General features: G+C 32.4%; 2 protein-coding genes and 1 long non-coding RNA gene across 4 annotated transcripts; 1 reads left to right on the top strand and 2 right to left on the bottom strand.

Annotated features, from left to right (window-relative positions):
- Positions 1-1914: 1914 nt before the first annotated feature.
- LOC127718084 (uncharacterized) lies at positions 1915-2984 on the bottom strand. The gene is made up of 3 exons (XR_007989553.1): positions 2847-2984; positions 2312-2464; positions 1915-1987 (listed from the first exon to the last, which is right to left on the bottom strand). It is a non-coding gene; the product is annotated as an uncharacterized LOC127718084 (long non-coding RNA).
- Positions 2985-30210: 27226 nt separating this feature from the next.
- Positions 30211-70264, bottom strand: LOC127718074 (interleukin-1 receptor accessory protein-like 1-B). Of its 2 annotated transcripts, none has more exons than XM_052223974.1 (9): positions 70152-70264; positions 65119-65397; positions 62843-62973; positions 60749-60873; positions 56148-56270; positions 53878-54127; positions 53368-53505; positions 52566-52702; positions 30211-30475 (listed from the first exon to the last, which is right to left on the bottom strand). In XM_052223974.1, exons 2-9 carry the CDS (start codon positions 65388-65390, stop codon positions 30287-30289), a joined length of 1365 nt encoding a protein of 454 aa, XP_052079934.1. In that variant the 5' UTR covers positions 65391-65397; positions 70152-70264; the 3' UTR covers positions 30211-30286. The 2 variants fall into 2 exon arrangements, with proteins under 2 accessions (XP_052079934.1, XP_052079933.1); XM_052223973.1 differs by lacking the exon at positions 30211-30475 and adding an exon at positions 46078-49903.
- Positions 40393-42615, top strand: LOC127718080 (uncharacterized protein SCO4629-like). Its single transcript, XM_052223981.1, has 3 exons — positions 40393-40756; positions 41194-41317; positions 42065-42615. The coding sequence occupies exons 1-3, from the start codon at positions 40550-40552 to the stop codon at positions 42520-42522; spliced, it is 789 nt and encodes a 262-aa protein (XP_052079941.1). The 5' UTR covers positions 40393-40549; the 3' UTR covers positions 42523-42615.
- Positions 70265-72089: the final 1825 nt, after the last annotated feature.

The following is a 72089-nucleotide window of genomic DNA, read 5'->3' as shown; positions in this document are numbered from 1 at the left end:
ATAGCTGTTAACTTCTACGTCATTTGGTCTCTGATGGAGAGTTGAATATTTGCAATCATATCACAACTTGCTAGTGTTAAAACAAAATTTTTTATTGACAGATACAGGGAAAAGGATTTAAGTTTTACATCTTTATATATATATATATATATATATGGCGAAATCGTAGTTCGTTATTGCACTTTCGCTCTGCTCTTCGTCTGTGTCTAAGGTAAAGACTATTTCCCTGTCATATCTACTTTAATATTGATGCTACTTTAAATTATTTTGATAGTTTATTTTGTTGATACTTTATAAATCCATAAACATCATGTCTATTGTGGACAAAAGGCTCGTCTAGCATACACCATCATCAGCCTGGTATCTCTATTACTTACAATTTAAATTAAATGCACTGATACATATTGTATGCCCAAATCAAGTATTTAATGAACATATACAGAACTATTTCGCTGGGTATGAATTCAATTTCATGACAACAGGCAACAGGGTTATACTTATAAACCTTTTGGTTGCCATTACGCTCATTTATGACATGAATCATGAATGATATAACATTTAACATATAACATTGGAATTGAAGCAACGCTAAACAATATTAAAGTCTTATGATTTTAGGTTATAACATATCAATGTATATCGCCAGTCTTTTCATCTGTTTAAATATCACTTTGAGAGTAAATCGTCATGTACCTAGAATTATGTTTCTAACTAGAAATTTAGTAACAGGCGTATTATATATATACTATGCAATTAGTTCGAATATGTCTCGTTTTGTAAATAAACTCATCATAGGTACCAGGATTGAAATTTTGTATTTGCGCCAGACGCGCGTTTCGTCTACAAAAGACTCATCAGTGACGCTCGTATAAAAAAAAAGGGTTAAAAAGGTCAAATAGAGTACGAGGTTGAAGAGCATTGAGGACCCAAAATTCCTAAAAGTTTTGGCAAATACAGCTAAGTTAATCTATTCCTGAGGTAGAAAAGTATTTTAAAAATTCAAAGTTTTGTAAGTTACACATAATATTCAGGTTCATAATAGTTCAATTGAAATTTCAATACAGTATACTGAAAAGTCATGTGATTTTGCTTTTAAAAAATATTTCATGATTTAAATCTACTATACCCAGGTAGCACAAAAACATTTTATTGATATTTTTAAAATATATTGCAAAATGTCACAAAAATATCATTCAGAAATATTGTTTTGACGTGAAATGTATGGCTGTACTAATGTGAATAGCATATTTTCAGCTGATATTTGTTCTGAATGTTTAAAGAACATTTTTTATAAATATTGTGATTTTATATTTAAATAACATAATTTTGATATCATTCAGTGTCAATTGAAAATATCCAGACAACATATATATCAAACGTTATCCAAAAATTTCCTTTTCATGTCTAAAATATGTTTTATGGATGTCTACCAAATGTTTTTAAAATATCAGAGGCAAGTTTAGGTAGAAATATCTCTTGAAAATGTTAATTAAATATTTCAACAATGTTTTATGGATGTCTTCCCAATATTCTTAAAACATCTTGGTTAAATGTTTGTAAAAAACATTATATAAATATTCAAAAAACGTTTTATGGCCAGGCCAACTCTCAGCTTGCAAATATATCATGCATATTTAGACTAAAATTTATCAGCTCTCCTCCAGGGCACCTGTTTCTTGTTCTATCATTATATGTAGTGTAATGTAGACTGTTTATTTTTTTATTTTGTTTTGCAATGCGATTGTTTTTCTCCGACTTGTGGAAATTTGAATTTTTGTTTGATATTTTTCAAACTCTTTCAAACAATTAAGAGCAGTCAAAGCATGACATTGTATACTGCCAACACAAAAGCATTGATAGAATAGCTTATTCATATCACAGGACGACTGTCAATGAATATTGAGTTTTCCTGAATAGCATTTTAACATTTTATTAATTATTCAGAGTCTGTATCTTCTACTGCGAGCCTCCTCTTCTTGTTAGCCTTCTGAAGAAGAAATAATACATAAATGTTTAAACTCAATTGAGATTTAAGCTTTTAAGCCAATATCAAGTCAAACATTATGAAAAAAATTGTATTATAATAATTAGATTACAGGTATGCCGTTATATTGATTATGATATAGATTCAGGAAACAGAACTATGTCAAAAACGTTCTAACTAAATAAAGAATTCAAGTGAAAAATACAAAGTCAAATCTAAATCAAAGTGACACGTAGCATTGACAGTAATATTAAACATTTTATGAATATATATATCTGCGAATTTCAAATCCGATGTAGCATAAAAGATGGCTATTATGTTACTTACTTAAAGTAATTCATTCTGGGCTATCAAATGGTAGAATGCATTTTGTCCCATCTCCATTTCCATGCATTTTGAAGCCAGAATATTATCAATGATTATTAAAATTCCTTTTGCACTCTGCTTTAATTTGTCTTCTGTAGTTCTCAAATACCAGATCTATAAATTTATATGAGAATGTAAAATTGTATATTAAAAAGAAACTCTACTTCAAGTAATTCATACACGAATATGTCTGCAAATTTGTATAGTCTTTTTCCGTATGATATTTTTTTCACATTTTACCCCCTTTTTTTACATATACATGCAATTTCATTTTGTTTAAAATATATCTTTTTCACTTTTCCATGATATCCTAATGTTTAATTATAACACTGCATACATATAATTTAAAGAAGTAGCGTCTTCAACTTTTTGTGATTTTTACTCCTACAAACTATTCAAATACAGATTTTGTTTTGCCAAAGTTTTGCCGAGGACAAAAAAACAAGATTCAGTCGAGTCCGTGTATCAATTACGATTTTTTAAAATTACAACTTACATGTTTCTTTCTCTTTGAACTGTGATTTTCTCTTTTAGTTTTCTTTGTTTTCACTGCTTTCGGAAGTGACAAATAGACGACAGGAAATAACCTCAAAAATGACCATCCCATTACATTTAGATTTTCTATAATCTTAATTACCATTATAGCAACTATCTTTGAAATGTGTCCAACATCTGGTTAACCTTATCAGAATGTGTTTGATTAACAGAATGGTTGTATCAAATATCACTATGTATATATTTGTTTATTATGTTTCATCAATTAAAGTTGAACGAAAAAAGTTATAATAATACACGATTGAAATGTTCCTCAAAGGTTAAAATTATCAAGGAGATTATCTCATATAACCTCTTTGGAATTATTAAAGCGCTTCTATAAAAATGAGGAGTCATGCATGTTAATGTGATATCTAAAAAATATTTCTTTTCCATATGAAACACTTGCTTCACTCAAATATTACTTACAAACATTTGACAAATATTTCTGTCATACATCTTACAAATATCTTGAAGACATATTATGTTAAAATGTTTATAAAAGGGTCTTCAACTAATATTTTCTAAATAAAATCGAAAAAATACTTTGTTAAGACGTTATTTAAATATTCATTAGATATTACCAGCTTATATTTTTAATTAGGACAAGAAAATTATTTAGATGTTACATCAAAAAGATATTTTATTATACATCAAACCTATGCTTAACGCAGATACTAATCAAAAATGTTTTATAAACATTTCTTTTACACATCTTACAAATATATATTATAATTATAATATAAAAATGTCCATCAGATATTGTTTTAATATTGTAAAGAAATATTTCGTCGACATAAAACTGTTCTCATTTATAAAACTGTCTTTTAAACGTTTAAAAAACATCAGCAAAAAATATTTATTTATTTATTATAAAAAAATATTTACAAAAAACGTTTTTATATTTGCAATCAAACATTGGGATGAAATGTTATTAGTAAAATATCATTCACACCTAATTTCTGATGTAAACAAAATGTCTTTAAAATATTTTTGTGAAAATATTTCTGATAAACATATATACAACCAGTCAATAATATCATGAAAATATTTTTGCAGGTATATATATATATACCTGCAAACTTCTTATTATTTGTTGTTTGTCGTGAATCATTCAAAGGTATTAGGTAGTTATTTGATCTCACCGATAAAATGGCATAACTAATGAAAGAACTGTAATTTTGAAAAGTAGTAAAAAAAATAATATACACAATGGACAAGGGTCGGATCATTAAAAAGATACTACCCACCCTCTTATTTCGTGGTATCTTTTCAACAATCCGGCACTTATCCATTGTAGCTACGTATATAAAAGAAAATGAGAATCTCTTTGTTTATGATTAAGCACGAGCGTAAGCGAGTATTTATCATGAAGAAAGGAATTACCATTTTCTTACAAACTTAGAATATTGTAAAGTGCTCAAGACTCAAAAAGGATTTCTTATATGTGTTTGAATGGCACTCTTGTATCTTTTGCCTCTCTTTTATAAGTTTCCTAACTGTGAGGATGAATGTTTCATAATTGTTAGTACAGTTGTACATATCATGTCCGACTCTACATAAAATTAACTTAATTACTTACTTCATGTAAATTATGTAATATAAAGGAACTCAAAATCAACAATTTGCTATATTTTTAATTATATATACTATACAAGATTTTTTTTCTGTAATAATATAATCGTACGTTTTTTGTGTACAAAAGAATTTTAAAATATTTTTAAAAATTTGACACATGACTTAAACATGCACAGGTCCTTGATTTAATTTTAGGATATACATTACAAACTAGTAGTACATAAAGTTGAGGCATATTTTAATCACATTACAATTTTGTATTCGAAAATCCTTAATATCTAGTTAAGGTTTTTTAAAATCTGTCCACTTCTATAATTAAAAAACCTATGCTTTTCTTTCGATTATTACTTTTTTTTTATTTGTTTGCCCATCTCAAAATTTCTCGTGTTTTTTTTTTTCTTGTATCAATTATACCGCATGTTGAACAGTTCTAATTTTTATATTAAGATTTTTATCATTAGGAGCTGGCCCTACTAATAAAATAGACGTACATGTTTGTAATACATTATTGTATAGTGATTATTATGGCATTTGTTGTTTAAACGTATCTTCAAAATTCATGTGTAAATTTAGAAAAGAATAGTTTAATGATCTTCTAATCTCAAAAAGCGATTACCAGAACAAAACAAAAACGTTACAAACAAAAACTGAGGCAATCAAATGAACTCCAACAGTAGCGAAATCGCCCGCGTTGAAAAGACACACGTCTACTGCTATGTACATTATAGCTGACTATGCGGTATGGGCTTTGCTCATTGTTGAAGGCCGTACGATGACATATAGTTGTTAATTTATGTGTCATTTTGGTCTATTGTGGAGAGTTGTCTCACTGGCGATCATACCATACCTTATTTTTCTATCACCAATTATGCAAATATATACTCAGTCAAAATGTTACAATCGGGAATAAGATACAGCAACATTAACTGTACTAATTTTACTGCACCAGATCCGTATTTCGACAATAAATGTCTCTTTAGTGATACAATCGGTAACAAATTGACATTAGATGACTATCCTTGTAATTAAAGATTAAACACTTCAAAAGAGCGTCGCTGGTAAATTGGGACACAGACATATCGTGGTGTCCATAAAGTGGTTCTTCCTCGTAACAGTTTTTGTATAAGGAGCACAACCCTGTTATTTGAAGTTTTTAAAATGTAAACATGCAACGGCGCCACGTATCAATTGAGATTTATCAACTTCGTACGATGAGGTACTTGTTATAGATTAAGTTTGAAGTATTCCACCTGTGTCAATATCGATATTAGCCAAAGAGATAAAACCTATGCTGGAACAAAATGTTGATTTCAAATTGTATCATCTGTTTAAATTTGAGTATAAAATAAACATGATAAAGGAGAAAAAGATTAAGTTCTGGTTAAAAATAGGGTCAAATTTGAAGTCTATAGCATTTCTCACTCTGATTCCCAAATATATCATTTCAGGGAACTTTTACATGATCCTTGTAGAGTCCCCTGTCATCAATTCCAATCTTTTTAAATGCGTTGCAGTACATACTACGGGAAATCGAACAAACTTAGAAGTTTTTGCAAGGAAATAAATCAAGATTTTATAATTATAAGGAGTCAAAACAGATAAAAGAAAATGTAGCTGATGGCTGCAAAATTATTATATTTTTTTGCTTTCTGAAAGTTTATTTTCTTTCATGCAGAAAGAGCAAGAGCCATTACAACATATGAAAAGTAACTTTCACTGGTTCACGATTTCATATTACATTCATTATTTTTATAGTCTAAGAGTAAAGCCATTTTCAATTAATATTGTGTAGTGCGTCTTTTCTGTTTGTAATGTTATACTGCTGTATCAGGTTTAGGGTGAAGGTTTGCGCCTGTTAAAACGTTCAAATCCGCTGCATATATTATATGCACCTGTCCTAAGTCAGGAATCTAAGTCAGGAACAGTGCTTGTCGTTTGTTGGTATGTTTGATAAATGTTTCTCGTTTTGTTAAATAGATTAGACCGTTGGTTTTCCTGTTTGAATTGTGATACAATGGTCATTTTGGGGCCCTTTATAGCTTGCTGTTCGGTGAGAGCTAAGGCTCCGTGTTGAAGGACGTATTTTGACATATTATTGTTAACTTTTTATACATTGTGACTTGGAGAGTTGTTTCATTAGCACTCTTTCCACATCTTCTTATTTATTAGCCATTTGTGTTGTTGTCTCTTGGACACATTCCTCGTTTCCATTCTTTGTTCTATAATCTAACTTTTTATAAGTTATTCGATAATTTTGAGATGCCCCGCTTCCTCTAAGGTATTGTTATTGACACATTTATGAACAATTAAACAGTAGAACGATGTATATCTTTTTAAACAATAATAGGAATTTTAAAGTCAATGGACAATACTAATTGAACAAGTTTATAATCTAAACCAACCCATTTGTGAACTTTGAGAAAACAATTCAAACAGATACAACCTCTAATTACACAAACTAAGATTTATTTCAGTATCTAAACATATTCAATAGCAAGTATATTTATTAACTGTAAACGTCTTTAATCAAATCAGCTCTTCTCTTAACCAGGGCAGCACACAGCTCAACAATAGATGACATTTCCCATCTCGGGTGTCTGTAAAGCGCACCAATTACCCTAAATGTCTTACAAGGAGTTACAAGAGGTGGTGCATTTGGGTAGATACTGTCAGCCAGTATAAAACAGTGTGCTGGGAAATCATTTTCCAGTCCTGGACCAATCTGCCGGATTTGCTGATAGCAGAAGGCATCGTTATTGTGGCCAAGAAATCCGGAATGGACATAGCATATATTTTTTTGGTTATCAATAACTATCTGAAATAGTAGAAAACAAAATAGTTAGATATATATATATGAGAAAAAGACAGAGAGGCGAAGAACTAAGATTTCCATTTTCAATTTCATCCAAATGTATTTTTGCAAATTTACTAGTATTTTAATTTCATACTTTCTTTAATTGATTTATATTCACAATTTTCATGTTGACGGATTCAAAAATGTAAGTGTGTGCGTGTGTATCAATCAACAATATGACAGCAAGACAATATCACAACAGCGATAAAAATCAACCAAAGATGTTTATATAGGTCTTCGACTGGTGAAAAGTCTACAAATGTATCATGCTCACAAAACTGTCGATTAAAGAACGCTTTATGTTACGAAAATCAATATTTGGATTCTAAAACCAATGATACACAAATTTCGGCGATACGCTGTTCAATTTTTATTTCTCTGAACATATGAGATCATATAATTCAATAAACTCAACATTGAAAGATATGACAATCTTGATCTTGATTTTACAAATAATACAATTCATGCGCCTCGATCGTCGATAACAATAAGATATATTAACTTAACTTTGCCTATAAAAACTAAATATTAAAAGGAATTTAACTAAAAACGTAAAAAATACACAATTATAATGTTAAGTTCAATATCAATATGCATTTTGCCGTGTAATTTGAAACACAGGTGTACATGTAACGTTCTGTGTATGGGTGTCCTCTTCGCGGTCCGCGTTTGTGATGTTTAATTTAATATTAATGGATAATCTATAATTATCTTCGGATGCAAATTAAATTATCTGACGAATAAAAAAAAATGTCATTAATAGATCGAAATTTAAGTACAAAACTTCCTCAACGTCATTACTTGAACATTTAAAAAGACAAAAATAACAGGAGCATGTGGAGTACCGCCCCCCCCCCTATTTTATTTTGTGTGTTTGTTTTCAACAATAGGAATAGCGGAGCAACCTAAATTTTTTCAATCACATAAATAAGAGTTGGAACACTTTAAATGATCGAAAATAAGTAAAAATTAAGTAAATAATGAAAATATATTTCAAATTAAAAATAAACACAGAAAATGAAAATGGGATGTGTCCTCTCAACAAGTGCCAGTGTTGAAAATATCAAATATTTATCGGTCGCTCATAACAATATTTAAGGTAAACATATTTTTGTGTGTCCATACATCCCGATCAATCGAAAACATGTTAAAATTTACAAAAGCATACCTGAGTATGGATGCAATGGAATTTTCTATGGCCACTAATAGTTAATAAATTTTCAAACGTTAAACACAGTTTCCCCAGAAACAATCCAAAATTCAAAAGGTCTGTCTGATAAAATTCTGTACGGATCGTTAGTAGATAGCGGTAGTGAAACCTCGAAATCTAAAATCCTATTTCTGATTGAAAAATTATAAAACGGTAACGGCATCTTTAGACTTCTGAGATATGTTATAAGAATGTTCAAAATCATAAAAAAAGATGAATCATTTTCCGACTGAAAAGGTGGTACTGGCGGAGGTGGCAATAACATCATTCTGTACTGCAGGTACAGCAAGCAAATACAAACGAACTGATCTCTCTCGTTCATTTTTAAGGATTGGAATTTCAAAATACATATAGATGAACATGTGTATATGAGTGAAGGCCAAAGAAATTCTACATGCAAACCTATGCTATACATCTATAGGTTTGTCTGTATTAAAAAAAAAATAACTCGAAAAAAATTAACAAAATATCTTACAATATTTTTTTTAATAATCTATTATATTTGCGCATTGAAACCATATATATGGGGAATAATTCAATTATCATTTACTTAAACCTAGTCTGTTTTACCTTTGATCCGAACCATGCACGGACGATTTTTGTTGTTTTTTTTCTGTACTGACCAATGATTGACCTTTGCGACAATTTTACCTATTTTCCACGTGTCGGTTTGACCATTTCGTTTCGAACCCACTAAGAGCATGGCTACTCCGACCAGAAAATCCGACACTGAAGTGAGCTTCATAGAACAACTTATAATTTTAAACCCGCTGCATTTGTTTGCACCTGTCCTAAGTCAGGAATCTGATGTTCAGTAGTTGTCGTTTGTTGATGTGGTTCATAAGTGTTTCTCGTTTCTCGTTTTTTATATAGATTAGACCGTTGGTTTTCCCGTTTGAATGGTTTTACACTAGTAATTTTTTGGGGCCCTTTATAGCTTACTGTTCGTAGTGAGCCAAGGCTCCGTGTTGAAGACCGTACTGTGACCTATAATGGTTTACTTTTATAAGTTTTGACTTGGATGGAGAGTTGTCTCATTGGCACTCATACCACATCTTCTTATATCTATTAAGAGCCTACACCAAAACCAGATGTAATTGGAGTTTGGTGTTAGAGGAGGTGAAGAGCTGCGTGACAAACTGCCGCAAGCTGCTATGGAGTTGTACGGGTGCACAGAAGGCCAAAAACTGAAAAGAAGAATGACGGACCAAATAAGGAAGCTTACAAAAGATGGGATGACAATTTGCAATCCGGAGTTAAAGAGGCTAGTCGAGGAGGTTAGGTCTATGGACAGCCGATATTCCCAAAAGTCCGATCCAGCGTCAAAAAGGGCAAACTTGAAAAGGGTATGTTAACTTAAGTGTATTTTTTATTTGAATTTATCCATACATATTTAAAATTTCAAATCAAATTGCGTGAAAATATTATAACCGTATTTGGTGTATGTTTAATTTCTCGAAAATTAAGCCACACTTCAAAATTTTATTACTACTTACACCAGAATGTCGTTAAATGTAATTGGATACCCTGCATTTGTCATGATTTCCATTATAGAAATCTATCATTTTATATAAAAATTATATCTTGGGGTGTAAATTATATACACATACTCGAGAATATTTTAACAAATGTAAATAATTTTAAATGATTAATTATAATTGCTTCATCAGTAGCATAACAACCCCGATAATAAGCAACATTACAATATGAAAGACTTAAAATTTAAAAAAATCTAGCCGAGTTTTTTCACTTGAAATACCATAAATTCATAGAAATGGAATACTAACGTCCTAATTAATGTACAAAAAAAAAATGAACGAAAAACAAATATGTATCACGGCACCAAATGACACAGAAATTAAAAAAATGGTCGCAGTAAAGCCTTCAACAATGAGCAAAGCCCATACCGCATAGTCAGCTATAAAAGGCCCCGAAATGACAAATGTAAAACGTTTTACAATTCAAACGAATAAACTAACGTCCTAATTAATGTACAAAAACAAAAAGAACGAAAAACAAATATGTAACACGGCACCAAACGACAACCACTGAATTACAGGCTCTTGACTTGGGACAGGCACATATGTACGTAATGTGGCGGGGTTAAACATGTTAGCGGAGTCCCAACCCTCCCCCTATCCTGGAACAGTGGTTTAATAGTACAACATAAAAAGGAACTGTAAAAATCAGTTGAAAAAGGCTTATCTGTAGGTATTCGGTCTCAACAGTATTTCATGTACCTTGCGGGAACCAGCAAATATATTTGCTCTTCTCTTTATTTCATAGCAACGTTATGTTAAATATTTATATATGGCGTTTAAAGCCAAGACGCAAAGATATGCTGATTAAGTTTAACTTGGGTTAAGTTTAATTGGTAATTAAACTAAATTGATTTGTATGGGACTTGTGCCTAATTAGCTATAAAACATTTTGTTGATTGATAAAGATCGTTACTCGTCTAGTGTTAACTAGTTATATAAGTCCCTGACCTGTGAAGTTGAGCTGTAGGAGACTTTATTATATTTGTTTGTCTGTCTGTCTGGTGGTCTTGTTTGTCTGTCTGTCTTAAGATCTTGCCTGTCTGTCTGTCTTAATGTTTTGTCTGTCTGTCTGTCTGTCTGTCTGTCTGTCTGTCTGTCTGGTGGTTTGGTTTGATTTCTCTGTCTGTCTGTCTGTCTGTCTGTCTGTCTGTCTGTTCTGTCTGTCTGTCTGTCTGTCTGTCTGTCTGTCTATCTATCTGTCTGTCTGTCTGTCTGTCTGGTTTGTTGTCCTGTCTGTCTGTCTGGTGGTCTTGTTTGTGTGTCTCTCTGGTGGTCTTTTCTGTCTGTCTGTCTGTCTGTTTGGTGGTCTGGTCTGGTTGTCTTGTCTGTCTGTGTCTGTCTGGTGGTCTTGTCTGTCTGTCTGTTTGGTGTTCTTGTCTGTCTGTCTGTCTATCTGGTGGTCTTGTCTGGCTGGCTGTCTGTCTGGTTGTCTTGTCTGGCTGGCTGTCTGTCTGATTGTCTTGTCTGTCTGTGTCTGTCTGGTGGTCTTTTTTGTGTGTCTGTCTGGTGGTCTTGTTTGTGTGACTGTTTGGTGGTCTTGTCTGTCTGTCTGTCTGATGGTCTTGTGTGTCTGGTGGTCTTATCTGTCTGTATGTCTGTCTTTCTGGTGGTCTATCTGGTGGTATTGTCTGGCTGGCAAATGTCCATGACAAAATCCAGATCAAGTTCGAATTTGTTTGGGTCTTATGAGTTTGATCGTGTAATTCTCTTATATGCTGGATACTATCCACGCTAGCCTGTTTCCACACTTGTTTCATTCGATATTTCGTAAACGTATTTGCAAGAAGTTCTTCCCAAAAAATACTAGTTATGATAACTATACGTCAAACACAAATTTAAATTAGAGATACAACCTATTTTGGTGTGAATATCGTGGATGGACGGTCAACAAAGTGAGATGATATTTGTATTTTGAGATTTTTTATTTCAATTATAATAGTACAATAATAATATGCTTTGATTTAATTATTAACCCTTGGCATTTTAAACAAACTTTTAAGTATAACAGATGTATAGCAGTGTCTCCAGTTATTGAATCTTAAACTGGATATCAGCTCTTTATACCTTCCTTTGCTTCCATTAATTACGATTATTTTTCTTGAGATTTAATGGTCAATAATTTTAAGTTACCAGAATCACTAAATACTAAAAAAATCATTTTTCCCTACAACAATGTTGTCTTATTTCAAATATCCTAATTAGATTAAGAAAAAATATGAAGATAATGGCGAAATTATAGCTGAATGTATTTTAATATGTCATTTTTTTTTCGGAAAAAGGGAGACAATTCAATCTCAAATATAGTCTTAATTGTGATTTCTTACGTATACTTTATGTATGACGTTAGTAAAGTTAGACAGAGGCGGATTTAGGGGGGGGGGGGGGGGGGGGGGGGTGGCCCAGGTCGCCCGGGCCCCCCTTTTTTTTTGAAAAATTTGGTTGGTTATTTAGGGAATCATTGAAGCATGACTGGAGCGGGCCCCCTCTTAGGCAGTCAGTAGGCCCCGAAATGACAAATGTAAAACGTTTTACAATTCAAACGAAAAAACTAACGTCCTTATTAATGTACAAAAACAAAAAGAACGAAAAACAAATATGTAACACGGCACCAAACGACAACCACTGAATTACAGGCTCTTGACTTGGGACAGGCACATATGTACGTAATGTGGCGGGGCTAAACATGTTAGCGGAGTCCCAACCCTCCCCCTATCCTGGAACAGTGGTGTAATAGTACAACATAAAAAGGAACTGTAAAAATCAGTTGAAAAAGGCTTATCTGTAGGTATTCGGTCTCAACAGTATTTCATGTACCTTGCGGGAACCAGCAAATATATTTGCTCTTCTCTTTATTTCATAGCAACGTTATGTTAAATATTTATATATGGCGTTTAAAGCCAAGACGCAAAGATATGCTGATTAAGTTTAACTTGGGTTAAGTTTAATTGGTAATTAAACTAAATTGATTTGTATGGGACTTGTGCCTAATTAGCTATAAAACATTTTGTTGATTGATAAAGATCGTTACTCATCTAGTGTTAACTAGTTATATAAGTCCCTGACCTGTGAAGTTGAGCTGTAGGAGACTTTATTATATTTGTTTGTCTGTCTGTCTGGTGGTCTTGTTTGCCTGTCTGTCTTAAGATCTTGCCTGTCTGTCTGTCTTAATGTTTTGTCTGTCTGTCTGTCTGTCTGTCTGGTGGTTTGGTTTGATTTCTCTGTCTGTCTGTCTGTCTGTCTGTCTGTCTGTCTGTCTGTCTGTCTGTCTGTCTGTCTGTCTGTCTGTTTTGTGGTCCTGTCTGTCTGTCTGGTGGTCTTGTTTGTGTGTCTCTCTGGTGGTCTTTTCTGTCTGTCTGTCTGTCTGTTTGGTGGTCTGGTCTGGTTGTCTTGTCTGTCTGTGCCTGTCTGGTGGTCTTGTCTGTCTGTCTGTTTGGTGTTCTTGTCTGTCTGTCTGTCTATCTGGTGTGTCTGTCTGTCTGGTGGTCTTGTCTGTCTGTCTGTCTATCTGGTGGTCTTGTCTGGCTGGCTGTCTGTCTGGTTGTCTTGTCTGGCTGGCTGTCTGTCTGATTGTTTTGTCTGTCTGTGTCTGTCTGGTGGTCTTGTTTGTGTGTCTGTCTGGTGGTCTTTTTTGTGTGTCTGTCTGGTGGTCTTGTTTGTGTGACTGTTTGGTGGTCTTGTCTGTCTGTCTGTCTGATGGTCTTGTCTGTCTGGTGGTCTTATCTGTCTGTATGTCTGTCTTTCTGGTGGTCTATCTGGTGGTATTGTCTGGCTGGCAAATGTCCATGACAAAATCCAGATCAAGTTCGAATTTGTTTGGGTCTTATGAGTTTGATCGTGTAATTCTCTTATATGCTGGATACTATCCACGCTAGCCTGTGTCCACACTTGTTTCGTTCGATATTTCGTAAACGTATTTGCAAGAAGTTCTTCCCAAAAAATACTAGTTATGATAACTATACGTCAAACACAAATTTAAATTAGAGATACAACCTATTTTGGTGTGAATATCGTGGATGGACGGTCAACAAAGTGAGATGATATTTGTATTTTGAGATTTTTTATTTCAATTATAATAGTACAATAATAATATGCTTTGATTTAATTATTAACCCTTGGCATTTTAAACAAACTTTTAAGTATAACAGATGTATAGCAGTGTCTCCAGTTATTGAATCTTAAACTGGATATCAGCTCTTTATACCTTCCTTTGCTTCCAGTAATTACGATTATTTTTCTTGAGATTTAATGGTCAATAATTTTAAGTTACCAGAATCACTAAATACTAAAAAAATCATTTTTCCCTACAACAATGTTGTCTTATTTCAAATATCCTAATTAGATTAAGAAAAAATATGAAGATAATGGCGAAATTATAGCTGAATGTATTTTAATATGTCATTTTTTTTCGGAAAAAGGGAGACAATTCAATCTCAAATATAGTCTTAATTGTGATTTCTTACGTATACTTTATGTATGACGTTAGTAAAGTTAGGGGGTGGCCCAGGTCGCCCGGGCCCCCCTTTTTTTTTTGGAAAATTTGGTTGGTTATTTAGGGAATCACTGAAGCATGACTGGAGCGGGCCCCCTCTTAGGCAGTCAGTGGGCCCCCACTTATGAAAATTTCTAGATCCGCCACTGTCAGATATCGAGAATTCTCTAGTAGGCTATAAAAGGCCCCGAAATGACAAATGTACAACATTTAAACGAGAAAACTAACAACCTGAATTATGTAAAAAACAATGAATGAAATACAAACATGACATGCAGCAAGTTTTGTGAGTTGTCTAAGGTCTGAAATTATTATATTGTGCATGCCTAAGTCAGGTATACAAGAACCTATGTGTTTCAAATTGTTAAGCATGTTAAGAATATTACTTTCAGAACAGAACTTTCTTTTTATGATGTTTTGATGAAGAAATGAAATTGCTCATCTTGCATGCCAATTCTCAAGATCAAATAAATATATAGTAATTAATTGAAATTGTGTATTTTTAAGGTTAATTAAGTACAATGTAGCACTAGACTATATTTCAATATAATATTTTTGAATGAAAAGAATACTTTGTGATCATATACGTTGTCCATAACTCAATGTTGGCGGTTGTTATCAGTGCAAACCAAAACGTGCATGTGAAATTACCAAATGTTGATTCATAACCTTCAGATATGACAGAAACGTTTAATAGATAATGATTTGACATACTTGAAGGCTTCGTTTATGAAATCTTGATCCTGTTTTAGATATTTAACTATAATCAGCTACAGAAAATAAGATATTATTCTTAAAAGGAAATATATTGAGTGCAAATATGATAAAATATAGTTTGGTATCTGTTATCCAAATCTGAATAATTACATCCATTCCTAATTTTGTAATATTTTATTGTAGGTTGCATTTCTGTTAATATAGACAATGCAATTTCCCATAGAAACTCCCTTTACGACTTAAACTATGCCACTTTTACTATGAAGTTTCGTAAACAAGCATAACCTTGAATGGAAAATTGATATGCACTACTTTTTTTATTCAAAGGTCAAAACATAGGGCTGTGCGGCATATTTTCAACATTTATATGTCCCGAACTTCTAAGAGTTTGAACTTATACTAAAAATCTGCACTACTCCTAACTTCACTTTAGGTCTTTTTCAGAATTCAATTCCACCGCCTACCATGTGCATTTATACATGTAATATTTCCAACTGATGTCTCTATATAAACTCATCATAGATACCAGGATTGAAATTTTAAATTTGCGCTAGACGCGCGTTTCGTCTACAAAAGACTCGTCAGTGACGTTCGACTCAAAACATGTTAAAGGCGAAATATGAGATGAAACAGAGAGATCATATCTGGGAATAAGTACGTAAACAAAACAAAATATCTATGAATAGTATATATCTCCCCAAAAGAGGCGTGGTCTGTGAAACAGCTGTATTTACAAAGTGCAACCGAGAAGAATAATACTAGGTGATATACAATTTGTTCTGCTTTAAAAACTACAATTGATTTAACAATATTCGATTTTCTATTACTTTGCTTAAAATGATATATTTATTCCAGAATATTCTCTATTGTTAAAGTCATGGATAAAAACCTGAATCGCTATTTATATAATTTTGTGGATTTAGGTATCACAGATTGTTGTTTTGCGTAATTACAAATTCTATGGTTCGTTATCACGGATTCAAATTGTTAGCATTAATTATATAATTCTGATTTACCAGTTGTTCTCCGATATAACAGATTAAATTCGTTTTAACAAATCTGTGGAATTAGTTTTTACATTCTTTTTGTAATTTGTGATCTTGAAACAAATTCTATATCATGAATTTCAGAAATTGTTATTAAAAATTAGGGATTTCGTTTTAAACGGATTCGACACAAAAATAAGTGTTTTTTTTTCCACTATTTACATTGGATGTGAACTATTATCACTTATGTCTGGGAGATCATTGTTTATTTGTAGTTGGCTTTACACTTGTGTTCAATGACTGCGAGAACTTTTACATCTGTTACAGTAGTATTTTTTTTTATTCTAGTTGTTTTTACTCATATCGATTGCTTCAGTTAATTCTCTGCAACTGATTTTGTCAGTTTGATTTTAATCTAACTTTTCACGAATAAGTAGCAGGTAGGGTCAATGATAACTTTTTATGATTTTTTATATTCTTAATAACAATATTTTCTGGTTTTGCGAAATAATAAGGTGACATTAGTTCACATCGACAAGAAAGAGACAAATTAATGTTGCACACGAAAACTGAGTGAATCGCACGTACTCCAAAATAAATGAAATTTGTGTGATATTATAACAGGACTGAGACTATTGAGCCGGTTGCCCAGCCTCATTGTCTGAATGTAACTAGATGACACAATTATTGATGAAAACAGTTAAACCGTGAAGTAATGACTCCCGTCGTTCCTTATAATTTACATACTAAAATAGTTTTCGAAATACAAATGGCTGTCTAACGTCCACTGCAAAAAGTCTATTACTTTTGATCAAAACAGGAAGATAAGCAAATTCAAATCATTCATTACGTCTTAAATTTTAGTTTTGAATTGATCTTTTAAACATTTGTGCAGAATTAACAAAAAACAACCAGGTACAGAGCAGACATTGATATCGATATAAAGTTCTTAACTTCATTTTTACGATGATATGCGATATTAAAGGACTTACAGTGCCACTTATAAAACAGGATCTGCTTACCCTTCCGGAATACATGAAATCTCCCTCCCCGTTTAACAAGGATCGTGTTGCTCAGTCTTTAGTTTTTGCATTGTTTGTTGAAATGTTTGTCTTTTCGACGTCTTTCATTTTTGCATGATGACATTGTCAGTTTTTCAATTTTTCTTTTGTATTTCCCATCTCTTTTGTTTATAACAAGAAACTTGCTGACTGAAAGGACATCAATATACAAAAAAGAAATCTAAGATACGAATATGTTTTCTCATTATTCAGATAAAACGTTACTTTTGTAGAAACAGTTTTGTCAGAACACGAACACAATAGATCTACCACACATTTCCTTCATATACAACTAATATCATAAAAATGTACATGTATTTATCCAATCTACATCAACTCTGAAAATTCGTTAGAGATTAGGAATCTAGGAATCGGCATCTACAACCAATGAGTAACTATATGTTAGTGCTTCAAGGGATGTAACTCAAATATGAATTTACAAACTTTATGCTATATCAAAAAGAAGATAATTTTTTTTTTTTTTTTTTTTTCTGTTTGGTATTCAAACATTTTTCCCTCTTTAAACCCCCAATTCCGCCAGTTTGAAATATATTGTGTTGGCACTGTATACTGCGAAAGCATCATCGATAATTATTACCGTCAATATACTTATATATATATATATCTATATCTATAGGAGGAAATTGGTGTTAAAATGTTAGGATATATAGTAGATAAACGTAATTGCAATTTTCTAATAGTCGCACATACTTTCAAAAAATATTAAACATGGTAAAAACAAACTCAAAGTTAAATATTATCATTGTTCAAATCCATCAATACATTATTTAGCTCTAAATATCTCTATAGTTAAAACATTACATGTGATTTTTTACGAAGCACATGCATTTAAGTGCCCAGAGAAAAAAATATGGCAAGAAATATGTTGAGCAATGTATACATGAATATATACTGACAACTATTCATAAACATAAAATTCAGTTCTAAAAAATACCTTTAGACATTGAGGTACGTTTAAAGGATGTTAGCGTTTGCCTTTGCTCCGTTAAGAAGCCCTCGTTGTCTTTTTACGAAAAAAAGAAAATATAAACATTTTCCCCTTTGCTTTTGGTTTTATGCGTATTAATGGATTTCTGTCATAAATTCATACACTTTAATCCACTATTCCTAAAATAAAAAGATACGTATATATTTTATGAATATCCCGATTATCCTTCCTTATTCTAGTTAGCAATATAAATTCCGGTTGGTTGAGCTAAACCATGCCTGATACGGCATACTCATTTTCTGTAATTTCACATCAAAAATTGTAAGTCTTTAACAAATGTTTATTTTGTTATTACTTATTATTGGCTTTGAACTAGATTTTCAGTCACGGCGAGTACTCTCATATCTGCTCTTTGTGTCATATGTGTTTTGTTAGGGTTTTTTATTTGCTTTAAATCGATTTGGCGAGTTAAGCCCTTTTCAACTGATTCTTATAGTTTGTTCGTATATTGTATGGTTACACCACTATCCAAGATTAGGAGAAGAGTTTGGCGCCAGCAATATACAACTAAGGAGGTGTGGCATGGTTGTGAATAAAACAACTTTTAACTGATATTCAAATGAAACGAAGGTAATAGCATTAACTGTACCAAGTTTTCTGCACCAGATGCGCATTTCGACAATAAATATTTCTTCAGTGATGCTGAAGGTTAACATATTTTCAAATCTAAAGCTTACTAAAAAGATGAAGATGTAAGCAAATGAACGCAACCATACGGCATTCAAAAATGACAAATAAATATCGAATAGCTGATTATAAAAGACCCCGCCATTTACATGTGAATGATTCAATTGAAAAAAAAATAACAACCACAAATCTACCGGCACATGTCTTTGGACAGGCATATACAATGTGGCTGGGTTAAACATGTGTGTGTGTGCACTCAACATAAACATGGGACATAGGTGTTACAGCTCAACATAGAAACAATTTGTAAAAATGAACTGCAATTGGCTTAACACAAGAGATCGGTACGAGGCACAAATACAAGTAACATTAAAACAATAGAAACAAAGCACCAAAAATAAGCGTTCTCGCAGCTACTACACGCTTGTTTAAAACAATTTACAAGTAATAAATCAATTATGTTTTCCCAATCGAAAGTATCGATTATAATACATCCAACAGAGTTAGTGTACAGACGTCATAAACAGTCTGAGTAACGTATAACATTGTGCAATAACATGTAAACTATAAGTAACAGTATCGACAGGATTTCAAAAAATTTATGAAGACAAACTTTCTTATCAAACCTGTGTATCTATGAAAGAATTTGTAAAAAGTTTTTATTAATTCGTTGCAACGACATTCCTGACTTATTTTACTCATTTTGAACAATAAGCAATTAGAATTTTTTTTTTTTTTTTTTTTTAATTTTTTCTCTTTAATTCAATAAGATGAAAATCAAGTTCATAAGAACATAATATAATTTGTTTATTTACCCACAAATGAAAGATTAATTAAATAAGAATGCAAATGACAATTGTGCACATCATCGAAGTTGCATAAATATTCTTTCAATCTAAACATTGCAGATAAAATTTGCAGGACAAACTATGCAAGTTTTCAAATTAACCACACAAAAAGACAACAAATTTGTCTTCACAATACTATTTTTTTCTTATATAGTTCAGATCCTTTTTTCATTTCAATACAAATATCACAACAGTAGCCATATAAATTCAACCACCGTCAATCGAAATTCCCCTTCTAAATTTAACACTTTTTTTTACAATTGTGTCAAAGGTGGGAATGCTGCTGCATCCAGATTATTAAATAAAAATGCACGTAAATATCTACAAATACTCCCGTGCAATGCCAGAAAATGACAAACCTGATGTAGATTATCTTCTGATAATACTGTAAGGTCAACAGTGAACGGGAGAGTTTTTTCGCTTTCCTTTTCCTGTGAGATTACATGAAAAACTAAAAGCTTTATTTATCTGGTTAGTTGAAAAAGCTAAAGTGTGGTATACAATATGTAGGACAAACAGGAAGGGAATTTTTTAAATGAACACAGGAACATCTATACCGCTTCAGAATACCTAAGAAATTAAAAAGCATTATTTACCAACATTTAGGTAAACACAACCACAATATTAAATTTATAAGATTCCAACCACTCGAAACGATCCAGAAACAACAAGGGCAATCGCATAAACAATTTGGAGATTCACGTAAAATTATCGAACTGTCTCGGATTAAACGACTTCAGACAGCTTATCCCCTGGGTCTAAATGACAATATAATTGGACACGGGAACATATCTAAAACTTCGTCTTTTGATGTCATGAATATTGTTGATAAAAGACAACTTAATAATAGGTCTCATGGCAAACGTATCAATCGAAATCAACGAATTAAACATCGTGTAAATTATACACTTGATAATCTCCTATCTATATTTAAAAAAACAATTATTATGTAAACTGGGTCAAATACCAATTAGTAAATTACATGATATTTTCAAGCAGCAAACAATGTGGTGAAATACCAATTAGTAAATTACATGATATTTCCAAGGAGTGTAACACAATTTCCTTCTTCAGCCCACTCTATGAATATTCGCGTATAATTACAGCTTTTTGCCACAGTAGGCTGTTACCGCGATAAACCTGATGATCATAAACGGCACTTTCTGAAAATTAAATATACTAACAGAGGTATTGATTTTATCAACTCATCGAGTATATCTAATGACTCTACCTTTCAAAACTGTATACCTCCCTATTTTGATAACACAGAACCACCTTTTATTTCGTACACATACAAAAATCTAGCAGAAGTTTAATTTTTAATTATACGTCAGTAACATCAGACGTCAATGTAGAAAATAATACTCCTTTAACTTGAAACTGTGAATCGTCGAAGTTAAGTTATGATCCCTATGGCCATGTTATTACGGGGGACCTCAATATCGTCCAAGACAGAGAGGTTAAAAACTTTTTGAAAAAAGGACCAAAATATCGTCCTCCATCTTAAATAGATTGGAAACAGTGTCGTCGGGTCACGGGGAAAATCTGAAAAAAAATCTCTTGATTCTTATTTAAATAAATGTATTAATGTTGTGGATATTCGAAATTAACATTTTGAAAATAATTCAGAAATAAATAAAAGAGTACGCAATACGCCTATTTCCAGAATAAGAAATAAACTTCATGTACTTTCAAAGCGGTTTGTGTTTGTACCGGCCGACAAAACATACAACAATGTGGTGTTGGTATGCCGTATATACTACACGGACGTTCTTAAGAATGAAATTTTAAATTCATCTACATTCAAGTCCGTGCACTTCACAGAGAGTTATATAGTAAACAAACATATCATAACCACTTCACAGCTTAAGGCCTCTTCTGAACATTTGAAGGTCCCTACTATGTATTGGTTACCTAAACTACACAAAAAACTGTAAAATATCGTTTCATCTTGGCCTCTAGTAAGTGTTCTACAACCAATCTTTCAGTGCTTTTAACTAGTTCCTTAACTACTATCAAAGAACTTATCAAAAACTTTTGTAATAAAATATATGAAAACAGTGGAATTAACTATTTTTGGAGTGTAAAAATTCTTTGGATGTTTTAGATAAATTACATGCTATTGATAGTCCTTTTGATTCTGTTGACAGTTTTGACTTTTCAATTCTATACACTACACTTCCACACAATCTTTGGTCAAAAGTTTTCCTATTTCAATTAAATGGTCGTTTGGTAAATCTGAATGCAAATATATTTGCTGCAACTCATTTTTAAAGCCTTCTCCTCTAATGAGAAAGGTAAACATGCTAGATATACCTACTGGAGGTGTGATGAAATGATTGAAGCTTTTAATTTTCTCCTTGATAATATTTATTTACGTTTCGGCAACAAAGTTTATCGACAGATTGTAGGTATTCCTATGGGGACTAATTGCGCCCCTTTAATAGCAGACTTTTTTTTTGTACTGTTATGAATAACAGTTTATGATCAAACAGTAAAGACCCGTCTAAATTGCATTTAATTGATAAATTCAACAACACTTACCGTTATCTTGATGATACTTTTTCGTTAAATAATCAAGAATTTTCTAAATATACTGACGAAATTTACCAAAAGGTACGCTAATAACTGTCTTTTCCTAGATTTCGATTTACACAGGATACTTCACACTAAAATTTACGACAAAAGGGACTATTTTTCGTTCCCTTTTGTTAATTTTCCTTTTTTGGATGGTGATGTTCCTTTTGCACCATCTTACAGTGTTTATAATTCACAACTCGTTCGCTATGACCGTGTCTGTTGTGACGTTTTAGATTTTAACGAACATAATCTATATATTACTGGTAAATTATTAACTCAGGGATTTCGTTACCACAAATAACTTAAAACGTCTACTTAATTCTTCCATAGATATAAAGATTTGGTTTCGAAGTTTGGTTTGTAGAAAACTTATTTCAAACGGGATAGCACATCCTCATTTTTACGGAGATGTTGTTTACCGTGCCCGGGAAAGTAGAAACGATCCTGGTAAACTTATCGATCCTTTGAATAAAGTTATTTTAAAAGGTCACCAATTCAACACTGTCATTAGATCTTTGAATATTGTTTTTATTGGTAAAAATACACTAAATACAGATCTGTGAGTACTCGCAGTTACTGACAGCTAGTTCAAAGCCAATAACAACTAATAAAAAAAATCATGCATCTAAGACTAAATTATCAATCAGTACACATCTAACATCCAATAGATTTAGTGTAAAGACGTCATAACCAGTCAGAGAAAAACACGACCTTGTGCAATGCCAAGATACAGGTATCGACAGATGTTAGATCCATGAATGTGCATATGTATATAACAATAATATTCAGTTTGCTTTTAATTTACTGATAACAAAATCAATATTAATACCAATAAAAACAATATTCAAAGAGCTAATTACAGTGTTTAATTGGTAACCTTTTAGCATAAATTTATTTAAAGGATCAATAAGTTTACCAGGATCGTTGCTAAATTTCCGGGCACGGTAAACAACATCTCTGTAAAAATAGGATGTGCTATCCCGTTTGAAAAAATAGGTTTCTGTGTGGAATCGCATGGTCGGTGATATGTGTATAGCAAGGTACGCGTACTCTATTGACCCACCCGGTGTCGCTGTTTTTTTTTTTGTTTTTTTTTTTGTTTTTTTTTTTGAAGTTCGTGCGATTGCCTTTGTATTTCTTTGTTGTCTTGTTTTGTCTCTTTCTTTTATCTACAAAGGAGTAAGGTATAAAGAAAAATGGTCGCAGTTTCTTTTCCAAATATTATCATGATAATGGCTACAGCAGATTTTCATCGTTTATATTTTTTTTGTGGTGATGGGTTGTCGTCTGATGAATGGCTATTTTAACTTCTCTTATTGTATATATTTTCATAAAAGTATGGAGGTACTTTATTGATAGAAACGACAACAGACTAAATCCGAACGTTAAATCTGCGATGTCAAAGAAGAATTAAGTATTTGTTAAACTTTAAAAGGGTATAATCCTTCACCATCCTGCAAGATACAAGCTCATCATATTGCATATTGCATATTGCTTAAAGTGTTTTATGGCAGATGTAGGTCCAATTTACCAGACTCACTGAGTCTGTGCCTTCAAATATGCTAAGCCTTCAAAAGGTTTGCTGTTGCATGCATAGCGGGAGATGCTTACCCTAACTACACACCCGGTATCGCTCTTTTTTGGCGTTCATGCGATTTTCTCAGATCGCTCCTTTTGGATTTCATGCGATTCCCTCAGTTTTTGTTTGTGACCAAATTTTAACACCAGTAAAGTAATGTCGCCTTAAATTGTATTCAAATATGAAACCAACAATTTGCCTTTGATTTTCATGCAGTATTCTGTCAAATATTGAAAAAAAATACGATTCTTTTGACTTCCATCTTTATTAATTAACAAAAAAAAGGTTACAGTTTGTTTTGGATTATCAACAATCAACCGCGGTAATCGTTTACTTGCATAGGCAGGTACTTCGTGGTTTTTATATTTATTAGTTCGCGACTGACATATCTGGTCAAATGTCATATTTTTTTTTGTCAAAGAATTCGTTATTACTTATTTAAGACAGAAAATAAACCTTTTAGTATTAACTTGATCAAATACACATGTCTCTTGTTCGAACGAATATCAGAAATAGAGTTTAGTGTATATTGGTGTGTTTCAACAGTTTTGTTCGTTTATTAAAGCAATCGTTTCCTAAAGGTTGTGCATATGGTGATCATGTTCAAGGATGCTTGCTGTCAAAATGTTTCTCGTATGTACACGAAATTCTCGATCACTTCTGCTTTGGAACGTGTTACAATTATGACCAACATACAAATATTCCTGTACATTATTCGAGACAACAACTAACTTTGATGTAAAATCGACCACAGAACTATTAAGAACATCCAGCTCAATGGAAAAAAATAGTACCGATCTCTACCACAAGTAGACATCTTGCATAACATCTGAGAAAATTACAATACCGTCTGAAACAATAACATCAACAACCACTAGGATGTCGATACTAAGCACGACATCAGTAGGTCATTTTACCAGCACAAAGCTACCAACGCAATCTAATGGCACTAATTTAAACATCAAACTGTTACAATACCATTATCTACAGCCTCTGCTGGGATGAATGTAACTGAGTCGAATTCTATAACTACCGACAATCCATCACCAGATCAAGGTACAATTTAATTTGTATTAGTTAAGAATATAACATGTTTTATTTCTGAATTTATAACTTTGTCATGTTATTTGGTGTTGAAGTTACTTTAATATCGCCTTATTTTTAAGAGTAAGAGAGTACTTGATGTGTATCTATACATGTCTGATTATTTCGTCGAAATTCATTTAAAAACGGCTAATAGCTGAAAAAAACTACAATTCATGTCACCATATTGTCTCTACACCGCGATCTATGATTAATGATATACAAAAAGTCTATCAGAAATCCAGTGTATTCTTAGGGATTAATAAAAGGGTTCATAATACCCAATTTTTTAAAATAAAAACAAAATTCCAAAGAATATATATTAAACAGAATCTTTTAGACACGGCTTTTGCTTATTAAATTATTTATGGTGAAATATGTCCATATGTTTATGACATCATAGTGACATAAACAACTCTTTTCTTGACGGATGTGTCAAGATAATACCATTCAATTTGTTGATCAAGGAAAACACTATTCTCTTTGTTTTGTTTTTTTTTTTGTGTATGTTGTAGCTTTTCACACGTGCAAAGTTACAAGGAAACAGAAAATTTGCCCTTCGTTGAATCTTAAAATACGATGTTCATCCTTACCATGTTTACCCACAAAATTCAGGAAAAATTAATATCTCACAAATAAAAATGATCGAATCCACAGTATTAAACTTTTACCCGTCTTATCTCCGCAACTAATTCAAAGTAAATATGTATAATAAAGAAGACGTAATAATCGGAATGGTTATTTGTTTCGTTGGGTTTCTATCTCTTTGACGTATACTCTCTCATATCTATATCACCTTATTTATGCATAAAACTATTTCAGAAATAGCACTAAAGTTAAGCTCATGGTCTTAGTATTTAAAACAAATGAACTACAGCTATACTTGAAAATCAACATCTATTGATACAAGTTATGATTATACCTCGTATGAAAGTTTTATTTTTATTTAAAATATCCATTTGAAAATTTACAGTTGAAACAAAACTATTATGTTTCGTTACATGATTTGCCTGTAAATTGTGTACATTTTGTTCTAGGCAATGCATAAATCCTTTCTGAATGTAGATTCGCAGGGCGGGTGGTTCATTTACAGCAGGTGAAGCTTACCCTAGACGCATCCAATTTCAACTCTTTTGGAGTTGATGCGATTCATTTGGGTTTTTGTATCGCCTTGACGGAGTCAAAAAGCGAGACATAGGTATGCTGTTTTAGGTGTCGGCGGCGTCAACAATGTATATGTTTGTGATTAGGTCTAGTTTATGGTGAACCACAAATGGTAGGTCAATCATATTTTGTATGCATTGGCACATCTCATTGCCATGAAGATTATTTGGCCCTGCCCACTCAGTCATGGTCTATTGACTTTGAAGCTTTTGCTTCTTTTACATGCATAAGTTTGTGATCGGGTCAGTTTATGGGGAACCACTAGTGGAAGGTTAATGATATTTGGTATGCAGTTGTATAAGCATTAGCATATCTCTTTCCAAGGATTTTTTTTTGGCTCCGCCTCCTCAGTCATGGTGTATTGACTTTGAAACTTTTGCTTAGTTAACATGTATTAGTTTGTGATTAGGTCAGTATATGGGGAACCACTAGTGCTAGGTCAATGATACTTGGTATGCAGTTGAATAAGCATTGGCATATCTCATTTTCATGGAGATTATTTGGCTCCGCCCCCTTAGTCATGGTCTATTGACTTTGAAAATTTTGCTTAGTTAACATGTATTAGTTTGTGATTAGGTCAGTTCAAGGGGAACCATTAGTGGTAGGCCAATGTTAATTGGTATTCAGTTGTATAACCATTAGCACATCTCATTTCCATGGAGAATATTTTGCCCCGCCCCCTCAGTCATGGTCTATCGACTTTGAAACTTTTGCTTACTTTACATGTATTTCTTTGTGATTAGGTCAGTTTACGATGAACTGCTAATGTTAAGTCAATGATATTTGGTGTGCAAATTTATTGGCATTTGCAAGTATCGTTTCCATGGAGATTATATAGCACCACCTCCTCTTCATGGTTCACTGACTTTGAAACTTTTACATAGTTTACAAGTTAATGTTTGTGTTTAGGTTTGTTTAAAGGGAACGATTTTTAATAAGTCAATGGTATTTGGTATGCAGTTGTATTAACATTGGCACATCTCATTTACATGGAGATTGTTAAGCCATGTACCTCAGTCATGGTTCATTGACTTTGAATATTTGCATAACTTATGTTACATGTTAAAGTATTTCTTTTTTAATTTCAACATTTGCATTATCAAAATTACAAAAAGGCGAGACATATCTCTGTGATAACAGTTTATTGTTTGTTACCTTGATTTTCCTCTGTTTTTTATTGCTCGAAAAATTCGAACATCGGTACACTACTGTTGCCGTAAGTTACTATAATTATTGTAGATTTTATAGAAGTTTATTGCATTTCCTGTGTCCATTTCTACTGCATATTTTTTTTTGCACCTTTTTTAATTTGATCTCAAATCCTATTAAGGAATTTTTAATTGTGAATGTTACTACAAACGGTGATTCAGACAGAAGTTTCAATCAATTTTATTAGAAAACTTATTTGAAATACCAATTTCTACTAAACTTTGTCCAAATAATATAATTATTGGCCGACTTCATTCCAGTTAGCTGAATAATTGGACACTAAATATTGCAACAAAGCTAGAAGGATTTTTTTTCGTATCGAATAAAGATAACAATCACAAACTCGGGAAAAAAAGGTTATATGACTGTCTTATCTCTTCTAAACTTGGTCTTAGGCGGACTAAGTTGTATGGGATTTATGTTGGTCATTGTTGACTTTGGGTATGTATAATTTTCCGATTGTGACATTTGGACGGAATGTGCATTTGCATATTAGTTGAAACATGCATATCAGTAGACGCATACCCTGTCTCGAAATCCTGTCTGCATGCATTTTGAGTTCATGTGATTCCCACAGTTTTGTTTGTTACCTACATTTGTCTATTTTTATCGATTTTTGAAATTTGAACACCGGTATATTACTGCCGCCTTAATATATCAAGATGAGCGACACATCGTTTTTGTTTTTATACCTTATGATTTTGATTTTTTTTGCAGAAGTGAAATATATATTTTTTTGTGAATATTCAATGAAAAAATATAAAAATCAAACAACGTAAAACCAACAAGATTTCACTTTAAATTTGTGAACGCAGTTTTAGTATTATGACATTTTACATTGATTATATATCCAGATGAGCTGTACAGGCTCTTACAGCTTTTAAGGTTCATGACTATGTTTATTTTCTTGAAGCAACGATTTTATTTAGATGTATATATTGTACTTGTAAATCATTTATTTGTCTTTAACCTTAATCTATCTTCCAAATCTTTCTTATCGAAATTCTTCGATTATAGTTATCTACAAAATATTTCCAAGCTTCAGTTTTGTCGATGTTTTGGGTTTGAAGTTGTTTTAAACAGAAAAATGTAATCATAGGTTACCTAAAACTTAAACTGACAACTGAATGGATCATAAGGATCTGAGTGAAAAGTGCTGTAACAGAAAGTAAAATTCTAACTTGCAATGAATATTGTGAACGCCATTGATCTTAATTCAGAAAAAGTCTTTGTTAAAACCGGATATGATATTTTCAGATGCAGTCTGCAACAAAAAGATATAAAAAATGTTCATCTTACCTTGTTCATGTTGTTCCTCTGCACAAAAGTACCTCAGAAGTGTAAATATTTTACTTTTTGTTCTTCGAAGCACCTTACCAATTTAGTTAAATTGGACAACACTACGCTAAGATGTTCAGTTTCCTGGTATGTTGATGAATCTATCATCCAACCAAAGTACTTACTCCTAGTCGTTATTGTAAATAGAGCATAACCAAGTAAAACTTAGCGTTGATAATTGTTGCTTTGGTTCCTTAAATGATTATCTGTTAGAATATTTGAATTTTACCTACCGACACGGCGACAGTGAGCGAAAGTGAGCGTCCGTTATACAGATAATTTGAGTACTGAATTAGAATGATTGGATACTAAAAATTGAGTACTGAATTAGAATGATTGGATAACAAATAAAATTGAGAATGGAAATGGGGAATGTGTCAAAGAGACAACAACCCGACCACAGAACAGACAACAGCAGAAGGCCACCAACAGGTCTTCAAGGATAACAAAAACTGTCTTTATTTATTATTATCATTTTAAAGAGTTTTCATTGAAAAGAAAAACATTCGTTTCTAGAAACACTTGCATAAAAAATTTGGTAAAGTGTGTTAAATAATAAAACAAATACTTAATAAAAGGAGAATGTGTCTGCAGACATGAATGCCCCCGCTCAAGCTTTGCAATGAAAATGGGATGGACGGAAAGATGGAAAGATGGAAGGACGGAAAGACGGAAGGTCAAGGGTAACACTTAATGCCCCCGTTGCCTACGACATGGGCATAAAGATATGAATCCCTAATAACCTTTTGTAAACTACATACATAAACCATATCAATTATTTCATTGTATTACATCAGATGTAAAATTTAATTCTTTTTCGCCTTTTGAAAACTTCAAATTAAAACTGCAATATAGCTCCTTTAAAATAACGTTTCTGTTTTTTAACCAATAAAAGAATGTATCAATAATTACCCTATAAAGTCTCACAAACCCACAGTGAATCAAATCTAAAAATAAATGGAGAATGTGACAATGGGACACAGATGATGCCCCCGCATGCATATAACGATTTAAAGGTACATTACTCAAGAACGGTAAAAGTAATGCAAACCAAATTCAACCTTTATCTGTGTTGTGAGGTCATAAGCATTGTGTATAAGTTTCAAAACATTTGATTGAGGCAAACTAAAGTAAAAGAACGGAAACTAATTTTGGGACGTACCGATGTACGTACAGACAAGGGTAACACTAAATGCCCCCCTCCGCTGTGGCAGGGGCCTAAAAAATATAGAATTGGTTTGGCCTTTGATGACATAGAATTAACACAGTAAAGGTCTCCGCTCCTCTAAGCTGATCCTTCTGCTAATACATGAGTCCTGACTCGCACTTGACTCCGTACTCTCAAGTCTCTGACTGCGATCACATGTTTTTGGTCTGACATTGACTTCACTATCTATGGTCTCCTTTTTTCTTCTTTTCATTTGTCAAATTTATTATAATGTGATTATACCCCTCAAAGTTTTTGTCATTTTCGTCCATTTTGTTTACTTGACCTTTTTCTTCTGTGACTTGAGTTTTCTCGTTGTATTTCATTTGACCTTCATCTTGACCTTCCTCCATCTTTGAATGTCATCACCCGGTTTTCCAATTGCATCATAAAATCTCTGCCAAAAATGTTGTGCTATAGTTTTGTCTGTAAAATCTAGGAACGTCTTTCCTATCAATTTTGCTGGAACTTTATATTTTCCATATTTGATCAAAATCAGAACATCCTTCCGCTGAAAAAAGATTAACAATAATTTTTTCATTTAAATACACATAAAAATGAAAGAGAATATAATTATGACAACCAACAAAGTTGCAAATTTACATGTAAAAAAACAACCAAAAAAGCTTTCTCTTGTATAAACTGTCTCAAAATAAAATTAAACGATTAGTGCAAAGTCTATAATGTTTCAATTAAAATCCTGAACCCAATATTGAAAGGTTATCTGATATTTAAATGAAATTTTTTAGTAAAATAATCCAAATTAATATGGTTGGAGGTCACACATGATAAGTTAATAAAACCTTTATAACTGTTACAAGTTTTTAAAAAAAATATCCAAAGAGGCAGAAGGGGTTTAAAAATTAAAAAATAGAATTGAAAATAACTATTTGGCTCATTTTGAAAGGGGTGTGACGAAGTCTCCAGGGGAACTTCTTTTATGCGGAACAAATATAGGTTGACACCTCAGCTATAATAATTTTCGATTCACACAATTTGAGCATGAGTTAAACCTCTTTTGTCACTAGGGATGTCTACGTGCACAACTTCCTCCATAAAACAGCCAAATTCAACTTGTTAACCCTGACAGCAAGACTTTAGAAAAACGTAGTTCTTTGAACATTTTTTTTTTTCTTTTAGTCTTGCTTAATCATGTGTTCATCCATCACTATCATCTACTTAGGATCTTTTATCAGACTTGGTAGTACCCTGTTTCAATTTGGTAAGTAAAATAAGAATATTAACTACACCTCTAAAATAACAACCAAGGGAAATAAGTCAAATAAATATAATAAAGAAAATTTGAGAAAATTTTTACCAGTAACCCATTTATTACAAACCTGTGAACAAATCTGTAATCAAAATTATACTTTTGTTTGAACAATTTTCATATTCACTAAATATAAATTTGTTTTTATAATTATGTTTGCTCTGTAGGAATAATAAGAATACTAAAGTATTGGCAAACAGTAAGTTGATGAGCATTTAATGTGAAAACACATAATTTAGTATGGCATCCTTAGACGAAGCTTTATACCAAATTACAAGAAGCTGAGATTTGTATATATATATTGGAGATGACGAAGAAGGTATAAAAAAGATAATGTTATTATTCTTCATGTCGCCAATTTGACTTGTCATAATGAATCTTGTGGTAGAATATGAAATTACGTGTACAAGACAAAAAGATAAAAATAAAATTGTGTTTACGCATTCAACAGTTGCAATGACAATGACTTCGTGTGCATTTTAGTAATAAATTGACCTGGATATTTTCGGGTTTCTCTTGCTATCCGGGATCTTGAAAAAGACATTAAGCTATAAGACCCAGGTGAAAATGTGCAAATTGACAATAAATTCAGATATGACATTTCGAAATTATTTTGAAATTAACAACAACAAAAAAGGGTTAGTAATATGCAAATTTCAAGGGTAAGAAACTTCAGGTACGTTTCATAGTCTTTGATAAAACAGACAATAAATACATATTTATCATCAATTGGAATTGTGATTATTATTAAGAACTACAGATCATATTCAAGTTTTGTAGATATATCTTGTTTTATAAGATAAAAAAAAAACTAACATCATTACGAGCGGTAACTTGAGTAAGTCTCCCTCAAATCTCGGAAGCGACTAGGAATGATAAGGCCACTTTATATATTTCTACCAAATAACATACATCAGATGTTCGTAAGAATGTAAGACACTAGCTTGTCACAAAATTGTATTTTCAGTGTTGAATTACTTTTTGTGAGCATATTTATATCGTCACTCTAGACGTCTTTCATCTGGTGCAAAATTGTCGATATAGTCTCATTTGGAGGGCTTATTATTAATATTTCGGTATGAGCCAAGGCTTTACCAAACAATGTATGCGCTACAGTGTACAGATATTACCAACCTGTTCATTTACCAATAAAATTATCATACTGCTGAAAAACTTTGGTAATTATATTTGTTTGCAATTTAGGGGGCGTAAAGGGGCTTTTATCTTACCTCAGCCCTTCGCAAAAATATCTTTTTGACCTTTGTAATCTATCTGGCAACAATACCACATTCCCTCATTTTCATATTAAGCAACTGACATCAACCAAACAACACGATAGCACAAAATAGACATATTTACCTGCATATGGTTTTCAATAACAGACAAATATATGTTCATATCGACCTCTAAATCGTTTATGCAAGTTTGGCAAATATTTAACGGATACTTCAAGAGATTTGTAAAAGTTAGTAGATCCTTCAAAGGACATAAGAACCCCTAGATATAAACAACGACAACAGTAAATCAGCTAAATTGAGATGGATAATTTGATAGGGACATTAGCTGTCAAATTCATATTCACCGATTTGACACAAATTTATATACATCCGATTTGACCAAAATTCTCATATTTGATTTATAACATACTAAAACGTATATCCAAATTACAAAAGTCCGAGAGAAACAATTAACAGTAACTTGACACGTTATAATATATTAACATTGTTTGCAAATTATAAAGTACACGCCATCTAATTATCCATCGAGATGACCCCCGAAGACTGCCGATGATTATATAACCTGATATAAACATACATATAAGTATAAATAGACAGGCATGCCCGTGCACTCGTATAATGAGGATTTTTCTAGGTCTGTTTGATTTCATGTTATAGATTAAAAATATATGTAAATCATCGTTTTACCTGCATAAGAACGATTTTTTGTGGACCAATTCAGTCAATTGGTTATTCCTCGTGGATCCCTTGTTTCACTTTTCAATGTAGACATTCCGTTTTTTAATGAACATGCTGACCACATACTGAAAACATGCGCAACCCATCTCTACTCACTGTCAGATTAAAGGTTAGTACATGGATACAGATTCAATTGAAGCTGAATTATTGACCTTCAAACCAATAATACATCAGTGATAGCTTTTGAGCCTATTTTGACGAAATTGAACCAGCCTGACTGCTAATAGCGAAATAGGATTTCCTATACTACGCATTATAAACATTTGGAACAAACACACATTTTTTATGAATATTTGGTGTTGTGGTTTTGCATAAAAGCCTATAAATTATTTGTACGTCTTTGAGCATTTAGATTCGTTGTTCGCCTGTACCGACGAAATTTACGAAAATTGTTATCCCACAAATCATAATGAATCAACACTATACAACTTTTCCACGATCCTATCATCGTTAGTTATTTGAAGAAGTATACCACATATCACCTTTAATCACGCATAAAATCGTTTCAGAAATAGCTCTTAAGTTCATGAAAGTAATATAAGCAGTTACAAACAAAAGAACTATAGCTATATGTAAAAAACCTCAGTGATACCAGGCTTATATCCAGATGAGCCACATAGCCTCTTTCACTAGTTTTTTTTTGTCTTAAGAGCTTTTTATTGTGTGTTCCGTACTAAAAAATCATGAAATATGTAATAAAATATTAGATGTAAAATAAAACAGACAAGGTTAAACCGTCAAAATTTAACTTGAAATTTGGGAACGCGGCATTTTTTTTATGAGATTTTACATAGGCCATTGTTGACATTGGGCATAGATTTAGATGAGTGACAAAGGCTGTTTAAAGCTTTTAATGTATATCATTGTTTGCCTTCCTGATGAATTGTGCAATATGTAATAAAACTTATATATATATAAAAAAGACAAGGTTTAACCAAAAAATTAACTTGAAATTTGTTTCTGAAGTCTAAACTTCGTATCTTTATGTCAGTCTTGTCCTTCTCTTTATTTATTAATGTATTTATTCAATGTTGTGAAATTTGGCAAAGACTGCATTATATATAGTGGCTTTGAAACAAGGAACTGTTACAACAACGGGAAATTACGTAGATGACAAATTGAAAACAAATAGAAAGCGGTGATTTTATGATTAACTTCACTATATTGCAATGACCAAAAAACAATCGAAAGGGAAAAAGACATAAGATCTGAATTTTTGGGGTCTGTTTCCTCAGTTTATCTTTGCATGACTACGCTTGATTCCTTAAGGTGACAATTTGTTACTATATTTAAATATTTTGTATAGTCAAATTTTCATCATTTTAATCCATCCTTCTAATCTTCCTGGTCAAAATTTTACGATGACTAAGCATACTTCTCTTTCAGTTACATAACAACAGGATAGCTTTATGAGTATGTTTTTTTTTAAACAGGACAAAATAATCCCAGCATTTTATTTCAAAATATAAAACTGAACAACTGAGGATTTGGGTGAAAAGAATTGTAACAGAAAAAAACATTATAAATTACAATGAATGTTGTGAAAAATAAAGGCAACAGTAGTATATCGCTGTTCAAAAGTCATAAATCGGTTGAGAGAAAACAAATCCGGGTTACAAACTAAAACCGAAGAAAACACATCAACTATAAGAGGAAAACAACGAAACAACAGAAACACTGAAGTGCAACAAAAAACAAACGACAATGCAACACACACAGAAACGAACTATAAGATAACAACTGCCATTTTCCTGACTTGGTACAGTACATTTTAAGAAAAAAATGGATGGTTGAACCTGGTTTTGTGGCTAGCCAAACCTCGCGCGTGACATAGATGACTAAGTTATTGTTAAAACCTATAATGTTATGTTTTCAGTCTGCCAAAAAACGACTTGACATATATTAAACGTTATTTTGATGACACAGAGTCTTTTTTGCCAAAAAAAGCTAAATCAAGTAATGCTCATTTGTTGATCATTTAATTTCCGTTGGTTACCCACATTACTGTCTGTGAAAATATTTGAATCCTTTGATTGCTGCCCGACACCCCGCGACTGAGTAAATTAGTAATAATGTTCGGAACGTCCTCTATACAGACACTTTTACTGATACGCATGCCATACACTGAAAATAAAAAAAAATAGCTTTTCAAAAGGACAATGTTCACTTTTGCCGAAATATAGAAATCTGGAATCCAGTAAATATGAACTATGATTGATACTGAAAATAGATACTGATTTTGGGGATTCCTATAATATTGGCGAGAATTGATACCATAATTCGTTATTTTACTTTCGTTTTGTTTTCCGTTTGCGTCTCACTAAAAACCAATGTCCTGTTATTCTTCTTATACATATTGATGCTGCTTTGAAAATATGGAATTACCTAAGAATCGATTACCAACCTGTCAAAGTAGGTCATATAACAAACAAAAACAATATAATATAAGAATATGAAGATGTGGTATGATTGCCAACGAGACAACTCTCCACAAAGGACCAAATGACACAGAAATTAACAACTATAGGTCACCGTACGGAGTTCAACAATGAATAAAACCCATACCGTATAGTCAGCTTAAAAAGGCCCCTAAATGACAAATGTAAAACAATTCAAACGAAAAAACTAATGGCCTGATTTATGTACAAAATAATGAACGAAAAACAAATATGATATACAGAAATAAACAACAACCACTGAATTACAGGCTCCTGACTTGGAACAGACACATGCAGAATGTGGCGGGGTTAAACATGTTAGCAGGCGCCCAACCCTTCCCCTAACTTTGGACAGTGGTGTAATATGTTTGATATCACTCACCTTGTAAAGTTTCTGGTAGTTACCTTCATACACACCGTTATTAATTCATCGTAATTTATAATTGATGAAATTAAATCTTGTTTACAATCATTATATTGCATATGAATTATCAGACCTTATTTTATATTTAACTGGACTAAACATACTTAATGAAATTGTGTTCATACATGTTAAAATTATGTCTTAGTGTATTTCTGATGAAGGGAAATTAACAGAGAAACCCTTTTTTATACGACAAATAATGTGAGTTCTAAGGAAGGCATATTACAACAAACGTTGACCCTTAGACTAATTTAACTATTATTTTTATGACCTTTTGTTCATAAAGCTTCTAACGTTGCAGCATATTCACGATCATTTACGCATCCTTGGTTTTATTAAAATTTTAGATTTGAGCGTTCCTGATGAAGGCACATTTAGAAAAGCGCTTAGGATGCACGAAATTTATAAAGTGTTTATTTCATTTAATGATATATTTTGGATTAGAATTTATCTTTTTTTTAAGTTAAATATCTTATCTTTGTTTTCAAGATGGGAATAGCATCCGTTAAACCAAATCGTATGAATTCTAGAAAGATAGCTGTATATCGGGTTGTTGCTATCCTTAATTAAGTCCTATGGTATGTTTTTTACATGTATATAATTTTCTGTTCATAAGTTATTTTCAGTTGATATATTATTTCAATTAATATTTACTTATATATAATTATTCTGTAGAATGACATGATTATAGCATCCGGGATTCATGATGTCAGAGTGGAAGAGAGAGCAGCAGTATTTTGGCGTAACCAGTATGCTGAAGATATTCTATTATCTTGTGATTATTTTGGCGTAACCAGTATGCTGAAGATATTCTATTATCTTGTGAATAAGGAAATTTAACAAGCGGTTATATGTATTGAACATCAGAAATTTTCAGTTGACTTTAAGAATCTTGATTGCTCTTCCGTGATGATTTAAAATTTTGGGTTTCGAGTACCTTATGTTAGTTCTCACTGGTGCAACAAACGGGTGTCTGTGTCATCCTGTTTGTTAAGGCCAAACAGATAAGAAACAGGGAACCTGTCTTTGACCACATCGGTTAAGAGAAAAATTTTCGACCATGTGGCATTATTAGGTTACTTCAAACTATATAACTTTTTCATCTTGTAATTTAGTTATTTGAGGAACTCCTATTACGTGAAGGAGCAACGTTGTCTTATAAAGGCTGGAAATCTTGTTTGCATTAAAAAAAAACTTGACCATATTGCCCAAAAAGAGGACGCAACTTTAAAATTTGCAACACCTGCTACTTTGGTAAACATGCACCGGACTTCTTCTGTATAGTTCACAAAATGTAGAATGATTCCGGAGAGACTGATATTTCTTCCTGATGGTTTTTACTTTGTGAATGAGCAGGTTAGAAATCCGCCGGCTTATCGTGCATACCTGGTACAAAAAATGATTCATATTCATTTCATATTAAAATGTGTTCGTCCTTAATATGCATGTCACTGGACTCCCAGTGATCCATTCTGTAAATTCAATTCTTATGGAATTAGCCAAGAACTTAATAAGGTAGTATTCAAAAGAACAATCTTCATTTTTCTCGGCCGTTCTCGTTACGCCGAGAATTGCCGATAAGTTACGATTAATAGAAAGAGTTTCTGTTATCCACTGTTGTCTTATCGAGGTCATTGTATGATGCATGGGACACATGTTCAATATTTCATAAAGACATTAGATACTTGTTCAATCTTTCTATGAGAAAGAATGATTAAGAGTACGTGTCTAACTTGAAATGGAATAAGAACTTTCAATGGTATATTAACATTGCTTGTATCTATAAATGATTAACTAATGCAACTGCTAATATAGCATTGATAATTTAGTATGTTTTTCGATACCAGTTAATAAATTATCAATGCTGATACTTTTTTTAATTCAAAACTCAGGTTATAACGATTGAAACAGAAACATCAATCTAAACTGCTTTGGCTACCCTGTTTTGAACCCCGTTTAGCATGTCAAATGAATTGGACTTCGCCATATATTTATGAACGTTTGACGTTTAAAACGTTTGGCTCTGGGCATTCAAAGTGAAGTCCAGGAGTTGACTGGGATTTAGAGATATGGTCATCTCTGGACTTCTCCCGTCAGGCAGTAAAACGCTCAAAGTGTGGTGTCTGTTTGTCTTTGCAGAGTGTATAAATTCGAAGCAACGTTCGTTCAGAATGGGGATAGTGTCATATTCTATGCACGTTAGGAACCCTTGCAACAACTGTTTGAGGGGTCCGTAGGAGGCTTGTAGTAAGGCAAAGTTTCTGTCCCTGTCCAATATATTCTCCTTTGTCAGTGGCATTCCAAAACTTATTCAAAACTGAAGAGCAGATAAAACCAAAACAGGACAAAAAATATAGCAAAAGCCGGGCAATGCATCAGAGCTTTGCATGAGGAAGATATAATAACCTGATTAATGTTTCACAAGTACGGGAATTGGATATTTTAACGCAAGAATTTGCCTGTAATCTCATTGTTCGTTCCTCAAAATGATAATAACGTTACGTCATTGGTTGAATTTCCATTGTGTAAGACGTTTTTGCCAAACACAACTTTTGGTGTACACATTTCAAAACATTACCCAGAATGCATTTAATTATGAAACGCCGAAACAAGGAGGAAGGACCAATTTCGTCTGAATTGATTAATGCAAAAATCGGTCAATTTTAACTTCATTTATGCACTTTTTTGGTAATACTTCATGAAAATGACATTTCTAAACATGTGACCAAATAACAAATGTATAAAGATAGCTAAAAACTGCAATTTTTATACATGTTTTGCAAATATTTAACATATATATACTAACAAAAGCATAATATAGGACTTTCTTTAACCAAAGTAAAATTATTTTAATCTACATGTATGTATTGTCTTTCAGATAAGAATATTTAATTCATTTGGGCTAAGGTGTCCTTCAATGCAAAAATGAGATAAAAGTTGGTGTAAAGAAAGAGCTTTATATTCTGAATGTGTGTAAGTTTCCTCTTTCTTGTCAAAAAGCAGCAAATATTTACATCGTTGTTTTCAATATCATTGTTTCAAGTTAATAATACAATGTTTTCGATAATAATGTATACAGCACATTTAGGACAATATACATTTGCATGTACATTTCAAATAACAAAGTTAACGTACATATTTTTTTTAATGTATAATTTTGGCATTTGAAATAACTTTTCATCAATATCACAGTTGTCAAAGAAAATAAACCATTGACAGTTTGTACCTTTGGCATATTCACTTGAATAATTTGGTGCGCATTAAGATATATAAACAAAACAATACTACACTGTTTCAATGGACAATATATTGTTTTAAACTGTGAGAGGTAACTAGTATATGATTGATTGATTGGTGTTTGCTGTACGCCGCAGCAGCATAAAAAGGATATATCGCGGCGAAAATGGTATATGAAAGAGAGCGCAAAGTGAAAAAAGAACGCCGATTTATCATTTAGTTCTTGACACTAGTTGATAAATTCTTTGCTGCTCCTTTTCTTTTCGTGCATTCGAAGCTTGGCTCATAATGGTTTGAATCGAAGCGAAGATAGCATTAAACAGTTTTGGCTACCTTGTTTTATCCCCTTTAGATGTATCTGTCTCCGTCCTGTGTTCATTAATGTTTGGTATTTTAACACTTTTGGTTCTTATCTTTCCAATGGAACTCCAAGGGTTGACCGGGGAATACAGATATGGTCGGCCCTTGACTTCTATGGGATGTATAAATACACAGCCACACCCGGTCGGAATGGGGGCGTTAAATCTGTTGCCTTGTGTAGAGTGAGTGTCATGCTCTGCACGTTAAAATAATCTTGCAAAAACTCTGGAAGAGGTCCGTAGGTAGCCTGTGCTAAAGCAAAATTTCTGGATTTATCCATGTTACCCTTATTTTTCCAAGACCAGTCCGAATTTCAAACGCTTTATCCCACCGGACTTCTGTCTTTTTATATCATATGTTTTGGTGTTCCCGTCCTGAAATTCATAAAATTACTGCTTCCATCAACCAATCAATCAATCATTCAACCAATCAATCAATCATTTCAGGCATTTATATAGATGATACGATCCGAACTTGACGCGACATATCAATAACATTTCCTCACTCTTAAGAACCAATGTTTTATTTCATTAATTAAGCTTTTTTTTTCTTTTCTAAAAATACGGAATTGGCTGTGACTGAATCATGTGAATATTCCATCAATTATGTCTGTTTTCTTTTTAAAGTTTGAAATTTAAAATTCATACGATATAAATACTAAGTAAACACACTTAAAAATTATAAACAAACGCCGAAACAGATAACATTATCAGCATAGACATATATACACATGTATAACTGATACTAGGCATGTATATAATTTACTATGTTAACTCTCGGTACATTTCCTTAAATGTTCGTAATATTTCATAAGTACAGCGCATGCTATCATGTATAAAGCCTCGGTAAGAGCAATCTAGATAGTTTGGCAAAGTGGACAATGTCAGATATTGGTCAACGGATACAGGTTTTTGGGTTAATATGGCCGAATAGTGATACCTTAATTCGTTATTTTACTTTCGTTTTCCTCTTTGTTTGCGTCGAAACTAAACATGCTAAAGACCACTGCCCTGTCATACCTTCTTTACATATTGATGCTGCTTTGAAAATATGGAATTACCTCAGAATCGATGATCGACCAGTCAAAGTAAGTCAAACTAGACAATAATGATGCCCCTGGCCAATTCATAAGTGTACTTCCGCAAACATAAATTAAGCAAACATTGATGTTGAAGTACAGCTTAAGTCGCTTGTGTCTGTAAGACACAGTTGATGGGGTACAGTTATGTGCACTGTTATTTATAGTATTTTTCAATCTATAATTCATCAAATAAAACCCATATTCACAAGAAATAATTTCGAACTGAATGTTTCGTATCTTATTTAATGTAACTGTAACTGCAAACTAACATAAAATAAGATTATTCAGAGACATTTTATATATATTTCCAATGATAGAAATAATTCACATACAAATGTTATAACATCAAGGACAGTGGCGAGAACAAAGGTTAATCGCGTATGTGTTGATCTTTCTGCATAATTTATATATATTGTTTTCTGCAATGTATATTTATTCAATAGGGTGACATCATTATAGCATTAGGAAGTCATGACATCAGAGTAGCAGATCGAGCAGCAGAATTATGGCACGACCGATATGCTGAATATATTCTATTTTCTGGCAAATCCGGAAATTTAACAAGAGGTATTATATATTTTATACTTCAGAAATTTTCAAGAGCAAAATAGTCATATTACAACCAGGCGCATTTTCCCAAGCTGTGTTAAGTCTTTTTTGTTTGATTGCTCTTTTAGACATGAACATGTTGGATTTTCTAATATTTAGTTTATAGAGCAAAATTATTGCTCTAAATGACTAAACTTTTAAGCATGTCACGGTATCTTGTAATTTTGTTTATTTGATGAACTCATTCCGTGAATACAGAAGCAACGTTGTTAAAAGAAGACGGACGTTCTTTTTCCATACAGTCACCTCCTAAACTTGTCCCAAGTTTTCGAAAAAAGAGTCCAGGTGTACTTTTAAAGTTTGCGTGAACACGCCTTTCGGTAAACTTCGAAAAATATGTACATGTACATGTATTGTACGCGTATAGATGGTTTGTTACCTTGTGAACTAGTTTATTATTTAAAACCCTGTGTTCAAAGCTTTTCGGTAAAGTACAAAGCAATGTTTATATTCATATCATATTAGCATAATAATGGTCACTGGACGTTAAATAGCCATCACTTCATCCATGCATCTATACATTTCTAATTTGTATTTTTGTTTGTTAGGTTCATCGACGTATAATCCCCATCATCTCTTACTTATACCTATATTGACAATGGCATTAACTAATGACAGAAGCCAAGTTTATCGGTATTTTGAGTATTAAGTGCTAATGTTCAATCAATTAATAATCAATTTAAAATTTTAATTAAATTTGTACAGGAAAATGGAAAAAGACAGAAGCGGAAATATTTCGGGACGTTGCGATTGCAAAAGGGGTACCAGAAAACAGAATTATCATAGAAACAGAATCAACCAATACAGGTGAAAATGTACGTTTCAGTTACAGGTTGCTACGCAACCGTAACGATTTACCTAGTAACGCAATACTTGTTCAAAAACCTTACATGGGACGTAGAACATTGGCAACTTTCCAAAAACAGTGGCCAGGTCCAAAATGTAAAATTTGTGTTACGTCTCCGAACATCAATTTATTGGACTATCCAAATAGTGAAGTAGGAGATTTGGTTGATGTTATTACTACGGTTCTTGGAGACATGCAGAGAATGGGTTTCTATGCAAAATCGGGTTACCAGACATTTCAAAGAATACCAGATGATGTCTGGTCAGCTTTTAGTATTCTTCGCCGTAGTGGAATGTATAATGGACACCTAGTATAAACTGAATAGGACAATCATGGCAGCTGCTTAGATTAAATGATGAAGGATATAACGTGTATCCATCCTGTAGCAATAAATCGGTCTCAAAAAGCATTATCCGTTCATGGCAGATTATTTCTAATTAAGCGAAAACGAATAAATTGCTAGAAACAAAATCAAGGCCCTAAACTATCGACATTTATATTTGGTTTAGGATTTTCAAATATTTTAGGCCGCAATTCTGACATCACTGACGAGACATTAATTGTCGAAATGCGCATCTGGTGCAGTAAAATTGGTACCGTTAATATTATTGCATATCATCGACAAACAGGAAAGTCACTTCTATGTTCCATATTAATATATCAATAGAATGATTTTTAAAACCACTTTTTAATTGACAAGCATTCTGTGAGTATTGCGTGGCAATACATAGTCCCCTACCGGTTAACAATTCATTGTAATGGAAAGTATTTCTTGATCTATAACTTGTCATGGTGTAAAACTACATAAAATAACAAACAAACCTAGCACCAAATTCTTCAAACAATTTACTAAAGAAAAGGAAAAAAATCCAAAATGTCATTTATCTTAATACAATGTCTTTTTAAAATCTTTAAAAAAAATGATTTATTTAACTTTGAACAGAAATCTAGTAATTAATAAGTACTTCATCAAAAATTTAATTCTAGGGAAAGGGCTTTAACTGAAAAAGGAAAAAGCTAAAATTGTGAAAATCGAACTTGACCTGTAACTTGTCATGATAAAACAATACACCAAATATCAAATCAATATCTTCAAGCATGAAGAAAAAAAGTCTGAAAAACTGATTTGCCGGACTGACGGATGGACAGACGGACAGACGGACAGAGTGCAAACCTAAAGTCCCCTTCGACTTCGTCGGTAGGGGACTAAAAAGTGTGTCTATAATGATGGTCTGGATGGGGTTTACTGAATGGAGGATAATGGGCTAAAACTGATGAATAAAGGGCAAAACATATAAAAAATGGAGAAGATAAGGCCAATAAAATAAGGAATAGAGAATAATGGGGGGATAAAATATCAAGATAGAGAGTGATGGGGTGAGAAAATATGAGGAAAAGAGAATAATGGGGTGATAAATTATAAAGAAGAGAATAATGGCCAAAAAATATAAAGAATAGAAAATAATGTTCAAAAAATATAAAGAATAGAAAATAATGAGGTGATAAAATATAAAGAATAGAGAATAATGGGGTAATAAAATATAAAGAATAGACAACAATGGGGTGATAAAATAAATAGAATAGAGAATAATATTATGATAGGCAAAATAAATAAAGAATAGAGAAAAATGGTCCAAAAAAGGAAGAATAAAGAAATGAAGGACCCAAAACCCAGACCCTCTATAATGTTGTTTAAATGAAAATGATAAAGCATGTATATGTTTCAGGTCGAAGATTGGTGGGATGATATATTTTTTTTCTTCAATATTCTGTATAATTTGAATGGATGTGAACAATATGATGAGACTAATCTAGGAAATTCTGTTCCCTCATTATTTTGTTCAAATGAGTCACTTAAAATGTATACCATTGTGCTAATGTATTTTTAAAAAAATATTTTTTACTCTTAAGTAGTTATGGTGGTCGCCATGTTTGACAGGGATTGAGGAACCATATTGTTTTACTTTCTTTCAAAAAGTTTAGTAGTAATTGAGTTCAGGTATTGATTTTTGTGCACGAATTGTGAACAAGACATTACCTTTGTAACTAGAAATCTGGAACATCTAGCTACAAACTTTTTTCATAACCGACCTAATTATGGTATGGTATAGGGGTTGATTCATTTTACATATATTTCTATGTTAACAAATTGAAGATTCATAACCATTTATGGATGGCTATCCTACAATATTGGGCTATTTGATAGATCAGCAAAAAATCTTTTTTTAATCATTCTAGTTTTTGTTGATTCCATGCTAGTATCATGGCAGTTTGTTTGGCATTGCATCTATACTGGTTGGTTAGTAGAGTGAATGTTCACACAACATTTACCCTAAACGCTTAAAAGATGATATTTGCTATGGTTGGTTCCATTTGGCCCATTGAGCGAACTGATGACATATGTGACTAGTAAGGTTAAATGTAAATTTGATGCACCAATGACAGGCCATGTGTCATGTTTTTCAAAAATCTTCAAACGAAACTTAATGTGGTAAACCTCGATCAACAATGTGGAGTGGAATGTAAAGTGTCTTAGGATAAGACAAGCTACATTTATCATTGAATAGGCTATTGTATGATGTCAAATCACTGGATATGATTAATCAATCTATTTTAACAAGAGTAACATGGCATGTGTCGCAAGTAGAGCAGGAGCTGTTGACTCTTACTGAGCAGCTGCTTTCCCCCTGTTTTTACAGTCCATGTTGCTCTACCTTTAACGGTAATTTTCTGTGTACATAGTGTGTACAGACTGCTACTGGTCTTTTCCGAGATTTTCTTTTGGTCATGGGTTTGTCTGCTTTTCTTAGGTCTTGAATTAATGTTTTTTTTTATTGCAGACTTTATACATTGAATCATAAGTAGGTACTGTAAAGTAGTTGGACTGGACTGGAATGGTGGAAAAGAAATTTGAATTGTCCCTTTTTGTGGGAAAAAAATTGGTTATTTAGGGAATCACTGAAGTATGACTGGAGCTGGCCCCCTCTTTTGCAGTCAGTGCCCCCCCCCCCCCCCCCCCCCCCCCCCGCTTTAAGAAAATTTCTGGACAAGGATTTTTTAAATGAGGGAAGGGACATAATTTCCATTAAATAAATATAAACAGCCTGGCAGAGCAAGGCAAACAAATTTTGGATGCTTTTATACTAAACATTTATATATATCTAGAAAAACATGAATTTTTTTGGCGATTAAAAGTGGAATAGCATACGCCCTCTCGCGACCCCCCCTCCCCTGGATCTGCAACTATATGTGGTATCTTCAAATTGTTTTTGCAAAAGTTCTGAAAGTGCCGAAAATTATGACACTCTGAGGCTTAAAAAGGAGTATTAGATTAAACATCTATGTTTCAATGGGAGATTGCTTGATTTTTATACATGTTTCACAGCTTAAGGATGCTTCCCAGTGCATTGGTATTGCTGCCAGACAGACAATTAAGAGAAGTCCAGGTTATGATATATCGATACCTCCGTCACTAAATTAAGTTTATAGTTTTAATTTAACCCAAACAGATACAAAAAAAATCATAATTTGTTTAAACACCATTACTATTGCTAAACTATGCCTCAGGTTTTGTATCATGTTATATAAGAAGCCACAATCAGAGATTTGGTTTTCAACAGGCAACTTTACAGACCCCTAAAACTCTGGCTGCATGGGTTCTATAACACTCCGAGACCATGCAACTTTCTTAACAAAGAATACCAGAAAAACTGCAATTTTTATGCAAATATTGATGAAAATGTCTGTTTCAAATTCACATTTCGGTCGCAGCTTAATTTAAAATTTGATCAATATTTGCAATAAAAAAAAAATACCGTTTCAAAGTATTCAAATCTGAACTCATTGGCTCTCTTTAAGACAAAAATAAGAATTTATCACTCCACAAAAAATATTTTATTAAACAGTTCTTAAATAATAATAAATACAATATACAACAAATGTATCACAAACTAATAAAATTTATTTAACTTTATAAATATAACTATATGTTATATATAAAAATAAGAAGATGTGGTATGATTGCCAATGTGACAACTCTCCACAAGAGACCAAATGACACAGAAATTAACAACTATAGGTCACTATACGGCCTTCAACAATATATACACCATATATATTTAATATACTGTAAATTATAAAATTATAAAACAGATGTAGAAAATAAAATTGTGAATCTTTAGCAATCAGTACATGTCAATCATTAACAATCAGTACATGTCATGAAAAAAATAACAAGAATTTAAGGGCAATTAATAAAAAGTTCTCCCTGAAATAGCAGTTTGAAAGTGGAAAAAAATGTTATCTTAAATCAGACTTTAGTATAGTTATAAACAAGTAAAACTGTGAGCTACTGCTCACTGATGATACCCCCCGCCAAAATATTTCGGAAAACAGGAAGTTGTTGAGTGATGAATCTGAAAATGTATACACACTGTATAGCTGACTTATATAAACCCTGAAACCAAATTTCAGAAATCCTTGTCAAGTAGTTCCTGAGAAAAATATGACGAAAATTTTCAACTTGGCTGTCATGTGTAAAATAATACAAGTATTCGGTAAACAGGAAGTTGTTGAGTGATGAATCTGAAAACGCATCACACGGGGTAACTTACTTCTATAAACCCTGAAACCAAATTTCAGAAATCCTTGTCAAGTAGTTCCTGAGAAAAATGTGACGAAAATTTTCAACTTGGCTATCATGTGAAAAATAATACAAGTGTTCAGTAAACAGGAAGTTGTTGAGTGATGAATCTGAAAACGCATCACACGTTGTAACTTACTTATATAAACCCTGAAACCAAATTTCAGAAATCCTTGTCAAGTAGTTCCTGAGAAAAATGTGACGAAAATTTTCAACTTGGCTATCATGTGTAAAATAATACAAGTGTTCAGTAAACAGGAAGTTGTTGAGTGATGAATCTGAAAACGCATCACACGGTGTAACTTACTTCTATAAACCCTGAAACCAAACTTCAGAAATCCTTGTCAAGTAGCTCCTGAGAAAAATGTGACGAAAATTTTCAACTTGGCTATCATGTGTAAAATAATACAAGTGTTCAGTAAACAGGAAGTTGTTGAGTGATGAATCTGAAAACGCACTACACGGTGTAACTTACTTATATAAACCCTGAAACCAAATTTCAGAAATCCTTGTCAAGTAGTTCCTGAGAAAAATGCGACAAATATATTCATGGGACAGACGGACTGACAGATGGATGGATGGACTGATGGAAGGACAGACAGAGGTAAAACAGTGTACCCCCACTTTTTTAAAGCGGGGTATAATTATTTGTTAAAAATGAAACATACATCTATCCCCATTTAATACTGTAATCTCTTGAATTTTTCTTGTAATTAAAGCTTAATCAATAGTTATTATTTTCAGTAGCTAAATACAAATTTTTGCTGGACTTTTCAGGCTTTACCACTTTACTGCTGGAATAACTTAAGATAAGTTTCAATTCTTTTATTTGTTTTTGGGCTCATAAATATATGCATGTCTTTGTATGAGATTCTAATATACCCCAAGTTGTATTTTTTTTTAAACTTGCATCATACTGAGTCCTACAGTAGTCAATTAAAATTCAATATATGTGGATGTCATGTTTAACAGTTAAAAGTTTTTAATAAAAATATTACAGAGATAGGTAAAAAAAAAAGGCTTACTGCAACAAACTACATAAAAATCCAACAACCATCACTGAAAAATAATATCCAATTCACCAATGAAAATCTACAAATATAATGGCATGAGTGTTCATGTACAGGTTATGTAAAAGGCATAGGTGTTAGCAATTATCAAATAGAAACCAAAAAATATATGTCTGTTTCCTATAGCTACATCCTGATTGACCCCAAGTTTAATCGCTAACCCTCAAAGATTTTATTACCTTTCCAAAATGTCATTCACGAGTTTCGTGGCTTGGATTATTCAGTAAATTTGTATTAAATAAGATCGACCAATATTGAGTGAAAAAGTTGTCAGAACATCAGAAATTACAAAATTAATGTGCAGCGTGCATTAGGTTATAACTGTATATTTAACATGTTTAAGTAAAAAAGTTGGATTGAACTTCTAAAGAACATGTAATATTTTTGGAAGTAAAAAAAATCCTGACCGACCAACCATTTTTTTTTTTAACTGAACATGCTGAAGGCAGGAATCAGACATGTGTATATTTTGTTTTTCCGAAATAAATTTGGATTGAATCATTTACAGCAACAGTTTTGAAGTCCCATGAAAACCTAACTTGTTTTATCAATGCATTCCTAAAAAGAAGACCATAATTCGAGTCTTGTTTTTTTTTAAAATTTCCCTGATACATTAACAAGCAAGACAACCTTACCTACAAATTACTGTAAACGAGCAACTATAAAATGACATATCTGAATTTTAGGCCAGAAATTTGAGTACTGAATTAGAAATATTGGATAACAAAAATTGCCTTTTTTATTATTATCATTTTAAAGAGTTTTCATTGAAAGAAAAACATTCGTTTCTAGAATCACTTGCATAAAAAATTTGGAAAAGTGTCTTAAATAATAAAACAAATACTTAATAAAAGGAGAATGTGTCTGCAGACATGAAAGCCCCCGCTCAAGTTTTGCAATGAAAATGGGATGGACGGAAAGCTGGAAGGATGGAAAGACGGAAGGTCAAGGGTAACACTTAATGCCCGCGTTGCCTAAGGCATGGGCATAAAGATATGAATTTTCTAATAACCTTTTGTAAACTACATACATAAACCATATCAATTATTTCATTGTATTACATCAGATGGAAAATTTAATTCTTTTTCTCCTTTTGAAAACTTCAAATTAAAACTTCAATATAGCTCCTTTAAAGTAACGTTTCTGTTTTTTAACCAATAAAAGAATGTATCAATAATTACCCTATAAATTTTCACGAACCCACAGTAAATCAAATCTAAAATTAATGGAGAATGTGTCCATGGGACACAGATGATGCCCCCGCTTGCATATAACATTATAAAGGGACATAACTCAAGAACGGTAAAAGTAATGCAACCCAAATTCAAATTTTATCTGTGTTGTGAGGTCATAAGCATTGTGTATAAGTTTCATAACATTTGGTTGAGGCAAACTAAAGTTAATAGAATGGAAACCAAATTTGTGGATGTACTTACAGACGAACAAGGGTAACACTTAATGCCCCCTCCGGTGACGGCGGGGGCATAAAAATATATAGAATAGATGTGGCCTTTGATGACATAGAATTAACACAGTAAAGGTTTCCGCTCCTCTAAGCTGATCCTTCTGCCAATACACGAGTCCTGACTCACACTTGACTCCGTACTCTCAAGTCTCTGACTGCGATCACATGTTTTTGGTCTGACATTGACTTCACTTTCTATTGTCTCCATTTTGTTCTTTTCATTTTTCAAATTTATTATAATGTGATCATACCCCTCAAAGTTTTTGTCATTTTCGTCCATTTTGTTTACTTGACCTTTTTCTTCTGTGACTTGAGTTTTCTCGTTGTATTTCATTTGACCTTCATCTTGACCTTCCTCTTTCTTTTGAATGTCATCACCCGGTTTTCCGATTGCATCATAAAATCTCTGCCAAAAATGTTGTGCTATAGTTTTGTCTGTAAAATCTAGGAATGTCTTTCCCATCAATTTTGCTGGAACTTTACATTTTCCATATTTGATCAAAATCAGAACATCCTTCCGCTGAAAAAAAATTAACAATAACTTTTTCATTTAAATACACATAACAAGAGTGCACACGCTGAAATGTCTCGCCTTCTTTACTGACCATTGATTTTATGTTGATAGTCCTAAATATAAAGCTTTACTAAAAGTATCACATAAACTTGACATGATCCAAGAAAATGAGGTCAAGGTCAGATAAACCAAACCAGAAATACATGTACACCTTACAATCATTCAATACAACAAATATAGTAGACCTATTGGTTATAGTTTAAGAAAAACAGTCCAAAACACAAAAACTAAACATTAAGCAATGAACCATGAAAATGAGGTCAAGGTCAAATAAAACCTGCCAGACTGACATGTACATTGTAAAATATTTCCATACACCAAATATAGTTGACCTATTGCATATAGTATTAGAAAAAAAGACCAAAACACAAAAACTTAACTTTAACCACTGAACCATGTAAATGAGGTCAAGGTCAGATGACACCTGCCGGTTGGACATGAACACCTTACAATCATTCCATACACCAAATATAGAAGACCTATTGCTTATAGTATCTGATATATGGAGTTGACCACAAAAACTTAACCTTGTTCACTGATCCATGAAATGAGGTCCACGTCAGATGAAAATTGTCTGACGGGCATGAGGACCTTGCAAGGTACGCACATATTAAATATTATTATAGTTATCCTATTACTCATAATAGAGAAATTAACATTACAAAAAATTTGAACTTTTTTTTTCGAATAGTCACTAAACCATGAAAATGAGGTCAAGGACAATGGACATATGACAGACGGAAACTTCATAACATAAGTCATCTATATACAAAGTATGAAGTATCCAGGTCTTCCACCTTGGAAAATATAAAGCTTTTAAGAAGTTGGCTAATACCACCGCCGCCAGATCACTATCCCTATGTTGAGCTTTCTGCGACAAAAGTCGCAGGCTCAAAAAAAATGAAAGAGAATATAATTATGACAACCAACAAAGTTGCAAATTTACATGTAAAAAAAAACCCAAAAAGCTTACTCTTGTATAAACTGTTTCAAAATAAAATGAAAAGGTTAGTGCAAAGTCTATATTGTTTCAATTAAAATCCTGAACCCAATATTGAAAGGTTATCTGATATTTAAATGAGTAGTAAAATAATCCAAATTAATATGGTTGGAGGTGACACATGATAATATTATAAAAACTTTATAACTGTTACAAGCTTTCAACAAAAAAATATATCCAAAGAGGCAGAAGGGGTTTAAAAATTAAAAAATAGAATTGAAAATAACTATTTGGCTCATTTTGAGAGGGGTGTGACAAAGTCTCCAGGGGAACTTCTTTTATGCGGAACAAATATAGGTTGACACCTCAGCTATAATTATTTTCGATTCACACAATTTGAGCTTGAGTTTAACCTCTTTTGTCACCAGGGAGGTCTTAGTGCACAACTTCCTTCATAAAACAGCAAAATTCAACTTGTTAACACTGACAGCTAGACTTTAGAAAACGTAGTTCTTTGAACATTTTTTTTTCTTTTAGTCTTGCTTAATCATGTGTTCATCCATCACTATCATCTACTCAGGATCTTTTATCAGACTTGGTTGTACCCTGTTTCAATTTGGTAAGTTAAATAAGAATATTAACTACACCTCCAAAATAACAACCAAGGGAAATAACTCAAATATAATAAAGAAAATTTTAGAAAATTTTTACCAGCAACCCATTTATTACAAACCTGTGAACAAATCTGTAATCAAAATTATGCTTTTGTTTGAACAATTTTCATATTCACTAAATATAAATTTGTTTTTATAATTATGTTTGCATTGTAGGAATAATTATAAGAATACTAAAGTATTGGCAAACAGTTAGTTGATGAGCATTTAATGTGAAAACACATCATTTAGTATGGCAAGCTCACATGAAGCTTTTTACCAAATTACAAGATGCTGAGATTTGTAGTTCCTGAGAAAAAAGTGACGGAACAGATGGGCACACATTTGTAAAACAGTATAGTCCTCTCTCCTTCGAAGTGGGTTATAATTAAGTTATTTAAATTATGGAATGTTTAAGACTGAAAGTGGAATACCAAATTTCGTGAATTTCGTGGGCGTAGGTAAATCATGAATTTAAAAATCCAAGTATTAATAACCACAAAATCATATATCTACGAAAACACATTTTTTTCTGAATTTATGAAAATGGAAAATAACGAAAATAAATGTAAGTTAAGTAGTTAAGATTTTTTATTATATGTAGTGTGTGTGTGTATGTGTGCGTGTGTGGCATTTATCAAACATGATGCATCTGATTAGAATAATTTTACAACTACAGATTCATTTATTTTTGTGGATACCAATTTTTAATAAATTAATGAAAAATCACTTTTTCTTGGATATTTGATTTTGTGTTTTTGTCATAGTCTCAATACAAGCCTATAAAACATTCGTATTTCTTTGAATATTTAAATTCCTGGTTAAACAATACCCATGAAAATTGGTATCACACTATATAGCTAATAATAATGATTCCACAGTATTCAGCAAAGATACCAGTGACAACTGGCATTGTCAGTTTATTTTCGACTTATGAGTTTGAATATCATTTTGGTATCCTTTGCCTCTATTTGAAATTCTTATTATTTCATCAATGTTTTATATAGCACCTTACCTGGGATATAGCCCTATTGTGAGCTTGCTGAAGTTCAAACTGGCCCCACATTGATTTCAAGAAATTCTTTGACATAACAACAACTGTTTTTCTACTTTTGTAAATTGAATCCATGACGTTTTCTGCAATGGCCATACCTGTATAAAAGATGTCATCATAAAATGACACAGATGTGTAAAAATATGACATTGTTGATTAGGGATAGTTTTGTGAAATGCCTTTTTTGTGGTATTCAGTGCAAGCTGTAATAATTTTCTGCAAATTTGAAACTTCATATTTACTTGGTCAAGGAGACTAAAATTTCAGAAATAAAAGCTGAAGAGTTAAGAACTTAAACAAATAGTCTGACCCCTCCACATGTAAATCTTGCCTTTTCCAAGTCAGGAAACTTGGCATAAGTTGTCTTTTACATAATTATGTTTTTGTCTACCAAAGAATTTGGTGTTCTTACCTACACTAACAAGATTACCTACATGTACCTTTTTTTTTCTTTAAAAAAATATCCTAAACAAACATACATTTTGTTTGGTTATCTTCTATTAATATCATTTCCCAAATTATGAAATAAAATAGATTGTAATTCTTATTTCAAATCAAAATTAATCAATCATTTAGTCTGTCATGTGTTGCTATTGTTTTTTTTTTTTAATTGTTTCAAAAATTCCTTTCTTCAATAAGGGGAGATAACCCCATTTGGTAGATATTTTGTCGACAATGTCACTTCTATCATTCATATAGTATTTATTTTCTATAAGACTATCAAGACTTGTCTAATTGTATAAATAAGAAATGGTAATCATACCTGGCACAAAATCTTTAAAGTCAATGTTAACATGGTAACCATTTTGTACAAGATTAGTAAACAGTGTTTCTTTCACCCATTTTTCATCCTCGCTACTGTAGGATATAAACACATCATATTCTAACTTATGCTGCGGAACTGAAAAATAAATTTATTGATCAATTTATTGATTTTTTTTTTTGGCTCAACATCAAGAAGAAAATATTTAGTGCATACTGTATGGAAGAAATTTTAGTGAGGGATTTATTTCTGCTAATTTTGTGATTAACATAAAATACCAAAAACATTCCTGTGGTGAGTTTGTTCTTTAAGGAAGATCAGTTTAAAGAAAAAAAAACCTGAAAAATAAAACCTCGCGAACAGGTTTGGCTTTTGATGATACAAGAATTTAAAATTCACATTATAAATCAAATTAAATTATTCAGGATGAGAAGTTTTTCTGGTAATTAATTTTTCCTAATTTGGTAAAAACAATTATTCCATTATTTATTTATCAATTTGCATACAAACCTTCATAATGCTCTAAGTCAGGATCTTCCCAATCAATTTTTTCATTATGTTTTCTTCTACAAACAGCAATCACTATAGAAACGATAAACATCAGAACAATGAAGGCTGCCCCGCCAGAAATAGCTATGAGAAGCCATACTTTGACTTCACCACTTCCCCCTGGATTCACATCTCTCAGTAAAGTTATATTCCTTGAATCAGATCCATAACCGTTCTTTCCATAACACTGGTACACTCCCAAATCATCTACCTACCAATACATAAGCTATGTCGTGACAATTTGCAAACCACAGGGCCAAAAATAAAATTTAAATCGTCTGATGTTGCCTATCTACCCAAGTTGCCAACCATAGGTCCAAAAATAAAATTAAAATTGTTTGATGTTGCCTTCCTACCCACCTAAAAAGCAGCCTTCCCAAAAAATTTTATGACACAAATTGTTTCAATTTAAAAAAAAATTCTTTTCTAGATCTAACGTCTTTTCTTGTCTCAAACATGTAACTTATGTTGTTGGCCAAAAAAAAAAATCCCTACCTACCTACCCAACCAATGCATGGGTAGGGAACAGCAAACAAAGAATTTGTTAAGGGTGGCCCAGATTATTTATCTTGACAATAGTTAGATTTAATTTGGCTATTCTCTAATGTCCCTTTAGGTCATATAGCTCCTCACTTTTCAAGTACTGATACACCCTTAGCTTTCAAATTTTTGAGTTTGAGCGTTGGTGATGAAGAACAATAGAATCATGAAAAGAACTTTGTACTCACTAAACATGCTAAATGTAAAAAGTGTTATTTTATTTCATTTCACCTAGAAGCAGTTTTCATATTAGTATGCTTTTATCTTTTTTACTCTGTTTTGATCATGTAATAAATGTATCAAATTTACATACATAGTTTACTTTCACTGGTTTGTGGATTGGCATATCATACTATCTGTAGCAGTATACTGATGTTTGGAATTTTAATCGATCAATGAAAAAGTGATGATGATGAAGGTATAGTTGTGATCAATTCTGTCATGTGATCAATTCTGTCACATCTAGCAGTTGCACGGGGGGGTCTCTTCCTATATGAAGGTATATACATATGTGCCGCTGGAATGGGTCCCTTTTTTGATACGTCAGATATATCAATGGGGTGCAATTTTACCGAGGAAATATATCAATAGGTAGTAATTGACCAATTGTGATATATTTAGGTACTATTTGAGCTGATAAATATATGAATGGGTTATGATTTCGCTGTGAAATATATGTATAGGTAGGGATTTCACAATCATTCAATATATGAATGGGGGGTGTTTTTTAAATCCCAGCTACACAACTGTACCCAAAATCCAATGTTGAGACCCCCCCGTGAGCAGTTGTAACATCTGATTTGTTGGTTGAAATTTTTTGATAAAAACACCTCAAACAATCAAATGTTGGGGTTAAAGCTGAAAATGTGGGCCCAAATTTCTATATATATATATTCTAAAATAAAAATAAGGAGATGTGGTTTGATTGTCAATGAGACAACATTTTTCTTTACTCTTTATATTTTTTGATCCTTATTCTCTAGGCTTTTATTTTGAACATCCTCTTCTTTATTTCTTGGGCCTCTTTTTCTCTATTCTTTATTTATGTGGTCCATTATTCTCTATTCTTTATTTATGGGGCCCATTATTCTCTATTCTTTATTTATGGGGCCCATTATTCTCTATTCTTTATTTATGGGGCCCATTATTCTCTATTCTTTATTTATGGGGCACATTATTCTCTATTCTGTTAACCCCTTCCAGACCCTCAATATAATAATTAGGACAAGTGGTATGATTGCCAATGAGATAACTATCCACCAGAGTTTAAATGAAGGGGGTGTAAGCTATTATAGACAAAGTGTACAGCCTTCAATCAAATGAGAAAAACCAATACTGTATAGATGGCTATAAAAGGCCCCAATATGAAAAATGTGAAACAATTCAAAAGAGAAAACTAACGGCATAATTCATACCAAAACAATTTACAAAAAAAACAAATATGAGAAATGAACGGACGACAATCACTTAACTACAGACTCCTGGTATGGGACAGTCACATAAAGAATGTGGCGGGGTTAAACATGTTTGTGAGTGCTCAATCATCCCCCTGATCTTGGAGTGTTGTAACAGCACAACAGAAGAACAAACTGTAAAAATCAGTTACAAGACAAAATTGATCACATGACAGAATTGATCACAACTACCTTCAGTTGGTCTAACTCGGTATAAGGTAAGCAGACCTTACTTACAGATATATTCTGTATCTGTAACATTAGAACAGTCTGACTTTCAAGGTTGAAGATCTGATATTCCAGGTTAGTGTTATTATCATACAATAAATCACCATTTTTACTCCACTGCATTTTTTCCGGCTGTAAAGAAAAAATAAAAAATATACAAAGTATTTAAAGGGGCATTGGCTGTCAAATTCATGTTCACCGATTTGACTCAAATTCTCATATTTGATTTATAACATACTAAAACCTATATCAAAATAATTAAAAGTCTAAAAATAAACAATTTACAATGCACAGACTCGATAATATGTATCAGCATTTTGTGTGTATTTTAGTTAAGACACCATCTAATTAAACATCAAGGTGACCTCAGAAGACTGCCTACATTCATATAACCTGATATATATATATTATAACATGGCATTTTTTCATATCAGACCCCTTATCAGCCCTAGGTCATGATATCAGCCCGAGAGCCAACAGGCTCGAGGGATGATTTTGACCATGGGCTGATAAGGGGTCTGATATGAAAAATGACATGTTATGTTCTTTTTATCATATACCTCAGCAGAAGCCATACAGACATGAAAACTTTTTCAAAACTTTATAAAATTCATTTATTGTATTATTTGTTTTGCGTTTTTTAATAATATATTTTCCTATTTCCTAATATTCCTTCTGTTATTCTACTTAGCTATCTTTTTCACTTTTATAAAAATGTACCACTGAGGTTTATTTTCCGGAATTTGCAGAATGACGTCGAAATGCTTTGCGATTACGTTAAAGAAAGGCATGCGATAATAACCGGAAGCAGTTGATATAAACCGGAAACAGTTGATATATACCGGAAGCAGTTGATAACAAAAGTCAAATCACACGGCTAAGACAATTCTTCAAATTTATTGAATAAATATATGTGTAAATTAGTTTTATCAAGGGGTACAATTATACCATTATTTTCTACAAGTATATGATAAAAACATATTAAACATAATATAAATAGATATCATACTCATGCAATTGGATTTTTCTAGGTCTGTTTGATTTCATATTTCAGGTATAATAAAATGCTCCGCTGGGCGCAGCTTGATACGACCGCAGAGGTCCAACCCTGAACAGTTGGGGCAAGTATGGACACAACATTCAAGCTTGATACAGCACTAAATTTGGCTTGTGATTAAATATTTGACACAGCATAGGTTTCTGACACAGAATGAATGTGGTCTAAGAACTTAAAAAATTTTAATTTACCTATTCAAACCATATCATTATTATTTGCTTTTATATATAAATCAGAAATAACCAATTTAAAATGGAAAATTTTAAGGAAAAAAAAAAATCCCTCCCCCAAATTTTTTGAACCCCCTTATGATTCATCACCCCCACACTCAATCCCAGCCTTCCCTTTGTGGTATGGTACCTTACAGTACAATTTCAGAGATATCCATAAACTTGAACACAAGTTATTGTCTGGAAACTAGAAAATGCTTATTTTTGGCCCCTTTTTGGCCCCTTATTCCTAAAAGTTTTGGGCAATTACCCCCAAACTCAATTCCAGCTTTCCCTTTGTGATATGGAACCTTGCAGTACAATTTCAGAAAGATCCATACACTTACACACAAGTTATTATCATGAAACTAGAAAAATGCTTGTTTTTTGCCCCTTTTTTGGCCCCTAATTCCTACAATTTTGAGGCAATTACCCCCAAAATCAATCCCAACATTCCCATTGTGATATGGAACCTTGTGGTACAATTTCAGAGAGATCCATACACTAACACACAAGTTATGTCTTGAAGTTACAAAAATGCTTATTTTTGGTCCCTTTTTGGCCCTAATTCCTTAACTGTTGGTACCATAACCCCAAAATCAATCCCAACCACCTTTTAGTGGTATTGAATCTTATGGTAAAATTTCATAGAGATCCATTCACTTAAACTAAACTTAGAGTGCGAAAACCAATGTGTCTTCGGACGACGCCAACGTCATACCAATATACGACCGCAAAATTTTTTGCGGTCGTATAAAAATATGTTAATAATCCTTTTTACCTGTATAACAATGACTTTTTGTAGATCGAATCAGTCAATCAAATGGTTTACCCTCGTTTCACTTCCAATATTGACATTCTTTTATTTTTAATAGCTGAACTAGTTCATGCATAACCCATCTCTAGCTAAGAGGTTCAATTGAAGTTCACATGAATATTGATTTAATGAGGTTGAATTATTCACTTGCAATTTAATTCATTAGCGATGTTTCTTTGCTTATTTTGACAAAACTGAACCAAACTGGCTGTTAAAAATTAGAATTCACAACTCATAAACTGGGGTTCAAATTAGTGTGGGTCCGAGGTCCGGGACCTGTCTTTTCTAGGAGAGGACTTTTCATTTTTAAATTACAAAAGTCATGGACCTACCATTTTTTACACTGATGCTTTATACACGACCATTGATTTCTTATGGAGGACCTATCACTTAAATTTTAAATGGTCCTGGACCTTTCATTATTTACAGCAAATTTGAACCCCTGATATATTAAAGTGTTTTATAATTGTACGTAGTTCATATCAGTTTATTTATGCAAAAATGTGAATCTGATTTCTTTGTAGATTTTCTACTTGATAGCCATAATGGTGGTGTACTTATGTGTTGCAATAAATAGCATGTATGATTTTCAAATATATTTACTAAATTTAAAAAAATGCATGACAAAAATCTCTGTTTTGTTGATGTTGTTTTGCTGATCATTTAGTCTGATTAGTTTCTCCCTATCTTCTTTAGTTTTTGTTCAAAACACAAGAATGTGTCCATAGAACACGGATGCCCCACTCGCACTATCATTTTCTATGTTCAGTGGACCATGAAATTGGGGTCAAAACTCTAATTTGGCATTAAAATTAAAAGATCATATCATAGGGAACATGTGTACTAAGTTTCAAGTTGATTGGACTTCAACTTCATCAAAAACTACCTTGACCAAAAACTTAAACCTGAAGCGGGACAGACGGAAGAACGAATGGACGCACAGACCAAAAAACATAATGCCCATCTACTATCGTAGGTTGGGCATAAAATAATCCTCTTTTAAGAGCAATCACTCTTATAAAGAGTGACAGTCTACTAAACTATATCCGAAAAATTTGACTTGTTAGTAGATCTTGCCTTGCTGATAATTTTTTGTGATTTAAAGTGTCTATTTATCTATTATCAGACTCGGTGAACACACAATATTTTTCTGGATTTTAACAATAAAAAAAAAACAAGCATTCTGTGAGTATTGCATGGCAATACATAGTCCCCTACCGGTTAAAAATTCATCGTAATCGAGCAAACCTACCACTAAATTCTTCAAACAATTTACTAAAGAAAAGGAAAAAAATCCAAAATGTCATTTATCTTAATACAATGTCTTTTACAAATCTTTAAAAAAAAAAAGAGTTATTTCCCTTTGAACAGAAATCTAGTAATTAATACAGTCAGGGGTACTACTTGTACAAGTAATCTTTATTTACTTGAAGAAGTAAATTAAATATACTTATATAAGTTAATTATAATGTTTGAATAATCTCCCCTTAATTTTCTCAAAAATTTACTTGTATAAGTAATTTTTTTTTACAATCCTACAAAAATTCTCAAGTTTTGAGATGTAAAAACATGTCTTTAACAATTTTTCTCAGGTTAGCTCATAATTTTTGATTAGAGTTCAATGTTTCATCACATTAATTCAACAAAAAAACTGATTGCGCAAAGATCTTAAGTATTTGCGCAAGGCCTTCAAAAATTGCCCCTTGGGGGCTTGTAAATGAGCAGTGTTCTGAAGATAACAGACAAATGAGATTTTCATTGTCCATGAAATTACACTTAAATGATTAGTAAAGACATCTGCAAAGGACAGACAATCAAAAATTCTATTAGAGCAAAGAAGTCCTAAGAATTCAAGAAAAGAAGATAGGATGACATTTTTACTTGTATAAGTAAAAAAATCTGAATGTCTAAGGGACATAACTAAGACCATTTTTTTTTTTACCTATACAAGTAAATAAAATACACTTGTATAAGTATCCTACAAATTTACTTATATAAGTATATTAATATTTACTTCTTCCAGTAAATAAAAATTACTTGTACAAGTAGTACCCCTGACTGTAATAAGTATTTTATCAAAAATTTAATTCTAGGGAAAGTTAAAAAATGAGTTAATTCCCTTTGAACAGAAATCTAGTAATTAACTTGTATTTCATCAAAAATTTAATTCTAGGGAAAGGGCTTTAACTGAACAAGGAGAAAAGCTAAAATCTTGAAAATCAAACTTCAACTGTAATTTGTCATGATAAAACAATACACCAAATATCAAATCAATATCTTCAAGCATGAAGAAAAAAAGTCTGGAAAACTGATTTGCCGGACTGAAGGATTGACAGACGGACGGACGGATGGACAGACAGAGGGACAGAGTGCAAATCTTAAGTCCCCTTCGACTTCGTCGATAGGGGACTAAAAAGCTGACCTTACCGATCCTATTTTTTTTTCAGGATGCAACTGGAATCACACATATATTTTTATTTTGCCTTAACTAACCCATTTATCATTTTTTAGCTGATAAATAAATTACCGTTGACATTTCAGTCCCAACATCAAAGGTACAGCTGATATTTGTACTGGATCCCAAAAATACTTTCTGTTCTTGGTCTAATGGTACAGTATGAACAATTCTAGGATGAGTAACAGGAAAAGCCTCTGTAAAAAATTAATATATTATAAAATAAACAGCTGCGCCATGAGCGCATGATACGCCCGTCATCTTGTGTGTGAATTTTTATGCAATAATCATAAATAGTTTCTGACATACGGCCTGACATGCGAAAACCCCCTTTTTTTACAAAAAACTCAATATCTCTAAAATAAAATTTTGAATCAAAACCAAAAAGTATACAGATCTTTAGATTAATATAACTAAAAAGTGTGTAAAATTTTAAGCAAAAATCATAAATCGTTTTTGAGATACGGCGCGACATGTGAAAAACCCCTCCCCCTTTTTAAAAAAAATACTCAATATCTCTAAAATAAAATTTTGAATCATCACCAAAAAGTATACAGATCTTAAGATTAATATAACTAAGAAGTGTGTAAAGTTTTAAGCAATAATCATAAATTGTTTTTGAGATACGGCGCGACATGTGAAAAAAAAACACACACCTGTTTTAGTTATTAAGTCCCGTAACTCAAAAAGTTTTAATCTTATTTTCACCAAAACGTATACAGATCGTTTGACCATCATAAGAAACAACTATGTTAAGTTTCATGAAATTTGGATAAGTCGTTCTCAAGTTACGGTGCGACATGTTTACACCGGACAGATAGACGACATTTGTATACAATAATACGTCGTAAAAAAATCACTTCTTAATCCTCCAGTGTTTAAATTTAAAGTTATGTGTATGATCAAAACCTGTTCTTTTGGAGAGAAAATGAGCGTTATATTTTCTACAGGTATAACACAAGTGAATCTGTGAGCTACTGCTCACTAATGATACCCTCACCCGCTAAAAGTATAAGGTAAACAGGAAGTTGTTGAGTGATGAATCTGAAAACGCATCACATGGTATAGCGGACTTATATAAACCCTGAAAACAAATTTCAGAAATCCTTGTACTGTATTTCCTGAGAAAAATATGACAAAAAAAATTTATGGGACGGATGGATGGACTGAAGGATGGACAAACAGAGGTAAAACAGTATAACCCCACTTTTTTAAAGCGGGGGTATAATTAGGGAATGTTACAAAACATGAAAGATAAAATAAAAAATTTTAATTTAAAAAAATCAACATCAACATATATATACATCATGTGTAATGCTTTCAGAATTAACAAATTTCAAAAATTTACACAAGGAAGCAGTTTGGGATTGGGGTGACAGGGGTCATATAAAGGGTGTATGCCCCTCCCTCCTTTGATCGGAAATATATCATAATTTGGCATAAAACATTTTTTCAAAAGATTGCCTCAATAGGCATGATAGGGGCTCAGCAGCATTTTTACCATTTCTGACAATTACCCCAACTTTCCATCCCAACAATCCTTGATCCACCCCTTGAAACCAAGAAAATGACTGTGGATCAGATTGGCAGTCATTTATTATCAAACTGTTGTATCAACTTTAAGGGATACCCAAGTTATTGTAAATATCTATCCTGAAAACTTAAACAAAAAGTGACAGTTCAGTCTGCATACTATAAACAATTTCTAAACTTTATCTTTCCTTAAAAGTATCTGACAACAGTCTGTTTTGGTAATAATTACATTAGCCAATGCCTTCAAATTTTTAATGTAACATTACGACAAAACTAGAGGATCTTGAAAGCTCTTTGTAACAGAATGTAGTAAGGAACATTGCTACATACACGTACTGGAAATTCAGAAATTATTGCAAGCAATTATCATTGCGTTTTTTGGAGAAATGACAAAAATGCAAGATTAATCATTGTGATTTCAGGCAAATCTTCATACAGATATATCAGATATTAGAATGCGTGTTATATTATTGTGATATTCACCCAGTCACCTTATTCATGTTATTCATAATAATAAAAACATCGCTATAGTTTCTGAATTTAAATTATGAGTATAAAGTGAAGCGTAGATACAGGATCAGTATTTTAATCAGATTGCTAAATAGCAAAAACTATAATCTGAGGACAACTTACCAGTCACCAAAATATATCCTTCATAGGTTATAGAACTGTTAGCCATCGCAGCTTTACAGGAATAATACCCAGAATCCTCCTGTACAGGAAGTTCTATTTTTAAACGTTGTTTATCATCGCTGATATATATAGTAAAAATATGTTAAGGATTATAAACAATCATTGTTCATGTTGTTTGTACATCTAGTCAAAAAAATATACAGTTCTGTTTCTGGCATCTCTACCAACCTGTATATATTGTATTTTTAATCAGCATTATTGGCTAAGCACTATATTTAAGTCAGTCCAACATATTTCCCTATGTTCATGATGTTTTTAAAAATATTTTTCAAAAATAAAACATTTTGTACCTACCTTGCTACCCTATTCTTACTGCAAGAAAGCAGGAAAAAAGTATATATTTTATACAGTAAGAAGGATCAGAGAGAGGCGAAAGATACCAAAGGGATATTCATACTCATAAATCAATAACAAACTGACAACTCTATGGCAAAAAAATAAAGACTACCAAAAAACAAACAATAGTATACAAAACACAAGACAGAAAACTAAAGACTGAGCAACAGGAACCCCATCAAAAACTGGGGGTGATCTCAGGTGCTCTGGAAGGTAAGCAGATCCTGCTCTGTATGAGGCATCTATTGTGCTGCTAATGTGAAAACTAACTGAAGGATAAGTCTAATTCAGTGCTAACAGATGTCACATTTTAGGAAAAGGAGACAGGATTGTGGAAATGACAATCAGAACATACGTTTTCATTACCATTTGCCAGAATGTAAGAGCAAGATGAAATTCATCAAATGCCTTTTTTTTTCTTTCTTGGGTTTTTTCTCCCTCATGAAAAGCTCTGATTCCTTGCCCAGCTTTGGCTATACTGTAATGACTATTGGACCTTATAGGTTTATAAGCTCTTTGTCTTTTTAATAATTTTTGGATTTTCAAATATTTTGACCTTGAGCATCACTGAAGAGACATTTATTGTTGAAATGTGCATCTGGTTAAGAATGAATATTATCATAAATGTTCACAAAAAGATCTTGATGTGAACTGACATTCAGTACAAAAATAAGGAGATGTGGTATGATTCAGACCTTTTTAAAATAGCATCTTTTAAATTTATTCACAATTAAGTTAAGGATCGACATATAATAATATATCATATTGACACTTGTCATTGTTGAAGACTGTGTTATTTTCTGTTGTTTGGGTGCTTCGTTTCTTGCCTTTATCCACATCTCCTTTTACTCTTATTATGAACAGCATAATATGCTTAATGCTGCATGGTATTTGACAAAATTTTGGCTTAGTTATCGTTACAAAAGGAGATAAACAAAGCTGTTATTACAACTTTTTCCCAGCATCATTTTGTTACATGCAGTAAATTCATAAAGATCATGAAGATAATTAGCGTATTAATGTCTTGTGATATTCCTTGCTTAGTTCTCAATTTATATGCTGAGTCAGATTATAACACACTAGCTAACAAGGCAAAAATGTCTGAAGGAAGATGTGTAACCCTACCAAAGAAATGCCGAGTCAGATTTTTTAACATACTAGTTAACAAGGTAAAAATGTCTTAAGGAAGATGCGTAACCCTACCCAAGAAATGCAGAGTCAGATTTTTAACATACTAGCTCACAAGCATGACAAGGTAAATGTCTGAAGGAAGATATGTAACCCTACCCAAGAAACGCCAGGTCAGATTTTTAACACACTAGCTCACAAGGTATAAGTATGAAGAAAAATTTGTCATCTGACCCAAGAAAAATTATTTTGAATGACCAATTTATCATTTTTGTATTTTTCAAGAGATTTCCCTAAAAAATGACATGTGGTGTTATTAATAAAAATTCATAAAATAGTTTTTTAATGGGGAAATGGTCAACATTAGACTTATCACTGAGCAATGCTGAGTTTGTACATGAGCAACTTGACTGGTGCTGCATGTGGAGCATGATCTGCTTACCCTTCTGAAGCACCTGAGATTACCCTAAGTTTTAGGCGGGGTACTTGTTGCTCAGTCTTTTTTAACATGTTTAATGTTGTAATATACATGTAATATGTATACTGTTGTTTGTTTTTGTGTAATTTTTTTGTTTTTAGTCATGCATAATGTGTCAGTCATTTTTGTCAGTTGTTCATTGACTTTATGCATGTTATGAGTTTGAGTATCCCATTGGTGTCTTCGACCTCTCTTTTAAGTCATTTATGTACATCAAAATCATTCAACCAAATTTCACCGATATAAGTCAAATTATATATCTACAAAAGGATATTGTTGATCTGATTTCAGTTCTGTTCCATTTTTGTACCACGTAAGGGCAACAGTACCGGTATTTGAAATCACTGAGCATAGCAAATAAATGGGACCATCATCTTCTGTGTACATGTTTTGTTCTGGCCAGGTTGGACATGGATGAAAGTTGATCAACTTGGAAGTCTGACATCCACCTGAACCTATTGCAGTTTTGGCAATGGCACAAAAAATCACCAGTACAACTGGACATGGAATTTCCTTTATGTTCAACATCTTTCTTGTATAATACATGTAATTCCTGTCAAACAGAAAAGGTAGATGTATGGTTAGTTTTTAAATTTTTTAAACATTTAAATTATATCATGTATATGCTAATCAGTCAGGGGACTTATTGAAATAAGTGATTTTTAAATCACTTATTTAAGTAGCAAATTCAAAGTTTTGTCATAAATTGTGATTTTGTAGTTTTACCAAAATTTTAAACACATAGGTTTAGATAATATCTTTTCATTAGTAAAATTGAAAAAAATGAACTTTTTGCTTCTTTTAAGCAGCAAGGTTTATGCCTTTGATGCAATCATTTAGCTGCAAATTCTATTTTAGTTGAAAAAATGCTATAAAAATGGCTTTACATAATGAACTGATACTTTCTTAACAGATTTTTCCCAGCAGTGGGAGTATTTTTCCTGTAAAGTTCAAGGTTTCATCTTATAGATTATGTAATAAAATTCTACTGTTCGCCATCAAAATTTCACTGTTCGGGGGTGTTGAAATTAGTGGAGGTTATTAAAATAATGATACTTAAAGAAGTGATTTTTTGGAAGAAAATTGAGGTATGATACTTAAACAAGTGATTTTTATGTCATTATCCTAGATTTAGTACAAGGTCATCACCTGACATGACCATCATCCTATCAACACAGATGTTGGTTCTGATAATTTTAGCAACATAATTAGTCCCTGGATTATTAGTATTCTATATTTAAAGCTACAATAAAATTAAATCACTTAGTCTAGTGATTAATTTGTACTACTTAAATAGGTGATTATTAAAGAAAGACAACTCTTACTTCCAACCTTTATGTACATAATGTTACTTGAATCAGTGATTTAGAAAATCACTCATTTAAGTAAGTCCCCTGACTGCTAATACCCATCTTCACTAGCCAAGGGTTAGGATCCAGTCCCCTCCTCTCCACCCTTGGCTGATTAAGATAGAATTTCGAATCCACGAGGTAATGATTTCCATTGGTCGCAGTTGTAACTGGCTGCATCCAATTAAAAAGCACCTTTAAGATGATCACGTGTAAATGTGGAAAATGTAAATAAACAATTGCCACATGCAGATTGTGCAACAAGTCTTTACCCTCAAACCATAGGACGATATGTAGTGACAATTTAAAGTTCTTATTCAACTAATTAAAGTTCCTGGGTATGTTTCTAGAGCAAATGTTGGAATGTCAACGTATATTTTCAGTTCCTGCTTCACAAAATTTGTAAACACTACATACAACTATTTTTACACCTTCACACTGAAGAGAGTTCAAATGCTGCTATAGGGACAAGAATGATGTAGTAGAAATGGGTGTGACTTCTATCTACCGGTAGATGGCGCCGCATTGTAATCACAAATGTTGGCTAAATCTGCCAAGGGTGGAGAGGAGTGGACTGGATCGTAACCCTTGGCTAGCGAAGATGGCAAATACCATGAATACTGCCAGCCAAATAAATAATTATGTGTATACAATTGGTTAACATGGTTAAGAAAAAAAAATTATAAATTATATAATTTTATTTGTTACATGTTTTTGCTACTCTAATTGTATGGGATGAATAACCACTATGCAAATTATAGCATTGTACATTTTTGAATTGAGTTATTGTATGTAATGGTAATTCAAGACATGCTGTCATGGAATAGAAGTTCCTTCATAATATAAGTTCCAAATGGAAACAATATTCTGGAATATTATTTCCACTGGAATAAATGTTACAGTAAACATGGTAAATGTTCCTAACGGAATAAATGGTATAGAATATTTGTTCCAACAGGAACAGATATTATGACATTGTTTATAACAAAGTTTCCAGTGGAACTTCTGTTAGACGGAACCAATATACGTTGACAATGCAAGAGGCAAAACAATTTTTGAAGTTTTTTTGCCAAAAAATTGAATTTTTCCCAATCAAAGGAATGTGCCTAAATAATTTTTGCAAGCAATCAAATATTTTGAAATGGGTGCTATTTACAATGACAATTATGTTCACAGCATCTCATTTCAGCATGCTCAAGAATAATCATGGACAAAGGAAGATAACTCCAATTTAAAAAATTACTTGATATTTAGAAGAAAATAAAAATTTTGCAATTTTTCCATTTATAAAGGGGCATAACTCTAGAACGGTTATAGTGATACCACCAAAATTCTCACTTGATCTGTGTTTTGTGGTAGTAGGCATTGTGTATAAGTTTCATAACATTTGGTAGAGGTAAACTTAAGTTAGAGAACAGAAACTAAAAATTTTGCAATTTTTCCATTTATAAAGGGGCATAACTCTAGAACGGATAAAGTGACGCCACCAAAATTCAAACTTGATCTGTGTTTTGTGGTAATAAGCATTGTGTATAAGTTTCATAACATTCGGTTGAGGCAAACTCAAGTTAGAGAACGGAAACCAATTTTGGGACGTACGTACGTACAGACGGACAAGGGTAAAACTTAATGCCCCCGCCGTATTTGTTTCCAATCAAAGAAGTGACGTACCCCTTATACATCCCTAAATGAATCCTCCATTGATTCAAGATGATACAATGACATAATGAATATAGTTGTCATAAATACCTAGATTAAAAGTTTGTATGACAGAGACTCATTTCATCAACAAAAGACTCATCAGCGACGCTCAATTTCAAATCAAAAAAGTTAACAAGGCCAAATTAAGCATATAGTTGAAGAGCATTGAGGACCAAAAACTATTAAAATAAACTTCACCATTTACTTTGCCTGCATAATAAGTTTTCACGAAGAAGATTTGAAATTGTTTAACGGGAGCTAGGTATACATGGGTTTACAGGAGGGTGGGTTTAATTTTGATATGTATGCCATATGTTTTATTTATATTAAATCAATCACAGACACTTGAGAACAGGATTTGGATTTTCTTCATTGTTGGCACTGAATATTAAACAGGTTTGGAACAAACCCTCTATATGGTGTTTATACCTGTATACAGACCTGCCAACCTTCATGCTTTATGGGGGATTTCCCCCATGAGAGGTGTTGACCTGAATTTTGAAATTCGTTATTATACAAATTTAACACCTGAAAACAGGCATTCAAATGAGTTAAAAGGGGATTTAAGCACATGCATACTCATTCAAACAATATAGTAGTAGATTAGAAAGTCTTATGACAATATAAGAGGAGCATTTAGTCATCTCGCTCTTGAAATCCCCCATGGAAATTTTGAAAACTTGGCAGGTATGTGTATAGAGGGATTATCCTTTTATAGAGGGATTAAATTATCCCTTTAAAGAGGGATATATTTGTTTAGACTGGATTTAAAGCAGGAAAATGGCAAATTGGCATTTTCTGGTTATATTGGCTATATTTCTATAGCATTTTATGTATCAGTTATTGCACTTTACTAAAAATTGTGATGCCCAGTTTTCTGCTAAAGTGACAGAACATGCAATCTATTGTGTACCTATCTGAACACCTGATCAGCAACAATAGGGACAGTTGACCTTTAAATTTTAGTTAAATCTAACAATAGAAATCTGTTCATTGAGGCATAACTGAGTGGAATTTACCTGATCATCACAGCTTTCAATTATGATCATGATGATGTCAGATGAACAATAGATTGTATATTCAGTCACTTTAGCAGTAAACTGGAAATGTGCATATTAATGAAGTACATCAATTGGTGCATCAAATGTTGCAGGTTACTGCCATCATAAGTAGAAAATGCACATTTGCCATGTTTTGCTTTAAATCCAGTCTAAAAAAATATATCCCTCTAACATGTCTAACGTGAGGGTACCCAAATTGCACCTATTTTGACAGTTTTTTCACCTACGTTTTTTTATGATCCAGACAAAAGTTTCCATTCTGTGTTTATTTTGTAGACGTGTCCTTTTTTACTATATAGTTACACCAATTTAATTTTGAATCCATATTGAATCATAGAAAAATGGGTTTGAACCGACCTCCAAACGATCCTTGATATGTAATGAGGAGTACCCAAATTGCATCCATGTTTAAATTCACATCCTTCAATATCGAATAACAGAAGTTTTGTTTTATTTCTTCAAATATTTTGAACAATTTGACATTATTCCATGCTTACTATTCATTTTTTAAGAAATGGATGCTTGTAACATGTTTAATTTTCTCATTTTTAAAAGATGACATTTTGAGAACGTCGCATATGCGACGTTTCCGTAGATTTACTTTTTCCAGGGAATGCTTCATCTGTTGATATATATTGTGAACGTTTTGTGTATATTTAAATATATTTACCTATGTTGTAAGACGTATATAATGTCAAATCATAAAAATACAAATTGTTTAGTCTCAAAGAAAACTTGAAAGATTTCATCAGCTATTTTTGTTGAATAGGTGCAATTTGGGTACTGTGACGTTATAGAGGGATAATTTAATCCCTCTATAGAAGGATAATCCCTCTATACAGTTATAAACACCATATAGAGGGTTTGTTCTCAACCTGTTAAATTTTTCTATTTTTAAACCACATACTTATCACTAAGTCATGTAAGTACTATGTTTAACAATTTATATTTAGTAACCGTTTATCCCCTCTATCTGTCTATTCAAACCACAACGAATCTTGAATCATGTTGTACATAAAATGCGCAAATGCCTTGTACTTTGGAACATGTTGGAAAGGTCAAAATATGCAACAAAAAATGGTGCATATGCACATGTTGATTTCTACTTTCGTTTTCAACAGAATCAACACGGATTGAAATCTCATTTTTAATCGCCGCATTCCCTTATCTAAATGATAATAAACAAAGATACTCACAGACGAATATGTTTCCGACCTTCCTATGATAGGAAAAGAAGGTTTGAACTGGATATTGGACAATCCGAACATTATCCGGGAATATCAATGACCTGAAACTGAAAGAAGGTCTGGCGAGGTTTTCCGAAAGTGTGATATGGCGGGAAACTGGTTTCCGTATCCCGAACGTCAATTTGAACTGAGAGCTTACGATATTGAGTTAAAAGTACGTCAACATATTACGTCAAGTAACACTTTTCAAAATTTTCATTTACCGAAAATCCACATTTGTAAAATTATAATTATGGGAGACCCAATCTATTTTCCTACATTATTTATACAAAAACGGTTTAAAGAATAATTAGTTAACTATCGGAAATCATTTAAAATTATATATGAATCATATATAGTCTCAGCATTTATAAAAAAAATCCAGTCGTTATATTACGCTCCCTATCGATCACTACATTAAAAATATATATTTTTCATTGAAGGGGGGGGGGGGGGGGGGTTTCGGGGGCTGGACCCCCCCCTTTTCGATTTTTCGATTTTCGATTTTTCTTTTTTTTAGTTATGTCAACATTTCATGGTGTTCCGGTGGTTTAAACCACCTTTCAAAATGGCTTGTTCCACGCCTGGATTTCAATTTGAATTTGTCACAATTTGTGTAACACTGTGTTTTGTGTAACGTTTGTTTAATGTTTTCCCCTAATCGGAACAACACATTTTGTTATTCTAATTCTTTATGCGGGAAAAAAATTAACCCTTCAAAAGATCGTAATAGGTCCGTATAACACTTATCAATTCAAAATTTCAAAAAATTTTGAAATTTATGATTTTTGGAATTTTGATCAAAGTTTTTTTAAAATATCAAAATTCCAAATTTTTTAAAAGTTTTGAAATTTTGAAATTTTCACCAAATAATTAAAATCTTTAAATTCTAAATATCGTTTTTAAATTTGATAGTTTAGATATTTGATCAAACTTTAAAAGTACTAAACTTAACGTGCAGTTTTGATTATTTTGAAAAATCGAAAATCAAAAAATCGAAAAAGGGGGGGGGGGGGGTCCAGCCCCCGAAACCCCCTCCCCCCCTTTTCGATTTTTCGATTTTCGATTTTTCTTTTTTTCAGTTATGTCAACATTTCATGGTGTTCCGGTGGTTTAAACCACCTTTCAAAATGGCTTGATTCACGCCTGGATTTCAATTTGAATTTGTCACAATTTGTGTAACACTGTGTTTTGTGTAACGTTTGTTTAATGTTTCCCCTAATCGGAACAACACATTTTGTTATTCTAATTCTTTATGCGGGAACGCTCTTTGCACGTTAAGAACCCTTGCAACAACTCTTTGAGGGGTCCGTAGGTGACCTGTTGCAAGTCTAAATTTCTGTCCCTATCCAATATACCCTCATTTCCCGTGGCAGTCTAAATTTCTCCGATCTCAATCCCAGACGCCCCTATTACAGAACCTACCTATTGTATTTATTGTTAATTTGTTCCCGTCCTGAATATGCATGAAATATTTGCCACTGGACGTTAAGCAACCAACAATCAATCAATCAATCTTTATGCGGGAAAAAAATTAACCCTTCAAAAGATCGTAATAGGTCCGTATAACACTTATCAATTCAAAATTTCAAAAAGTTTTGAAATTTAAGATTTTTGGAATTTAAATTTGATCAAAGTTTTAAAATATCAAAATTCCATATTTTTTAAAAGTTTTGAAATTTTGAAATTTTCACCAAAGAATTAAAATCTTTAAATTCTAAATATCGTTTTTAAATTTGATAGTTTAGATATTTGATCAAACTTTAAAAGTACTAAACTTAACGTGCAGTTTTGATTATTTCGCTTTTTGAAAGTTTGATTTTTTCAATTTTTGATTAACATATCAAAAATAGAAAAGGGGCGAAAAAAGAGGTACCTGTAAACACGGCTCTGATTATGATCATTCTT

This window comes from Mytilus californianus, unplaced genomic scaffold, assembly GCF_021869535.1.
Source record: "Mytilus californianus isolate M0D057914Y unplaced genomic scaffold, xbMytCali1.0.p SCAF_10, whole genome shotgun sequence".
NCBI classification, from domain to species: Eukaryota; Metazoa; Mollusca; class Bivalvia; order Mytilida; family Mytilidae; genus Mytilus; species Mytilus californianus.
Note: the sequence above shows the minus strand (reverse complement) of the source record. Positions and strands in the feature narration are given on the sequence as shown.

What these genes read in the sequence shown, in the direction of transcription:
- LOC127718080 (XM_052223981.1), top strand. Translation starts at nt 40,550, where the DNA reads ATGTCAGATATTGGTCAACGGATACAGGTTTTTGGGTTAATATGGCCG. An exon ending in TCGATGATCGACCAGTCAAA is followed by an intron (nt 40,757 to 41,193) that starts GTAAGTCAAACT and finishes TTTATTCAATAG; the next exon opens with GGTGACATCATTATAGCATT. An exon ending in ATCCGGAAATTTAACAAGAG is followed by an intron (nt 41,318 to 42,064) that starts GTATTATATATT and finishes AAATTTGTACAG; the next exon opens with GAAAATGGAAAAAGACAGAA.
- LOC127718074 (XM_052223973.1), bottom strand. Translation starts at nt 65,390, where the DNA reads ATGTATTATACAAGAAAGATGTTGAACATAAAGGAAATTCCATGTCCA. An exon ending in GAACTGAAATCAGATCAACA is followed by an intron (nt 62,974 to 65,118) that starts ATATCCTTTTGT and finishes ACATATTTTTAC; the next exon opens with TATATATATCAGCGATGATA. An exon ending in TACAGATACAGAATATATCT is followed by an intron (nt 54,128 to 56,147) that starts GTAAGTAAGGTC and finishes ATGTATTGGTAG; the next exon opens with GTAGATGATTTGGGAGTGTA.